The sequence below is a fragment of the Sander lucioperca genome, chromosome 10 (genome assembly GCF_008315115.2).
Source record: "Sander lucioperca isolate FBNREF2018 chromosome 10, SLUC_FBN_1.2, whole genome shotgun sequence".
Taxonomy (NCBI): domain Eukaryota; kingdom Metazoa; phylum Chordata; class Actinopteri; order Perciformes; family Percidae; genus Sander; species Sander lucioperca.
Genome location: NC_050182.1, coordinates 22249914 through 22310861, shown reverse-complemented (window position 1 = coordinate 22310861; position 60948 = coordinate 22249914). Strand labels below are relative to the sequence as shown.

General features: G+C 42.0%; 3 protein-coding genes across 6 annotated transcripts; all 3 read left to right on the top strand.

Moving 5' to 3' along the window:
• The first annotated feature begins 2399 nt into the window (after positions 1 to 2399).
• Positions 2400 to 12007, top strand: pnisr (PNN-interacting serine/arginine-rich protein). 2 transcript variants are annotated; one of them, XM_031322644.2, is made up of 12 exons: positions 2400 to 2531; positions 3072 to 3180; positions 3348 to 3524; positions 4181 to 4434; positions 4824 to 4986; positions 5391 to 5581; positions 5837 to 5971; positions 6057 to 6156; positions 6795 to 6848; positions 7285 to 7479; positions 10036 to 11140; positions 11641 to 12007. In XM_031322644.2, exons 2-12 carry the CDS (start codon positions 3093 to 3095, stop codon positions 11672 to 11674), a joined length of 2496 nt encoding a protein of 831 aa, XP_031178504.1. In that variant the 5' UTR covers positions 2400 to 2531; positions 3072 to 3092; the 3' UTR covers positions 11675 to 12007. The 2 variants fall into 2 exon arrangements, with proteins under 2 accessions (XP_031178504.1, XP_031178505.1); XM_031322645.2 differs by lacking the exons at positions 7285 to 7479; positions 10036 to 11140; positions 11641 to 12007 and having other exon boundaries at positions 6057 to 6188; positions 6238 to 6942.
• A 500-nt stretch (positions 12008 to 12507) lies between these two features.
• coq3 (coenzyme Q3 methyltransferase) lies at positions 12508 to 24356 on the top strand. Of its 2 annotated transcripts, none has more exons than XM_031322669.2 (6): positions 12508 to 12862; positions 15231 to 15368; positions 17712 to 17811; positions 20694 to 20960; positions 22905 to 23064; positions 23835 to 24356. In XM_031322669.2, the coding sequence occupies exons 1-6, from the start codon at positions 12669 to 12671 to the stop codon at positions 23885 to 23887; spliced, it is 912 nt and encodes a 303-aa protein (XP_031178529.1). In that variant the 5' UTR covers positions 12508 to 12668; the 3' UTR covers positions 23888 to 24356. The 2 variants fall into 2 exon arrangements, with proteins under 2 accessions (XP_031178529.1, XP_031178528.1); XM_031322668.2 differs by having other exon boundaries at positions 12513 to 12862; positions 23818 to 24356.
• Positions 24357 to 24816: 460 nt separating this feature from the next.
• Positions 24817 to 48658, top strand: faxcb (failed axon connections homolog, metaxin like GST domain containing b). 2 transcript variants are annotated; one of them, XM_031322667.2, is made up of 7 exons: positions 24817 to 25292; positions 27454 to 27575; positions 32078 to 32213; positions 33741 to 33937; positions 42051 to 42268; positions 44285 to 44401; positions 44960 to 48658. In XM_031322667.2, exons 1-7 carry the CDS (start codon positions 25257 to 25259, stop codon positions 45274 to 45276), a joined length of 1143 nt encoding a protein of 380 aa, XP_031178527.1. In that variant the 5' UTR covers positions 24817 to 25256; the 3' UTR covers positions 45277 to 48658. The 2 variants fall into 2 exon arrangements, with proteins under 2 accessions (XP_031178527.1, XP_031178526.1); XM_031322666.2 differs by lacking the exon at positions 24817 to 25292 and having other exon boundaries at positions 27001 to 27575.
• The last annotated feature ends 12290 nt before the right edge of the window (positions 48659 to 60948 follow it).

Sequence of the window (60948 nt, the reverse complement as noted above, 5' to 3'; positions counted from 1 at the left end):
AATGAACCCTTTGTTTTACTGTTAACAAAAATGTAATATGACATTATTAAGCTTTTTTTTTAATCATGTTGTAGTCAAGATGGGATTACAGTACACATTTAGAGTCCAAATGCTGTATGCTGTTTGGCACTGCAAAGTACTGTTGCAAGAGACCAACACTAAAATAATTTATTATATTTGTCAGTAATCAGATGATGACTAATAAATATGAACCTGGTGCAAATGTCTCGCTTCCTCTAAAACTTGTAGAACTTTGACAAAGGTGCTCTTTAGCTTAGTAGTAGCCTCAGTGGTAATACATATAATACTTGACATATGTCAGTGTGATGAAACTAATCACAAAATCAGTTTTTTTTAATAATAACAGTTTTGACAATATCGGCCTACCATTTTTACAGCGTAGATCACTTAAAAAGTATAACTCTGAGCTCTAATGGTAATGGACAAGAATGCTGGCTGAATGCTCATATGGGTCTGTGTGTTTGTAAAAAGGCCCACATCTACAGTTTAGTTTTAATTGATCATATTAAGGAGGTATAAGCATACAGGCATGCAACTTATTTATTTATGATATTTTTTTTTAAGATAATTTTTTGGGCATTTTAGCCTTTAATAGACAGGAAAGGGGGAATAGAGAGGGGGAAGACATGCAGCAAATGGCCGCAAGTCGGACTCGAACCCTGAGCCGCTGCACATGGGCGCCCGTTCTACCAGGTGAGCTACCCAGGCATGCAACTGATATCGACCACATCATAAGAAGATAGATAATTACATCGATCACCTGAGTGACTGTCATACACGTTTTAAATTGTTCAGTGTTGTGCTCATTATTATCAACCTCATTAGCACCTGAATGGATCTATGCTGCCTGTACGTGCCGCTCGTATACTTCAGAACGAATTCAGCAATAGCGAAAAGTAATACTCGTTGGTAAAGATACTGCCCACAGGTGTGTGTAACTAACTGATTTTTTTTAGCTACATAATTCCCCTCAAACAAGACTAGCTACAATAATGGGCGAATGCACTAAATCCAATGATGACACCGGCTGACACGTTTTAGGGGAAAGCTATGCAAATTGCTAATGTCTGATCCCTCCCACTCCGGACACAAACAGGCTGCGTTAATACGTCCATGGGAGGCTGTGGTCCATCGGGACCAAAACATAATGCCACAAGAAGTTACTGTCCGACTAGTGGGCCTCATCAACAAGGCCCGGGACCCCACTGACAGACTTTGCAAATTCCCTGAACAATATTTTAGCACACCCTGCCAAAACCGTACAGCCTTCCTTCTTCCCTTTCTAAACAGATAGGCCTATTGTACATTGTTGTGTCCTTTTACATATGCTATGCTACTTTTTATTGTGTCTATTCTTTATGTCTACATGTAGGCTTGACTGTTAGCAGTAGGCTTTGCTTTTTATTCTCTTTTTGTTGTGTTTATGTTTATAGTATGCGCCAAATACACCAAGGCAAATCCCTTGCAACCAGTGTAACGTTAAACTTTGGCAATACATCTGATTATGAATTGATTAATAACTTAATCACATTAAACATAGGCCTACTGATTGATTGATTAATTAATGCGCTGACTATACAGTATACTGTATGTAGGTTTAATAACTGAATTTGTTTTGCTCTAACCCCTAAAACATCGAGGATTAACTTTGCATTTATTTTGCCAACATGCTACAAGTAACATTTTAACAGTGTAGGGATCCACGTCTGACCAAACATTGAGTGGCTTAATAGGAGAAACAAAATGTTCCCAGTCCCAAAAATGAACACATCGGTCGTCTACGTGTTTTAGACTCAAAGGCACCCACGTACAGAATCAGAGATGTGTCAAACTCAAGGCCCGCGGGCCAAATCCGGCCCCTCGCACATTCTGATCCGGCCCGCATATCAATTTGTTGTGCGCCAAACCAAAAACATGGGAAACTGTTTTTCAACTTTCAATTACGCTATACTCAAAGCAGAATTTGGCAAATTTGCCGACTTTGAGACTCAGAAGTTCCCACAGAACCAGAGAGTTTGCATATTCCGGCTGTGAAACAGGTTATTGTGAGTCAGCTGTGTGGTAGCCCTCTTAGAAAATGTAATCATTGTTTTGCTTGATTTGCTAAATTCTAGGATGGCTTTGGAACTTTTTTGCTCACTTTTTCAGGGCTTTATGTGGACCAAACTAAGTGAGAAGACCATATGAGACATGCAATAACTGAGTCAAAGATACATCACTTTTTCGATTAAATAAAAACATGTCAATACACTATACACCCCTGAGCTAGATGCTAGAACCTCTTCCCCTTTCCATTTTTAGGAACGTGCAACTATGCACCCCCAATCTGCTTTAAGAGGCAGGCAGCGTCACAAAATAATAACCAAATAAACGCCTGAGTTGTGATATTACCGACCGCCTCTGAAGGCAGCAGCAGCAGTGCCTCGTTTCACACTTCCTCTCCGAGTAGCTAGTTGGTTCAGCCATTTTGATTTGGAACCGCAGCACTGAAGAGAAGCTGTCTGGAAAAGGTGGGCATTATGTTACTCAAAGCACGACGCTGATATTTCCGTCATACGTTCCCGCCAGCGTGGAATTTAATTTAAATGCAAAGGCATATTTGTTCACCCGGTTAGAACATGGTGCTACGATCTTTTAGCTTTTAATTTATTTTTTAGCTTAGCTCACGTTAGCTCGGGTGGGCTCCCTTAACGTTAGCCCACAATCGCATGACCACAGGCAGCTTTAGCTTTAGATGCTGGGATTTCACCGGCCCCAAATCTATTTCAGCATCATGCGTCAGTAATGACATAGTAAGTTCCCGTATACTACATAGCGTTTGTTTCCACCATTAGCTAACTGGGGGAAATGGTTTCCAGCTAACGGGAGTCTCTAAATACCGCTAGCCGGGTCAGCTAACGTTAGATGTAACGTAACGTTAGCACTCATTAACGTTAGAGCAGACTCGGGTGTAATGTTATAGCGCACAAACTGCAGCAGCTCTCTCCGTGTCAGCAAAAGAGATGCTGATGGTGCAAATCTAAATCTTTTTGCCGGCCTGGATGTTCCAGGTGTGAATCCAGAGGAGAGTGATGTGGGACCAGGGAGGACAGCCCTGGCCGCAGTGGCCTCTGAGCCAGCAGCAGTGGATGCAGTCCTTCCAGCACCAGCAAGATCCAGGTTAGTGAGTGATTCACATGCACCATGAACGCATTTTTTCGTCAAATGAAATGTGCCTCTGCAGGGCATATTTGCACATCTTCCCACTGCTCAAGCAGCCTTGATTCACAAGTTTCACTAGGATCTGTAAGAGCTTCTCTTTGGGTGTATTTTCTGGGTGTGTGCAGGTCAGGTAGACTGGGCTGCTCTGGCACAAGCATGGATAGCCCAGAAGGAGTCGACGGGAACGGAGCAGCAGAGCATTCAGCCTAATGGCCAGGGCATCCCAGGCCTTGAGCCAGTTGGACAGGGCAACCACGGCGCCTTCCAGGGTGACCCAGCATTCGGCAGAATGTGGCAGCCAGGTACAATTTTAACCCTTTGAATCTTAGCAAGTTTCTTTTCTCTGCTGTTCTCTTTGGTTTTTTTGGTACTGAAAATGGTTCACTACAGACTTACTATTATTTATTAGACTGAAGAGAATTACTGTGATTTATGACATGATATGTGATCTCCCATGTGTATTTGTGCACTTGGATAAACAGCTGGATACTAGGGCTGCACAATATATCGTTTTTTTTTATCGTCGATATCAACTGGCGCCATAAGCAACTCGCGAAAGGCTGCGACATAACGCGACAGACACTCAGAGATTCTTTGTGCTAATTGAAAGAAAGAAACCAGTAGAAAACTGCACTTTAAAATGTAACTATTATTCTTTTTTTTAGTGGTGCCTTTTATATCCAACTTGTTCAATATAATGTTGGAAACAATTTGCTTTCATTTGTTTTAAATTCAACAAGCAATTTTGTTGCAGAATACTGAAAGCAGCAGAAATGCAGAACTGAGTACACTTTAAAATCAGTTTATTTATTCGCAAGTAATACCGTTATAGCATATTTTCCTCAAATCTTTCAGCCCTACTGGATACCAACTAAATCCCTCTTGAGAAGAAAAAAAACAAACATAAGGTGTACACATTGCTTCATCTTTGGTTTATCAATGATGTTGTCATTAACAGAATGGGGAATGCATGGCCAGCCCCCTCCTCCTCCACCCCCTCCTCCTCCTCCACCCCCTGACCAGCCCTGGATCCCCCCAGGGTCCGGACCGATGGATGTGGTGAACCCCAGCGAGGACAGCAACAGCCAGGACAGCGTGGAGTTCAACTCTGAAGCCCACCACGGGGTTTACCCCCAGAACAGCCATGGGTATGGGGCACAGCCCGACAGCTACGCCATGGCCCCCATGGCCATGAACCAGTTTGATTATCAGGTATGCAGATGCTACAGTAGAAACTGTTGAAGCGTTTGGGGTTTTAGTGTGACAACCAAGTAACACAAGAAGGAACAATCCATAGAAACTGTGCCGGGTCCCAGCATCTAGAGCTATCAGTCATTGCTTTCTTGATGAGGTGCAGAGGAAAGTGTTGGCTTTTTGAGGATCCAGCATGGTTTGTTTATGATTTATTAGCATTTTTTTCCTTTCTTTCTTTCTTTCAAACAAACAAACAAACAGACATTCTAGCCCAGTCAGGAATGATGGATGAATGTCAGCTAACTTAATCTGGGGAAAGGCAACAACAACCCCGCACACAGCTAACAGAGGACCTTCTGTACTTTGAACTCCCTTTTTAATTTTCAGTTTGTGCTGTCTCTCCACAGCATGGAGCCGCCTCATCCTTCGCCCCCACACCCGCAAGCTTCCACTCCCCATACTGGCAGGGTCCTCCTCAGAGCAGACGAGATACCAGACCACCCGGCTTCAGAGAGCGGCCCAGATCCCCTATCCAGCTCCCTGTCAAACAGGAGGCCCCAGCCCTGCTAGGTGAGTGTGTTTGTTCACCTCAAAGCGGGTGACTTCTCTTTATTTTTTGTGCAACATAAAATAATGCTCCTAATCTTATGACAAAGTATGAACATTGACTTGCACCTAGGCATGCCAGATTAGATGTACATTACTGTTATAAGTATTTTTTGCATACTTATTTTGCAGTATCATTTTGCAGTATTATGTATTAGTTGTCATCCCTTACCTGTTTGCACTACCGTATGTGAAAGTCTGTAACATTGCAACAGCCTTTTATCTCTCAAGTGATAGTACTGTTATAACATTAGAGCAGTTAGTCACTCGGCAGAAAGTACATTGGCAGATATTCTCATAGTAGATTACAAAAGCGGCAACACGGCAGTACTTTGATAACTCACTTTGACCTGATATTTCACCTTCAGATGCGGTAAAAAGGCGCACGCTACCTGCATGGATCCGGGAGGGGCTCGAAAAGATGGACAGAGAGAAGCAGAAGAAGCTGGAGCGAGAACGAATGGAGAAGGAGCGTGCAAAAATGGCCAAAGACGACGGCAAAGAGCACGAGGCCGACGAGGGAGGTGATGGGCCACGTATGCCCCGCAAGAGTAAATTTGTAAGCAACTCAGTTTTTGTTCTTGACAGTAATTGTTACCTTTTTGAAAAACAGCGTGTGTGTGTGTGTGTGTGTGTGTGTGTGTGTGTGTGTGTGTGTGTGTGTGTGTGTGTGTGTGTGTGTTGAAAGGACCTCCAGCGGCATGAACCGTTTTCTCTGGTACTATAATCAGGACTGTAGCAGCAATTGCCTTCACAAATGATGCCCACTTTGGCGCTTGTTGAATAAACATAAATATGCTTCTGTATGCATCAGGACAGTGACGATGAGGAGAATGACGACAACGAAGAAAAGGCCTCCATCAAGAAAGAATTTTCAGGTCGGAGCCCATCGCCTCCTGCAGAGGACAGTGAACCTGAAATGACGGAGGAGGAAAAGGAGTTCCAGCTGGTTAGTTTGACCATTCAGATCTTTTCTGCATGGAGACGGAGATGGTTTATTGAAAATAATGGCATTCATATGTGTATGTCTTTAGATGATCATCACAAAAACCCTACTGACAGAGATCCTTCTCGAGGTCACTAATGAAGAGATCCTGCATGTGGCCAAAGAGACTCACCGGAGAGCCACTCGAGGTCTGCTCTTGTCTTTTCCAGTTCATACATCATCTATGCTTGTCCTCAAGACATTGTGTTTAAATCTGAAGAGAATCTCTTTATGTGTGCATAATAATCTCTTTAAATGAAACTCAATTATGCCCTGTAAGCTAGGGTGATTGAGCGGCAAACATGGGAGTATATCTGATATGCATATATTCAACCATTCTCTGCTAATGCATCAGGAGGAGAGAGAGAGAGAGCAGAGCAGTGCTTTTCACAAACAGTATTTGAAAACGTGGTCTTCTGGTACATGGCATTGAAGGTCCTGCTGAAAGACTGTACGATACGAGTGAATCAAGTCTCAGCATTGAATCTGACCAGCTTCCACCTGTAGATAACCAGTGACTTCCTCCATTGAAGTGACATGTGCATTAGTACAGATTGGTTCTTTCCCTCCCGTCCGACTGTTTGACTTGGATTGTGTGGCAGAATTTTGTTTAACCCTCTCTCTTTTCTCCATTTTTTTTGTTTTGTTATTTCTTTTCTCTTGTTACCAATGGCAGCTCTTGTGAATAGTGCTTTACCTGTGACCCCCCTCCCCTTCTCTAGCGACTCTCTTGCCTTTGAGAAAATGTGTTTTAACATGTTGTTCCTGTTGTTGATGTGAATCAAAGCTCCTGCAAAACAGCTGGCACAGTCAAGTGCACTGGCTTCTCTGACTGGTCTCAGTGAGTATCCCTTTTTCTGTCACTGGGGGGGAGGGAAGGAAATTACTTATTTTTTTTTTTTATTTTTATTTTTTAATTAATGGCAGGGTGTTAGTAGGAACATGGGAAAAGCTGTTAGTACAAGCCTATACGCCCGAATACACGTTCCAATTTTAGGGGAATCGCAATGATGGATTTGGGTTTAGTTTTGCACTCTTGATGATAGAAGCATGCTCTTGAAGACAAAAGTGTGTTTAGTTTTTCTTTGAGGGATTATATGTATTAGTTTGTCTTTTAAAGGGGTTATCGGTGTGAAATATAAAGTTGTTCAGGATTAAGTGCCTTTCGCTGGGACTTTGGGTTGGGATTGGGGGCTTTCAAAAGTGCAGCCTGACTGTGAGACTATATCTCCTCGTCCTTACCAACACTCAACAACGCGGGGGTTCTGTTGTGGCAGGTGGGCTTGGTGACTATGGTTCGGATGAGAGCGAGGACGAGGATGAGCGCAGCGTGCGAGGGTCTGAATCCTCCGACACCGACGATGAGGAGTTGCGCCACCGCATCCGAGAGAAGCAGGACGCCTTCCGCCGCAAAGAGCGGGAGACGCAGCAGCTGCAAGACAAACAAGCACAGGAGGCTCTGCTTGCACGTGGTAAGACACAAGGAGCAACGCTACGTCGCGTAGGGCTGCACAATTAATCAAATTTGAATCACGATCACGATTTTGGCTTCCCACGATCAAATTCACGTGATCGAGCGATATTTAAAATGCGTCATTCCGTTCATAGAACGCTCCGTATATACGTTTTTCTCTCCCCCCAAAGCGCCGTAAACCACTATCTAATCACGTGCCTCCATGAGCCAATCAGAGCTGTTCCCTGCACCGCGCAGCTTAGTTTAGATGTTGACAGTCACAGAGGACAGAGTAACGTGAGGAAAATTCCACAACAGATAGCAGTCGGTCATAAGTCGTCACGAGGTTTACCAGTTTACCAGTAAACGCAACATTTAGTCCCGTCTGTGTAGTTTTTCAGACCACAGCAGTGACCAGTGCTAGTTTGAGTCTGTTAGCTCATAGCTTTAGCTGCAGACTGTTGTACGTCCCACTGTTGGAGTCCTCTACAGTGAAATACAGTCACACTACACCGTTTAGCTGTCAGCATTTTAGTCGTGTAGCTAATGGTAGGCTACGTTAGCTGCTGTGTAACGTGTTATTAGTGTTTACTGTAGCTAACGGTAGGCTAACGTTAGCTGCTGTGTAACGTGTTATTAGTGTTTACTGTAGCTAACGGTAGGCTAACGTTAGCTGCTGTGTAACGTGTTATTAGTGTTTACTAGCGTCATATGCAGCGATGTTTCTGTTGCCTCTAACGTCCGTTTTGGAGCATCAGACAGATGCAGACATTTTAAGTGGCACCGTAATCCGCGTTGCTATTTTGTCCGGTAGATACCGGGCACATGCGCCGTTAACGTGAACAGAAAATTGCGTTGCCTGTATCTTTTCACGGCAAACACGCATGTGTGGAACGCGGTCGCACAACAGCTGAAATGGCTCCTTCATAGTATCCTTCAACATAGGAGGAATATAGCACAATATGGATGTGAAAGCAGTTAGAATTAGCCTATGTGACAATACAATTTCTTTAGGTTAAAATCAACAAATAATCGTGATAATTAATCGTGATCTCAATATTGATCAAAATAATTGCGATTATCATTTTGGCCATAATCGTGCAGCCCTAACATCGCTTGACTCTAATGCCTCAAAATGGTTGAACGGCGTGATACAACACTGAACCAAAATGAACATGACGGAAGAACTTTACCCCAACTTTTTGCATATTTTACAACTTTTACGTTTGCATATTAATTGGCTTTTTCTGTTTCCATTAATGTTGGAGTAGCAATCCAACAACAAAGGAAGGTGGTGATACTTGTCTGGAATATATATTTAAATCCGTGCAAATGCTCACAGTGACCAGGAGTTAAGTGATCGAAGTTAGTGCTGACTTGATCTCCTCTTGAACATCACTCAAGATTGCAACCGTAATAAGTGTGAAAGTTGGGAAGTCATTTCAACTACAGTTGATACCTAGGCTAGAGTACCGATCCGATACCAGTGCGTTTAATACATATATACATACATCTAATTTTTTTTCTTCTTTTTAACAGATGTATATTACTATCCCTGTATGGATGTGATATTATTGCTATCGTCGTCGTACGGCCTGGCTCAGGTTAAACCCTTTGTAAAACATGAACAAACACATGCAGAGAATGAATGCCATAGAACTTTCTTTTATTATCTAGTTTGACAGTCAGTCATAATGAAAAAAGAACATAAATAAACTACTTCATAGTTTGTTTGTTTTCGGGCTAAATGACGCGGTATCGGATTGGTGCATTGGCTCGCTGATACCAGCGATTTAGGCAGGATCCGAGGCATTCCAGGTACTGGTGTCGTCATCGGAGCAACTCTAATTACAGCACCTGATGTTTCCTTGCAGACTGATCTCAATAAGTGGCGTATGTATGACACGCCAATTCGTATGCCATTTTGGCGTGTTATCAAGACGCATAATCGCTTTTTAGCATGTTTAGCAACGCCGGTCAATGTACGCCGTAGCGAGTAGTATGAAAGCCTGAAAATCTGTGTAGGGAGGTTGGCCGGGGTGGTGGATGGGTCAAACAACACAGGACTTTCACCCAGGAGACCGGGGATCGTGCCACGTTTCCTAAACCCAACCGTCGCTTTCTTCTTTTCCTAAACCCAACCCTGTTATTGTTTTCCTAAACCCAACCGTCCAGTTCTTTTACTAAACCCAACCCCGTTCTTCTTTTCCTAAACCCAACCCTGTTATTGTTTTCCTAAACCCAACCGTCCAGTTCTTTTACTAAACCCAACCCCGTTCTTCTTTTCCTAAACCCAACCCTGTTATTGTTTTCCTAAACCCAACTGTCTGAAGCGATTATGCGTCTTGATAACACGCCAAAATGGCATACAAATTGGCGTGTCATAGATACGCCACTTATTGAGATCAGTCTGCAACCCGTCCGCTGGATACGACGTAGACGCAGATAGCTCTAAATGCGTACACATAACACGCCACTTGGCTTTAGAAAGTAGCGTGTATGTTTACGTGTGACGTCATGATGTCACGTTGTTCCTTGTGTATTTTTCAATGAGTCTTTTTGTTTGTTTCTACAGAAGAGATGGTGAAGGAGAGATTGATCAGAGAAAAGGGGGATTATGATGAGGGCCAGCCAGAGAATCCACACAAACAGGAAGTAAATGAGAGGGAGGCGGAGCCCTTGGTAGAGAGGCGTAGGTCCCGTAGTGAGAAGGAGGGTAGCGAGAGCAAGCACTCGGGCAGAGGGAAGGAGCGATCCGGGCGAGGCGGCAGCCATTCCCCGGCCAACGGACACAGCAGCAGCTCCCGCTCCACCTCCAGTCACAGCAGCCGTCGTTCTTCCTCCTCCTCGTCGTCTTCCTCCTCTGCATCGTCCCGCAGTTCATCGCGATCCTCCTCCCCACGGAGAAAGAGGAGGCGCAGCCGCTCGTCCTCCCACAAGGCCCGCAGGCGCAGCCGCAGCCACAGCTCCCACAGGCATCGCAGTGAGAAGGGCAGGGACAGGAGGCGCAGCAGCGCTGAGAGGTCAGGCCGCCACAGGAAAGATCGCAGTGATTCCAGGGAGCGCAGGAGCCGCAGGAGTAGATCCAGATCCAGAGAGCGAGACCGGGCCAGAGCCAGGGCCAGAGACAGCCGCAGTCGCAGCAGAGAGAGGGAAAAGGAGAAGGAGAGGGATAAGGAAAGGAAAAAGAGCCGGGATGGCAGAGACGGCAGTCATAGTCGTAGCAGCAAAAACAAGCCGAAGGCCTCCAGCAAAGACAGAGAGAGGAGGAGGGAAAGGAGTCATAGCCATGAGAAAGACAAGAAAAAGAAGGATAAGGATAGGGAGAAAGAGTCAGATAAAAAGAAGGAAAAGCCAAAGGCCAAAGAGAAGGAGAAGGAGAAAGGAAGCTCTGTAGTTACGGAGGAGAATGGCAAATCGAAGAAAAGGAGAGAGAGTGACTCATGCACGGACTCCCAGAGTGACAAGCACTCCCGGCAGGATAGCAAAGCCAGCAAGAAGGGCTCCGCCAAAGCTAGCAAGAAGCGCTCCGATTCGGACTCGAGTAGATCCCCTAGCCCCGAAGTTAGCAAGGAAAAGAAATCTAAAAAATCCAAACGTAGTCGCTCAAGATCGACGGAAAAATCTCACAAGTCTGGTAAGAAGGCAAGCCGCAAACACAAGTCTAAGTCGCGATCAAGGTAGTATTCGTTTTTTCTCTTTTTTCCCTACTGTATGTTTTTCATTGTATGTCTCATTGTGATTTCTCTGGAGTCCTTTCTTTAATCAACGTATTTGCAATAGCTTTAAAAAGGCAAATTGTTTACTGTATGTTATAAAAATGTACTGTCAGATGCAGTCACTTCTGCGTAACTGTGTAAAGTCAAGTCTGATGCAATAAAGGGTTTTAATGCTTCATGTCTTATCTATCAAATGCAAATTTGCCATTTCTGAATTTCTAACAAGTCACATGAAGTCTCAACAATTCCCCGCTGTTGTCTTAGTAGAGTCTGTTTGGTAGCACAAGGGGAGGGAGGAGGGCTGCAGAACATTAGTTTTTATGGAGATTATGAACAGTTTTGTACTCTGGGAGTACAGTATGTATGGTGTGGGGGGGGGTTGTGCATGTTTGTGTATTGTAGTCTGCGTGGGTGAGTGTGATTGGTGCAGTATTAATGTCATGTCCACGCCTCTCTTTCAGGTCAACATCCCCCTCCCGTCGTAGCAGACGCTGAGGAGCACAGTTAACCTCCTGATCTGTGCACGTTACCATTTTTTTTAAATTCCATGAGTTGAGCAGGCTTGTCTCATTATAGAGGCAGTTGTGTAGGTGAACCCCCCCCCCCCCCATACATCTTTCATCTTTGTAAATATGTTGTTATTTTTAAAAGTGTGACTGAAGAACAAGACTTTTTGAATGGTAGGAGTTTTCACTTGTATCATTATGCAAAGCTTAATAAGACTCTGTGGACACTAAAAACTCAAGTTGTACCATTTTAAACCGTAACAGGATTAACTTTTTTCTCCAAACATTATTGTAAATGTCCAATAAAACTGTTTGTTCCTTGTCTTGCCTCCCTGTCTCTTTTCTCATAATGCTACATTTAACAGCAAACTCTCTTAACACATCATGAGGATTAATGTTACATTTGTAAGTCAACATTAAGAGATCCAAACTCTTAAAGGGCCAGAAAATGTCAATCCATTCACATCAGTGCAGCTGAAGGGTTTTCCTCTAAAATAAGCTGCTTTAAGCTAGTGTAATTTCTCATTAGAAGATACGGTACATGTTTAGAAAGAAAGATGCCATTACGACGAACTATCAACGGATGACAACTTATGAACCTTGGATGGCGTAGTTCACCATACAGCATGGATAACGTTATTCTGAAACTTACATAAAGCCTGTAGCTAGTTAAGCAGTAATTATGAGTTATGTCACATAACAGAACCCTAACATTGTCAATGTTAATGTAGTCATCAGGCATTCATTACACAATAAAATGCTATATACAACACTTCCTCCAATTGTTTCCCGTTGGTACTTTGCAACAAGTGTCGGGACAATAGGAACTAAAGCGTGCGACGTTTCTCCCCGAGCAGAAAAGACAGGTGCACTATTTCAAGTGCAGTCAACACATTCATGGCAGTGAACCAGCAACCGTTTGAGATGCTTTGAGTGTACTCATTTAACGTTACAGTAGCTAGCTGCACAACTGTTTCGACAGCATGTACGCGAATAAGTTTGGTCGCTTCATGTTAGGGCTGTACAGCCGGAAGACGGCCACTGCCTGCGGTGGGCTCCAGAGTACGGCAGGGCGAAGCGGGTTTAGCTGGACTGCGGTGTGTAAACAGCGGACACTGTGGCTGCAGAGGAGCGCCTGTCTGAATACCCGGAAAAATACCGTGCCCTGTCACGTCAGGTAAAGTCTCGCATTGACACACTTTACAGCGCAATACAGTCAGAGCTTCCACTTAGTTGACGTTAACTTGCCTTAAAATGTCACGCTCGCTCGCAGCCATAGTGGTGAGAACTGCATGTAACCCACTCGTCTTGGAACGTCCTTGTGGCTGCTTTTCTATCTACGTTGTGTCTTTCTACCTGCCACGCTAATACTTTTCATATTTGGGGCATGGGCGATATTAGACCCTTTTTAGGGGGGCCCAAGCCCCCCTAAAAGTTCTAATAATAAAAAAACTTTTTAAATCAATTTTTGTGTTTCAAGTTAGAGCTTGCGAAGTTGTCTGTTAGTGACAGAGGACAAACAATTACAGGTTCAAAGAGCTTAAAGCAGGTTTAATATCCTGTGTGTCTGTAGCCAATGCTATGCACCTGTAACCCCGTCAAGGAAAAGGTTAACAGAAATGTAGTTTGGGCCTATGGGAGGAGGTTGTTAACCTGACTCCAGATGGATTGCTTCTCATTTGCTCGGCATTCCATCTGGGAACTTTCCATTGGAGAACTTTTGGGAAGGGGCGAAAATACTGGTTAGCTGATTGGATAAACCATCTGTCTATCACCACCTATGTTGGTGATAGACGGGCCAAATCAACCAATCAGATCAACGAAGCGTATGAAAATACAACCACAAGCCAGGCTACCTCTGCTGCTGCAGGCAAAGCATAGCTTGGTAGCTCAGCAAGCAAGCAACATATCGGTAAAGGATATTTGCCGTTTGTGTAACGAGAATTTACGAATAAAAGGCACCATTTCAGGTTCCCGGTCCATATTCCAAAAGAAGGATCCAAGAGAAAAAAGCATTAGCGAGCGGCTAACAGAATTAGGGCTACCGCTGTCTGAAACTACTGGTTAGCTGATTGGATAAACCATGTCTGTCTATCACCACCTATGCTGGTGATAGATGCTTCTCGTTGCGTCACACCTAAACCCGCCTCAAAACCAACCAACACAGTCAGTTTTCTCTGTCTCAAGATGCCATACTGATCTGCGAGTGGAAAACTGGAGCTCGCAAGATCAGGACGGTCTCACGAGGCTAGGTGGTTGTGCCAGACTTTCAACTTTGGCTGAGTCTATATGTAATCTGTCAGAGGGAGAGCAGGAGACTGTTGTGAAGTTTAACGTTTGTAGTCCCGGGGGAAGAAGTTAGTAATTTCACCTCCTGGGCACTGCCAGGTGCTCTTCAGCAAGGCACTGTACCCCCCCAACCGCTCAGGGCCCTGGTCCAGCACTGGCAGCCCCCTCACTCTGACATCTCTCCATTTGTGCATGAATAGGTCCTGAGCATGTGTGTGTATTTCAGGCCTGTGTGTAGTGATTTAAAAAAAAAAAAAAAAAAAAACTGAGTGTAAATTGTAATTTCCCCACTGGGGATCAATAAACACTATAAATAAAAAATAAAATAAATATTCCCCTTTGTGCTGGCCCTCAGCAGATCAGACTGGTTGTACTGAGCAGCTTCCTGTGAATGTGATCAGAGAAGCTTTCCTGAATAAATAAAGGCTAAAGGACTACAACCAACAGTTGCTTTCAGTATTGGTTAACCTGTCAATGACCTTTCTGATTAATCAATTGTTATAAACAATGTCGGACAATTGTAAAGAATGCCTATCACAAACAGTTTCGTAGAGCCCAGGGTGGCCTCAGATGGTTTGTGTTATCCAAGAGAATACCCAAACATGTTTAATATTCAATGATATAAAAGAGAAAAGCAATTCTCACATTTGAGAAGCTAAAACCACAAATGTTTAAAAAAAAAAATTAATGACTAAATAGATTTAGTTAGATTATTTTCTTGATTAGTCAATTAGTTGTTTGGTCCATAAAATGTCAGTAAATGGTGAAAAATGTGGATCAGTGTTTCTCAAAGCCCAAGATGACGTCCTCAAATGTCTTGTTTTGTCCCCAACTCAAAGCTATTCAGTTTACTGTCACAGAGGAGAGAAGAAACTAGAACATATTCACATTTAACAAGCTGACATCAGAGAATTTTTAATTGAAAAATGACTGAAACTGATTAATCGAATATCAAAATAGTTTGCGATTCATTTAATATTTGAAAATAGGCCTGGGCAATACTGTATATCGATATTATATTGATATAGTGATATGAGACTAGATATCGTCTTAGATTTTGGAAATCGTAAAATCGTAAATGGCTTAAGTGTTGTCTTTTTCCCTAGTTTTTAAAGGCTGCATTCCTAGCCTGACAAGCCAGACCCACATCCAGATGTTGGGTATGTGTCATTGGCTGTCGTGTGTCCCCCTGTATTAGGTGTTGTGTTTAGGCCTGTGCACTGTTGATGTCGTCCTGTCTATTTTACCATGCGCAGGGCTCGGTCAGCCTCCCAGACCACAGTGGACCCCGATGAGGTGAGGAGGTTCCAGTCTCTGGCCAGCAAGTGGTGGGACGAACAGGGAGAATTCGCAGCCCTCCATGCCATGAATGACCTGAGGGTGCCTTTCATACGGTGTGTGTTTGTACTTAATATGCATGTCAATAGTCATATTTAAAAAAAAAAAAAAAAAAAAAGTCACCCCTAAGTCACTGTCAACGCTGGACGGATAGGCAGAGGCGTCAAGCAATTGTGTCAAAACATAACCTGGAGGAGATCCAGCCTTGTGGTATTTGAGAGCAAAAACAACACATCGGGGATACATTGAAGTGGCATGAATTGAAAGTGACAGGATTCCTCCACACATCAGCACATTTTCAGCAGCGTTTTCCACTGCCCCAACGCTACATCGGTAGCCTACATGTTTCGTGGCTGCGTCTGTTTTGATTGGTAAGATCTGCTGCAGGGGCCCCCGCCAGATAATCACGACATTACCCATCCAGCCAAGAGCCCGCTGCTGCTCGGCCCTTCCCCCCTCGGTGGTCCTGGTGGTGGTGGTAGTGGTGGGGATGATGTGTGTTTGTGGTGACAGCATGACAGATCGAGTGCCAGTGTATGTCTGAGTGTGGCTGATTTGCCCGATGTGAGTCTGCCCTAAGGGTGTGTCTAAATGAGACGCAGCAGCAGCACCACTGCTACTGTTGCTGTTCACCCTTTGAGACTCCGGCAATCTTAACAGTGATTCAGTCAATCCGGACTTTTGAAAACTTTCAATTTATTGAATATGCCGCATTACTGTGAATGGAGTCTGGAGTTCCACTTTACACTACAGTCAATTCGGGTTGTGCAATTAATCAAATTTTGATCGCGATTTCGGCTCTTAACAATGACAAAAACAGTGTAATTGAGAAAAACTATTATTTTGCCAATTACATTTTGCAAGTAAACTCTTACTTTGTCTTTTGTTCTAAAGGGGAATTCAATGGTCCAAATGGGAAAAGTATGAAGTAAAATTAAAAAAATTTAAGTTCAAGGTGTTCAATAAATGCAACATCTTTCCAAAAGTCAACGAGTAATTGTGTTAAATAATCGTGATTTCAATATTGACCAAAGTAATTGTGATTATGATTTTTTTCCATAATCAAGCAGCCCTACAGTAAATCCTACATTCATAAAAAGCATTGATTCTAGGGCTGCACAATTAATCGCAATTGTATCGAAATCGCAATATGGACTAGTGCAAAGATCCAAATAGCAGGGGGGGGGCGCAATATTTGTTACTGACAAAATATGTGTCAAACCATTCTGAATGAAGTATTGTGGTGCTGCAGAGACGTCCCGGCCTACACATCCTATCCTACAGACTAAAGAAAAAATCTTTGTTTGGTACAGATCCTCACAAAAATCACACTATAATCATTTTAATTTCTTTCAATGTTAATCATTTTCAGTGAAAATGTGAATAATGATACAAAAACGATCATTCCCTCCAATATCGTGAATCATATTGCATTATCAGTCAAAATAATCGCAATTAGATATTTTCCTCATATCGTGCAGCCCTACTTGATTCTGTACGCTTAGTAATAAGCCTTTAGTGTTTTGCACTTTGTATTTAACTGACCACATTTTCTGTCTAAAGGTAAGAATTTAGCAAGTCAGTTTGGCTTTTTTTGCCATAATAGTTCAGCACATTGAAACTCTTGTGAAAACTACCATCCATACTTGCAGCAATCTTAAAACAATGCCATTAGAAATCTGGTTTTGGATTTCAAATGAAAGAGAATGACATGTAAATTTAAAAAATCTCTTTATTTTATAACTACACTTTCACAGTAATTTGACAAGTCAGTATTATTTTGTCATTGCTGGCATAATAGTTCTTAAGCGAGTAATAGTTCCTCATGTGGAGATGGCTTGACATTCCACTCCTTAACTGTGGCTAACTAGCTTTTGTTTGCGTCTTTCTGTGCTTGTGGTGGGGTTGGGAGATAGTTAGGTGGATGTCTGCCAACACCTAATCCTCTCTCCTTCACTGTTTGCACGGATGCTCCTAAACCCCAGCAGAGCTATAATGAGGACGATGCATACCCAGATCTCGGCCTGTTCTGCATGTTTAATGCCTGAGGCAGACAGTCGACAGACAGTGCACGAGGGAAGGTAGGAAGGAAGGAACAGAGGAGCGAGCTTGGGATGAATTTGTAGCCAGAGGATATTTGTGGTTGTTAGCTGGCAGACACTGTAGCCCACGGTGAAATGAAGACGGTTGTGACAGTGGATGGTGTAAGCAAAAATGAAGAGATTCTCATGGTCTCCAACCTTCCATATGCCTACCTCTCTATGCTTAGCAGCATTAGGCTGTGGATGTTTAAGAACACACACATCTTCCCTCATGATGGATGTATGTTGGAGAGTAAGAGGGGTAATGCGTCGTTCTTTTTATTTGAAATTTAACCCACTTGTGGTTTACCTGTTCAGGGATAATCTGCTGAATGTGCACAGAGTGCGTCACCCTGGGAAACCTCTCAGAGGACTCAGAATACTGGATGTCGGCTGTGGAGGAGGCCTGCTCACAGAGGTAAGTGGGTGTCTTTTGTGAGAAAGATGCAGATCCAGTTTGAACAAGGACATGCAGACAAAAATAGCTTTTGCCCCTATCCCTCCTCTGTCCATTCCCAATAGTTTCAGTTGCTACCTTTCACGTCACATTGAGTTCTTTTCCCTCCAGATAGCGGTCTGTTTCAGTGTAAGATTCTGCTCTCAGTGCATTATAGTGCCAGTCCTTTCACATACATACCAGTGCCCAACAAAACATTTAAATGTCAGCCTAATTCTGCTGCCCTTTTGATTTGACTGGTCTCAGTGTGGTGGAGCGGACAGTCGGTCATTTAAACTTGTTTATCTGTTTGTTAGTGTTGAAAGCTGGGCAGCCAGGACAGGGCTTCTGTCTCTGCCTTTATTTGATCGGAGGACATACAAGACAAAATCAGGTCCTGTACTTGTATGGCTCTGTCACACAGGCTGTCATATTTAGACACAGATACACACAAAAACAGTGTGTCTGTTAAGATTGCAACTGTGGTTGCGTCTCTGGGTGTCTTGTCACTACAGCCCTCTCCCATCAGAAGGGATCAGCTGTGGTAGGGCGGAGATCGGCCCCTGGGCATGTGCAGCTCACCGCACAGGCCTGTGTGTTCACGTTTGTCCAGAAGAGGGCATTGTTGTTCACATTCAACCAACCACTTGTGATGTTTATTACCTGGTCTAAAATGCTGTTAAGTTTTTTACACAACACACATTTCTCTATACAGAGTTCACGCTTTCTGAGCACTTCACACACTCAGTACAGCAGCAGTCATTGTGGACTAAACTGTGGATCACTTTTCATTGCTTTGACACAAAACGCATTCAGTGTCCACATCATTTACATTTCATGCATTGGTTTTCACTCAAACTCAACCACCACCAAGCCTGTGTATTTAAAGTCCATTTTGCACATGTACATACTATTTAAAAATCTAACATTACAGAGACATGCAAACAAAAATTGTTTACCTGGTGTATTGCAAGAAAAAACACAAGGTGTGATGTGGATAGGAAGACTAGCCCCGTTTATCTCTGTATGTACCCTGTATGTATAGTGTGTATATATACAGTATCTCACAAAAGTAAGGTACCCCTCACATTTTAGTAAATATTTCATTATATATTTTAATGGGACAACACTGAAGAAATTACACTTTGCTACAATGTAAAGTATTAAGTGTTAATACCATTAATGTCTAAACCGCTGGCAACAAAAGTGAGTACACCCCTATGTTAAATTCCCATAGAGGCAGGCAGATTTTTATTTTGAAAGGCCAGTTATTTCATGGATCCAGGATACTATGCATCCTGATAAAGTTCCCTTGGCTTTTGGAATTAAAATAGCCCCACATCATCACATACCCTTCACCATACCCCCACATCATCACATCCCCTTCACCATACCTAGAGATTGGCATGGGGTACTTTCCATAAAATCATCTCTCAATGCAAATCAAACCAGCTATTAGGCTAACTGGAATAAAACCATGCCAATCTCTAGGTATGGTGAAGGGGATGTGATGATGTGGGGGTATGGTGAAGAGTATGTGATGATGTGGGGCTATTTTAATTCCAAAGGCCAAGGGAACTTTACCAGGATGCATAGTATCCTGGATCCATGAAATAACTGGCCTTTAAAAATAAAAATCTGCCTGCCTCTATGGGAATTTAACATAGGGGTGTACTCCCTTTTGTTGCCAGCGGTTTAGACATTAATGGCTGTGTGTTGAGTTATTTTGAGGGGACAGCACATTTACACTGTTATACAAGCTGTATATACTACACTTAATACTTTACATTGTAGCAAAGTGTAATTTCTTCAGTGTTGTCCCATTAAAAGATATAATGAAATATTTACTAAAATGTGAGGGGTGTACTCACTTTTGTGAGATACTGTACATGTTTGTTTCGTGTTGCATTACTGGAATGACTTTAGTTGAGAATAAAACCCTACTGGAACATGTTGCAGCATTTCTGATTAATTTCTGTAACATATACTGTGAGGTAGCACAATCCATGCAGTAAAGAGATGCCATTCTTTTTGCTGTAATGGAATCTTGGTCTATGCAAAAACAGCAACAACAAAAATGATTATAAATAAAAACAAAGACAACCATAACCCATATTGTAATGCTACCAGGTGTTAGTGTTTGTTAGATCATTGTGTAAGGAGTGACCGAGTGTTACTGTTGGTAGACAAATGTCAGTGTTCTGGTACATAACTTGATGCTGACATGTATATGATAAGTCCATTAGTGCATTTTGGACTTTAGCTGCTATGCTGAGCTCCATGTTGGTAATGAGAACTGCTCAAGAGTTTTGGAAAATTGAACTCGACATAGAGAAATGTGTGCAACCTATTGTAAAAACAAAACTAAAAAAAACTGCTAAAATAATTCTGGTGCATAAAAACTGTAAAATGGTGTCATAACTTATTATTAATATTTATTTTTTTACAAACTGTTGGTGCCCTTGATCCATTCTAGGTTACATAGTTATGACATGTAATGACTGTAATAAAAAAAAAAAGATGACATTGCTTAGGCCTTAGTAAAATGTTGAATTTGGAGACTAATTGAATTGACTAGCAGCAATATCCTCTTTATCACAGACCATAACATGGTTTATGGGAAATGTAGTCTGAGGAACAGCAGCTAACTATCCGCTGTTCCTGCTGTTTGTCCTCATCACTTGTCTTGTATTGTTATTTTACACTATGGGATGGAGCTAAAGACACGTTTCTATAATGTGGAATATAGTTTATAGCTTAATGTTGCTCTACTGTAGTATGGAATTGCTTTTAGAAATTGACATACAGTACATCTCGTTTTGACTTTTCTCTTTCCCCTCTCTCCTCCTTCTCTCCCTCACAAGCCTCTAGGCCGCCTGGGAGCTAATGTGTTGGGTATAGATCCAGTAGGCGACAGCATTGGTACAGCCCAGCTGCACTCATCCATTGACCCGGACCTTTGTGAGCGGGTCTGCTACCGGGCCAGCACTCTGGAGGAGCTCGCAGCAGAAGAGGATGAGGCAGAGGAGGAGCAGGGGGCGGGCCAGTTCGATGCGGTCGTAGCCTCTGAGGTGGTGGAACATCTGGCCGACCTGGAAACCTTCGCCTTCTGCTGCAACCAAGTGCTGAAGGTGTGTGCCGGGACGGAGCGTGTGTTTTCCTCCAGCTGTTAGCTCATGGGACATATTTCTGCATCCATACAGTATGTGTTCATCTGAGCGTATGCTAATGTGCATAATATGATGATTGTGTTATGTTTGCATCTGCTTTGTTTCACTGGGAATAGGGTTAGCATGTGCGTTCGTGCGTCTGGGTTGCGTTGAACCTTGACGAGCTTTAGTGAAAGCTGTACATCAATACTGAGACCAGATGATGGTAATCTCCCAGGACAGTGGGCCGGAGGGGACAAAGACAACTAATCTGCACGAGGGTTGCAAAGGGTCCGGGGATTTCAATGGGAAGCAGAGCTCAGGAAGTTTGCAAAGTGTGCACAATTTAAATTTAAAATCTGTTACTTTTAATAATGAATTTATTTGGGGGTAAAACTACCCATAAAAGGCAATACTAGGTCTTATGGCATGTTTTGGTTAAAAATGCCCATTTTATTGGATTGCAACCACTGCACTCTTTCATCACATGTACGGATCAGTTGCCAGCATCCCATTAAACAGGAATTCAGTAAATGTACAACTCTCTGTATGCACAGTGCATTATCCCATCACATGTGCAGCCCACACTACTGCCAACACTACTGCAGTGTGTGAGCCAAGGGACTACATGCTCTCAGGCACGTTGGGGTTATATTACTGGAGTGAATATATTTTATATTTCTTATGATATTTCGGTAAACCAACAGCTTAGATAGTGTCCTGAAGCAAAGTAACATGCAATTTAGGGGTTTTTAATTTATGGTTTTCCATTCATTCTTTAGTTTAAAACATTTCTTTTATAATTTAGTTCACTTTAAACCCTACGTTTGCACACAGTTGCCCACATTGTCAGCTACTAAGTGCCTTTACCCATTAGTTACTTTGCTAGCTAGCTAACTCACCACATGCCACATTTCACACTGTATGCATTTGGCAAAATGATGGATTATGTCTTCTTATGGTATGGTAAAGGGTTTGCTTCTCCCTGTATATGACATGAAAAATATAGCCTGAGCAAATAAACCCTATGTTTTCCTTTTATTCCTGTTAATTCTCATGCAAAGTGTCCCCCTTGAATATTCCCAGAATGTTGCTACCCTAGACTGGTCTTTCTCTCTCTCTGGTACAAATCTCTCACTTCTGCTCTTCTACTAAGAAAAGCCTTAAAATGTGTCTTGCTTCAGGGCATCTATGCCGGGATGCTTTAGCATGACTTCTCGTATTGTTTGCATTCATTTCACTGCACTCCCTCGCGTGTGTTTTCTATCTCTTCCACTCTGTCTCTCCCTGTCCACTCTCCTTCATCCTCCCCTCCTGTAGAAAAGGTTGAACCTTGAGGTTTGGCACTGCTCCTTCCTGCTCTCTTACACTGGACTCTGTCCATCTAATCCATTCTATAAATACCCTTATGACTCAGGTAGCACCTCACTTGTCTTAGGGCTGCACAACAAATCCTTTTTTTTATCGTCCTCTCGATATCAACTTCAGCAATAAACACATTGCGAAAGACACTCAGGGATGTTTTGAGTTAATTGAAAGAGGGTATCCGTATAAAAACTACAAATTTAAATGTAACTATCATTTTTTTGTATTGGTGCCTGCCTTTTGTGTTCAGTTCAGTGTTTGTTAAATAAAATAATAATTTCCTTTCAGTTTTTTTTAATTCAACAAGCAATTTGTTGTATTATTTAACCAGTATATTACAGCAGCAGAACGGAGTACAATCTAATATCTCTTAGTAATATCGTTATCGCAATATTCAACAACACCATCGCATATTTTCCTCATACCGTGCAGCCCTAACTTGTGTACATAGTAGGGATGTGATGTCACTGTGAAATAGGTTTTCCGAAGCAATATTACCAGTAGAAACTGTAAATCTTTAATACTTTATAAACTAAAACTGTTCCTTTTCTGTACGCGCAGCTAGGCGGCTCACTCTTCATCACTACCATAAATAAAACCAACGTGTCATACGCGTTGGGTATCGTTGTGGCCGAGCAGCTGCTGCGCATCGTCCCCAGCGGGACACACGACTGGGATAAGTTCATCAGCCCTGTAGAGCTGGAGCGCCTCCTGGAGTCCAGTAAGTCCCTCTCATGTCCACATCACACACAATCAAGTATTTCCCCTGTAAATGATAAACAGCAGATTATCAAGTGGTAATAATTGCTCTGTAGGAATAAATATAAATTATGTAAAAGCCTCCGTCAGTATCAGCAAGTGGTTTAAATCACAGTCTGTTCAGCAGATGCAAATTCGACATGGAAAGCAATTCATATTTAATATACCTTTTACTTTTTCTGCACATTTTCATCCACATGTCGTTTAGTGGTTCTGGGGAGATTCCAAATTATGCCCATGTCTTTTATTAACTGCAGGGGTAATGAAAGTGTTTGCTCCACACAGTACAAACACTTTGTTGTTTTTTTTTTTCTTCAATAAGAAAATAAATTGCCTGTCACTGATTGGCTCATTCCGAGCGACCCCCGATGGGGATTTCATCATTTACAGGAGCTGACATCACGTTCTGTTCCCAGCGCTAAATGGGAGTTGAATAAAGCAACATTTCACTATCTAAACAGGATAAATTTAGGGTCATTATTTTTTCTAATGGACGGTTAAAAAGACAAGAAGAAATGGTTCTCCTTTATACACATTCATTTATTTTTTTTAGAAGCTTCAGAGGCGGATATTCAGTGTGGTAACCAGCTACTATAGTCAGCTGCACTAGCATGCCATGTCTATTATAGGTATAAAAAAACAAAGTATGTCTTTTGTGTTGCTGTCATACCCTCTCTTCTTTGGCCTCTACCCCATCTATTTCATCTTCTCTCAGATGGTTTCTCGGTGCAGTCTGTCCAAGGAATGCTGTACAACCCGGTATCAGGAGCCTGGAGCTGGACTGACAGCACTGCCATCAACTACGCCCTCCACGCTGTCAAAGTGAGAGACGATCCCCACACAGAGCAGGCTGGGGGAAGCAGCCCCCACCCAGAGGACCACCACGCGGCAGCCACACACGGCTGAGCCAAACCACTGCAGAACAAGTCCGAAAATGCATTCAGATGAGCTGTAGTTGCAGAGTCACACTCAGAATAAGACTGCATTAAGCTTTTGGTGTTCTGTCAGCCTTTGCTTTACTGTGAACCAGTGTTCCAAACGGTTTAAGAAGCGTGTGTTAAGAAGTGTTTGATGAGCTGTACAAGGCAGCTGTGCATCTTCCAATTGTGTCACTCAGTAGCAGAGCTAAAACCAAACAGAGTTTATGTTCACACATTCATCATGTTCAGTATATACTGTACTGAATCTGAATCATATTTTAGGTGGAATATTTTGTGATTTGCCATATTTATTAAAATTGTAATTTCCTCGGTTGTATTTCTGAGGAGTGAAAGTACAGTAACGGTGAAACATCTGATTTATTTGGTTCTGGCTGCTAACAATAGATATGATTTCATGGGTCGTGGTCGTGGCGGCACACTGCAGCGCCTTTCCAAGACGTGTCCACACACGGGGATGGGACAGTCACATCCTCTTATGATTATAATGGGTCTCATGTGGAAGGGTTATATAATACAAATCAAGCCTGTGGCGGAGAATTAGTTATGCTTGCTTGCATGATGTTCTTAGAGAGACCAATAACCAGGCTGTAAGTGCTTGCAAAGATGTTTTTCTCTGACGCACAAGCTAACAAAACAGACTTTGTGGGTTGATGATTTTCAGATACTTCTGTTATTTCACGTTTTAGAAGTTATCAAATGTGTATAAGATTTGACAGTGATAACTGCTGTGTTGATTGTCTAAAATTATAATAATATATAATAAAAAAAGAACTGCCACACAGTAGTGTCTGCAGTGGATTTCTCCCACAGTGGTTCAGCTGTCTACAATAACAAACACTCCTGCTCTAATGCGCGCTCCCTAAAAGCCGCGGGAGTGCGCACCTAACTTGCTGTAGCCATGGCTGCAGCGAGGACTTTAAAGTACCATCACCTAGATCACATAGATTAAATCCACATCGTCACTTCATCCTGTTCTTTTTAAACACACCAGCTGTTATCGACGAGGACAGAGTGTTACCGGTTGACCGAAGGATTTTAATGCATTTACTGGCATCAATGTGCCACCGATAGTGCTATAAACTAGGATTTTTTTTGCTAAAATCATTTTTTCTTGAAGTTGTCTAAAAGTTGTCTTGAAGTTGTTGGCTGTAACTACCTTTCAGCATGCTCCACAAACCGATTCAAAGAACAGCCGGGGGATTTATCCGTCAAGATGAATGTCTTCTTACAATTCCGAAGTTGTTCCAGAGTGAGTAGACTTTTCATTCTGCCTGTTATGTGTTATTTCACGTTTTTGTTCATTCATTGGTGAATTATTAACTCTAGCTAGGTGATCTGTGTCCTGCGTTTAACGGCTATACTTAGTTTAGAAGGCTTTGAAGGCTGCTATCCTGGATAGTTTGTAATTGAGCATATGCAGTAGGCTGAATGGATGCTTTAAACTGATGTGTATACGCTTAGTAAGTTTTGTTAATCCTTCGAAGGTAAACAAATAAACTACTATCTCCAGCAGATATCCTCCAGTGAAGTGGCCTAATGATCACTGAACTCTCCAGTACACAGTTGAATGACTTACATGATATCAAAAGGACTTGTCGTTTAGTGTGCAGTGTGTCACGGTGAGCCACTGGTTTCACTGGGATGCAGCAGGGCGGGGTGAGCAGACAAAAGGCCAGCTGCGTCAAGTTAGCAGAGTTTGGCACAATAACACCGGATATTGACCGAGTTCACCGTGAAAATAAAAGTATGATCTTGTGTAGCGGGTTCTCTCTCTCTCTCTCTCTCTCTCTCTCTCTCTCTCTCTCTCTCTCTCTCTCTCTCTCTCTCTCTCTCTCTCTCTCTCTCTCTCTCTGCTGATGGTGTGTAAGAATGTACCCTAAAGTCTGCAGAATAGCACCAATAGATGGCGCTTGTGTTACAGAAACAGCCTGTCTCATATGGAAACTACTAGCCAAATGAAAAGTTACCTTTTAATAGCAAGTGGAATTATTAACTCCGCTACAGTTGAACATTACTTTTGTTCAAACCGCAAGCCCCTTGATTGATTGGTTATTACTAGTGATGTATTTAGATGTGGAAAACAAATTTCCAACTCGAGGTCCACTAAACTACCTCTTTCCAGAACTTTGATCAGAGCTTCTCTTTCTTTCATTTCAATCAAACCACTATTTCTACGGTCAAGAATGAGCTTTTATGTTTAACTGTACCATTATGTTTGTAGAGACCAAGGGTATTTAACCAAAGTTGTGTGAAAGACCTACAGAAAGATGGAGCAGTGTAATAAGTTGATAGGCTATACAATGTAGAATGCATATGATTGAATGAATTTTGGAAAAGGCAAAGTAATATAGCACTGAACAAGGTTGTTTAAGCCTGTTAGAAAAAAAAATAAACAGCATTTCTCAGCTGTTCAACAACCAGTTTGAACATTATTAACATTCCGAGCTGAAACAATTAGTCACTCAGTTCATCAACAGGAAATTAATCAGCAACTATTTTAATAATCAAATAATCGTGAGTCATTTTCCTAGCCAAACTGCTAAAGATTTTCTGGTTCCAGCTTCTCTAAATGATGTTTTCTTTTTCTCATATGATACTAAACTGAATATGTTCAGGGTTTGGACTGCTGGTCAGACAAAACAAGCTATTTGAATGTATCACTTTTGGCTCTAGGCCAGACCTTTATAGACAAAAGGATGCATCTGGAAAATAACTAACAAATGACTGAATAGTTAGTTGCAGTCATATATACAATAATTTATATGACACCACTGTATGTTCAGCTATTGAAAGAAGGGGCTATAATATGCTGGATGAGAAGACCATGCAGCCTGTGCTATAGCAGTTTCAGTAGTTCAGCAGTAGATTAAAAAAAATATATTATTTACAGAAAATGTCATTGAAGCAGTGTGAAATGTCAATACTATTAGTGTTGTGTACAGAACATCGTAGGCCTACAATTCATCAAAAACCATTGCAACACGTACAGCCCCAACAGTGACATTTTATTTTGAAATGTGTGACCGGAAGTCTAGCTGTTTTATTTCTGCTTAGCTTGACGGCGCTCTCTAAAACCCTGCAAAGGGAAAGACTGGGCGCAGAGCATCATCCAGCTGGGGAGGGCGAGCCGAGATGTTTACACCTTCTGATTTTCTGGAGAAACATTAGCCACAGCGCCGCCATGCCGTAGACAACCCGCCGGCTGTTTAGATGAAGCCTAACGGGGACTACAGCAGGAAGAGAGCGGGGTGGCTGTAACCGAGGGAGGGAGGATGTACTGGGCTGCTGGCTTCGCCTCTTCCCGGCCGTGTGTGGTTGAACTCGGGCGGAATCACAGCCTGCCCCTCGGGCTGTGCGGCTCCGAGCAGCAGCAGTCTTTGTATGGCTATATCATCGCCTTCCCTTTACAGGACTACGGGGGCATTATGTCGGCTCTGGGATCGGACTCCTGGTGGAAGAAGACTCTGTACATCACCGGGGGGGCCCTGCTGGCTGCTGCAGCCTACCTACTGCATGAACTGCTCGCCATCAGGTAGGAACCACACAGAATGCCTCACCACTTCTTTTGTTATTTAGCCCTCAGAGCTGCGGGTCTAATTGTTAATCCCACCTGCTGACAGTGACTGATCCGTGTCACTGGAATGGCCTGGACATGGGAGTCCTTTCGTTTGATGTCATCTCTGTGCAGATCTCGCGGTGGTTGCTGAGCTTTCAGCACCCTGTTTTCCTCTTCCCAAGGACACAACACTAGATGGAGAGAAGAAAATAAAAAAATAAAAAAAACCGAGTCACGTTTTCTCTCTTGTGCCAGCTCCGTCGGCACCTGAGCGTGTAGAAACGGAGCGCTCCTCGGGCGCTGCGGAGTCAGAGCGACCTTTAACGCACTCTGCCGTGAGGTACACATCTGCCGCTTTGTAATATTGAAAGAAAACACGTTTACAGCTAGGCCTTTACTTTGTAATGATGGCGGATGAGAGAGATATGATTAATCCCCACGATGGAAAAGTGATTATCTCAGGACTATTGTTAGTGCAGGGAATGCGTGCCTGTCAATGAGGGGATTATTTTTTGGCCAGGCCAGTACCGGGGAGTAAGTACATCCTGTAACAGTGGCCTGGTAGTGTGCTTTCGCTCCCCTCCCTCCCCCGTGATAATCTGTGTAACCTTGTATTTCGTGCAGAAACGCTGCTAAATCACGTGCATGCTGCTGAGGCTGCCGGCATCATCTGTTCATGCCATTTGATGTGTTGTTGGCACTGGCTCCCTGTCTCTTCCATGAGAGACCCTTAATGTCCGGAGAGCTCTTTAAGTGGCTCTTCAAGGAGATTTCAGCACCACATTTAAACGGACAGGCGCATTAACATGATAGGATTGCCTAGAACAGATGAGGCAGAGTGGACGATGAGAGTTGGAATGGTTTCAGCACCATGTGAATGTGGACAGCGACTTTCAAGACCTGGATCGGTTTCAGCACCACAGGACAGTGGACAGAGACACGACAAGCCCACTTCTACAGTTCATAGATTGTGCATACTGTATAAACACACTGCACACTAAGTTGCCAGTTTATTAGGTACACCTAGCTAAAACTAATGCAGTCTAATACTAGTCTAGTCCTGCAGTAAATCACTGTTTTAGACAGGTGTCGACTCTACTAATATTTTTGAGGCTGGCAGTTTGCGCTGCTGTTGAACCGTCTTGCATTATACATAGAGGCGTTTCTGTTATTCAGCCTGCCCTCGTTGATAGTTGACACCTGACAGTAGACTATAAAGAGGTATAATTCAACAGCACCACAAGCTACATCTACCAAAGTGTCCAAAGAAGGTAAAGTCCACACAACTGCTTAATGCGCCGAAAAAATACTTTAATAGTGCAAAATAAGGCACACAACGTTTCGGCCCACAATTTGGCCTTCCTCAGGTGTGTTTGGTTGCAGTGACCCATGTCTTCTGGGGTGTTGTCAACACATCACATGGTCAGAGGTCATGTGATATGCGAAACAATAAACATACATCGGAATACTATTCAGACATAGATGTACATACTAATACTATCCAGATTGGGCAATTAAAGGAGAAATCCAGCTGATTTTTACCTGAATCTTGATCGCTAGATGTCTCCGAGTACTGTCGATAGGAAAAAAAAAAGACCAAAATCAGTGCTAGCAAACTGGAGTTGCTGCAGCTACGTCCAGAGCTCCCGGTTAGTTAAAATTCCAGTTGTGAGGGCATGTTCTAAAGAGTGCCTTTGTCTCTTAACAGACACAAAATGCAATCATAATGTCTGTGCAACATGAACAGTGCTCTTACGTGACAACAAGATGCGATTTCAACTCAGACATTGTGAAGAAACTGTTTAAATTCAAAGTTTGTACTGTCACCTACCTCTTTTTCCATGAAAATGACAACAACACAGAGGAGAACCGATTTAAAGTTTGAATGCAACAACGCGATAGCTCACAGAGATTGTGGCAAAATCTGGTTGGTTTAACTAAAAGAGGAAACGCCCACATTCAGCTGATGACAATGCAGCTGATTAGGTCGGGAGAGAGAGAATGGGAAGCATAGTTGTCTTCCTGAATGAACCTACGCTGAGCTTCATAACAGTAGGGTTAAAGGGGAAGTCATTTACTCTCATCTTTAAATGGAGGCCTTTTACACAGCTCAACAGGGTATTAGATCTTACCTAATCATGTTACAACCCAAAGAAGTGTTTTAGAGAAGTGATGATTTATATATTTGATATATATTAAACTGGGAAGTAATTGTATTATTCAGGAAATAATGTAAAAAGTGGAGTATGGAGTACAGGTTTATTAAATGATTCAGACTTGAAGAGCTTTGGTCAGTGATAAGATATGTTAAAAAAAAAAATGATCCTAATGCCAGTTTGTAAATTCTCCTTTTACCCCTTCCTGTGTGCTGCATAAATAAGTTATGGTGAGAAACAGGGAGCCATGGCTTTGACATTATAGGTCAAAGGTGGTTTTCTCCTTGATTCTGTTTAGCTGTTTAAGTGGCATACAAAGCTTTGGCAGGTCATGTTTAATTGTTATGGAAATGAAGTAATGAAACAGAGAGCTCAACACACAGGGTGAAAAGAGCAATGTGTCACAGTAGCAAGCCTTCAGTCAGCTAGACTAGCTTACAGGGCTCGGAAATCTATTGTATGGATGTCCCCAGCTCCCATTTCTTCTCCCCATGAGTAAAACAATCATGAGTTTGTCATTTGGGATGGTTGTGGGACGGTAAGCAAGTGTAACTGTGAAGACTTCTAGGTGCCGTCCACACGGCAACGGAATGTTTGGAAAACGTCGCTTTTTCAAACCTATGCTGGAAGTTATAGCCTACAACCAAACAGAGGTAATGCAGACAAAGTTTGTGTTTGATTTGTTATTATTAACAACTTGTTGTAATTCATCAGTTGCAAAAAGACAACATGAAATGGTCATTGGTCAATATATCGGCCACCCTGCTGTCTAAATATCGCCCATTGAAAAAAGCCCTGGTCGACCACTACTTCTAAGAAAGCTTTCTCATTTTAAAATGCCCTACAAACAGTTCTCGTTAATACAGTACCTTTGGTTAATACCTGGGTTCATATTGGTTACATAAACATAAAGAAGTTGCAATATTGACTGAAATCATAAAACAACCTGTATTTGACTGAGCATTGCAGATTAACAGAAAGGATATGTCTTCATGGAGTTCAACCAGGACAACAAAATGTAGGTCTGCACAAAGCTATTGTTTGGAAGTTAATGAAGTGAAGCCACCGCAGTCTCTAAAAATAAAAAAGTGTATGTGTATGTGTGTGTGTGGGTGGTTGAGAGTGTTTAAAAAAGCAGAGCTCAGGGACACCGGGACTTACTGCAGTGTCACCATACTATAATAAGCTACAGGTGTGTGACCCTTTCCTCCCAGGAAGGTTTGTTAGAGCATGATAACGAACCACAAGTCCTGCTAGCCACTGAGTTCTGTTTGGTATTTATCTCACAGCACTGGCTGACCTAGAAAACAGGTAGTAACACCAGTTGCTCTCAGACAGACTTTTTTTAACATTTTATCAAAGGATACCATTGCTGTCCTTTAAGTTTGTATCAATGCTCTCTTTACTATTGTTCCTACACATCATCAACAGGGTTAAAGATATCAAAGCTTATATTCCTCCCTGAAGAATCAGCCGTTTGTTGCATGTTATAGGTTTACAAAGTGAAAAGCCCAAAGTCCCCCCCCAAAGGGACTTACCATCTCCAACAGAAAACACTGTTCACAAACTGCTCCAAACAGCTCTATTGTAGTCCAGCCTTTACTTCAGAGACAAACGTGGTCACTTTGGAACACACGTTATAATGCTCGCCTAGCTGCTAGCACGGCACGCCCTCATACTCTGCTTCTGACTGGCTAGTAGTCCTTACCTAGCTACTGTCAGGGCACGCCCTCATACTCATACTGCTTCTGACTGGCTAGTAGTCCTTACCTAGCTACTGTCAGGGCACGCCCTCATACTCATACTGCTTCTGACTGGCTAGTAGTCCTTACCTAGCTACTGAGCATGTGTGACTTCCAACAAAGATGGAACAGAAGTGAGATGTCTCACTCTGTAGTTAAAACAGAGAGCTCAACACACAGGGTGAAAAGAGGAGCTGCAGCAATGTGCAGTACAACAATATATGGTGTTTTTTGAAAATTAAACCATGTAAACCTATTCTGATATAACCTCTAAATACAATTATGAACCTGAAAATGAGCATAATATGAGCACTTTAAGTGCTTTTGCCTTCTGCTTATTGTCAATCAAATCATTCCTCAAAAGACAGTAAGGTCGTTTTATTTAAGGTGGGTTTGGGGACAGCAGATCAAATAAAGTTGTCAATTTAAATATGCCAGTATATGGAAAACTAACAAACAAATAAGAACAAATTATACATGCATTCAGTTATCTTATACAATAGGGATTTTCAAACTGATCTGGGAACATAAGCTTAACACTGTTTATGTACTAAAGATAATGTTTTCTTCATCTGTGTAGGAAGGAGCAGGAGTTGGACTCTAAAGACGCCATCATCCTGCATCAGTTCTCCAGGCCAAAGAACGGTGTGCCCAGCCTCTCACCCTTCTGCCTCAAAATCGAGACGTACCTGCGCATGGTGGACCTGCCCTACCAGGTGATACTCTGCACACCGTCACAGAGTTTATTACACACAGAGTAGTCTCGCATTGCCAGACCTTCCTCCACAGCGCTGCAGAGGAGGGTCTGACTAGTCCACACAGCATTCTGCGATGGGAGAAAAACGTGCTTTGGTTTACTGACATTTCTATAAACCAATCACAATGGTCTTGGGCAACGGACTCAATGACAGCGCCTCTGCAAAATAGTCTCAGGAAGGAACTTGTTTTGGTGGAACATGTGTACGTTCAAAGGTTGTTTTAGTCGAGCAACAGAAAACTCAGATTAGACAGATAGTCTAGCTAGCTGTCTGGATTTACCCTGCAGAGATCTGAGGAGCAGTTAACCATAGTCCTCGGAAATCCACCGGAGGTTAGAACGCCAACACAAAGAAAGTGGAAGGTAACATCCGGCTAAAAAAAAAAGGGAAGACTGGTGGAAGATAGACTACACACAGAGCTACAGGAGAGGAGCCTGATGTGCTCCTTGCTGTGGTGTTCCTGCACCACACTTCCCAGAGCTCACCAGCCAGTCATATAGCATTCAGTGTATTTTTTCTGTTCTTGAAGTTTGCGTTTCTGTAGCTGGTAGTCTGTAATGTTGCTTCTTCAGCCTTGACTGCTCTTGCTTACTACCCAGTTCTTCCAATGTTTATACAAAAGAAAAACTGCTGTTGCTTCCAGAAATGTAACACACGTTTCTTTCGGTGTTTGGTGTTTTACCAAAATGCATATCCCATGAAGAGGTCATCATGCTCTTAATTAATGACAATTGGGCTAATTCATAGTCTACTTCATTGCAATTCATAGCTGTTTAAGTAATATGTTCGTTGACCATTTGTTCCCAAACTATTTGGCTTTCGACTGCCTGGAAAGAAGCCATTTCTACTTGTGATCTTTCATCACTGGTTGCATGGGGTTTTCCTTCTCAAATGGATTTATCAGAATACTTTTTAGTGGCCTGAACAGATAAATGATCCAGTAATCCACTAGAGTAAGCAAAATTACAAAAGAATAAACATAATTCTGTGTAGCAAAATTGTTTTTTGCTTTCCTATCTTGTCAAATGGATTCCAGTGATTGTGTATTGCACTTCCACAAAGTTGGATGACTTGACAGAGAATGGTTTAAAGATCTGTGCAGCAGAGACCAAGGGTTAAGCTCCATAAACAATAGATCCTACAATTCCCATAATGCAACTCAATAGCATCTAACATTAGAGCCTTCCTGTCTTTTATACTCCGAACCTCCAGAGCCGGAGAAGGTATAACACAACTGTTGTCATGGGTTGAGTAGTATTCCTCATGACCAGTAAATTGGACGCATTGTTTAAAATCAGTGGAGTGACCTTTAAAAGGATCCCAAACCACAGGTTGGGAACCACTGAAATACACCATTTTAAAAGTCAGTAACAGGAAAACATTGTTGGCCAATTGGCATGTCGGTCTACAAAAACATGCTCCGTTTGCCTAGAAACTGTATGTAGAATTCTACAAGTTCTCAAATGAAGCCGTTTCCCTCTGCAGAACTACTTTGATGGGAAGCTGTCGCCGCAGGGGAAGATGCCCTGGATCGAGTACAACCACGAGCAGGCTTCAGGGTCAGAGTTCATCGTAGACTTCCTGGAGGAGAAGCTGGGTGTCAACCTCAACAATAACCTCACGCCGCAGGAAAGAGCCGTGTCCCGAGCTGTCACCAAAATGGTCGAGGAACACCTGTACTGGTAGGGGACTCATACGTGTACAGAGTATGGAGTGTTGGACTAGTTACAGCTAGGTCTTTGGAAACCGGTTAGAAACTATGATTCCACCTGCTGCAACCTTGTTTCAGTCTCCAGCAAATTTAATGAAGTCTTATTAAGTAACTTTCAGCTGATTTTTTAAAAGGACAAATACAGTGACTTTTCCCAAATTTGATGTACTTGAGGGCTAAAATGATGCACTCAAATATGTACATTTATATGTACAGTATTGTTACGGCCTCCATTTAAAGAATCAAACCAAGGCTCAAAAGGGATTGGAGGATGCAACATATAAAAAAGGATGCCAGACACAATGTTAACAATTAACCAACAAGCTTTATAAAAATAATGCAAAAACATTCCCAAAAGGAGCAAACAAAGAGAAACAAAAAGGGACTGGCGACCCTGGCCAAAAAGAACAAAAGATGGGAAGACGCTGGACCAACCTCGCAATGGGCCGTCGCTCCCCGCGTCTCGCCCTAAATTACCTAAAAAGGGTAAACTAATCCTAGAACAAACAAGAGACGAATAACTGAACTACCGGTAATCTCAGCCTAAACTAACACAATAAACTAAAATAACAAAACTCCAGCCCCTACGTAAGTGTGCACGGAGGTTGGAAAACACAAACCTGCTTGTGGAGAAAAAAGGTGATAGTGAGCTGCTGGTGTGATCTCCATGTGCCTCTGTCCCTTCACTCTCTGCCTTCTTATCACCTCCCCCACTCCACCTGAGCACTGTTTACGCTCAGGTGTGCAACAGGCAGAGGGAGGAGGGCAGAACGAGAGAGAGAGACAGAGACAGACAGACATGTAACAAGTATATATTTAAATACATATTTTAACAGCTAAGCTCAATGTTTAGTTTCGCATTGCCAGACCTTCCTTCACAGCACTGTGGAGGAGGGTCTGGCTCGTCCACACAGCATTCTGGGACAGGAGAAAAACGAGCTCTGGTTTAATGGCATTTCTTTAAACCAAATTACAATCATCTTGGGCGGCACTAAGCGCAGGACACATTGACGGCGCCTCTGCAAAACAACCTCGGGAAGGAACTTGTTTTGGTGGAACGTGTACGTTCAAAAGTAGTTTTAGTCGTGCAACAGAAAATTCAGATTGGACAGATAGTCTAGCTAGCTGTCTGGATTTACCCTGCAGAGATCTGAGGAGCAGTTAACCATAGTCCTCAGAAATCCACCAGAGGTTAGAACGCCAACACAAAGGAAGAGGAAGGTAACGGACATCTGGCTGAAATGAGAGACATCTGGTGGAATTTCCGGCAGCACCGGAGCAATCCCAGAACTAGAATGTCGTCCATATAGACCACTCAATGTTACGATGTCATTGAAAAACAACAATGGCAGATTGATTTTAACAGCTAAAAAAAGATATGTTGGGATCTTTCAACTTTTGAGCATTATTTATGCAGCCTTTCAGCCCAGGCTGACTATCTTCACCATCAGTACAGTGTTTTCAGCCCCCCGTTTGCTTTGGTGAGTCACTCCAGTACCTCTGGGTGAGTAACATGCTGCTGCTAGGAAATCGTTCACCACTACTGACACGGCCACAGGGGCTCTGCTAATGTTTTCCATTACCTACAAGCTCCATCCATATTTCACTATCCACATACACACACACACTCACACATACTGATCTCACACTGTTGAACCAGTGTGTTGTGTGCCCACACACATTAAGTGGGGGGTCTGGGGTCCTTCCCCAGGAAACTTTGAGCATCAAAACTTAATTTCCTCCATTTTGATACATTTGTATGCATCAATTTATGGTGAAAACATCTATTTATCTCAAGGAAGACACTAAACTAACACTAAAAACACAATTCAAAATATAAAAATATAATGAAATATAATGCTGTAAGGGGGCTTTCGCATTGGGCCCAGTTCGTTTGATTAATATGAACAAGGCTTGAAGGTCATGTTTTCTATTTAGAAATACATTCTCTATGAATGAATAAATGCAGTGATGTTGAATATACATTAGTGGTGTAACGGACCACCCCTACGGTTCGGCACGCATGTGAACCGCAGATTAATTGCAAAGCTTAAGCATCATAGTAGCAAACAGCGTTTCACTGCCGCTGTTACGTTAACGGGGGGCACAGCAGAGAGACGGAGCGGGATGACGTCGCCTCTGCAGCTTGTTCATATTGGAGTGATAATGAGGATGTGACATGTGTAACCTTACTGTTTAATGTGTTTAGAAATGAAGAATTGGATAAAATATGAATGTGAGATTGCACATTTTGTGTGTTGTAAAAAGGGAATTCCATACCATTTCTCCAAAGCTAGAGGTCATGCATATAACCCACATCCCCCCCTCTCTGTGTCACCTCCTTGCTCTCTTTTCTCTGCTCCTCCACCCACCCCATGCCATGTTTAGACTCCCATATTGACCTATTGATTGAATTATTTATGTCAGGGAAGGGCAATGTGTTGTCTTGGTTGCTCTTTAAAGGGCTACAGAGCAACTGATGGGTAGTTCATACGCTCACTGTTTCCCACGAGCCACTTCTGATCAATGCTGCTATGAAAATAAGATAACAGGAAACTGAAGAACTAGCAGCTGGGGCAACTGTGCTTTATTATACTTTCATTTGTTAGAGATTAAAGTCAACAAAGACCAGTGGTGGAAGAAGTTCTCAGATCCTTTCAAGAAAAAGTACTAATAGCACACTGTAAAATACTGTTACAGTAAAAGTCCTGCATTGAAAATATCACTTAAGTAAAAGTATGTAAGTGTCGTCACACAAATGTACTCAAAGTATTACAAGTAAAAGTATTCAATGCAGAAAAAAATCTTTACATTTTAGAAACTGGAAACGATTCAAACTGCTCTGTCAACCAACTGTATTTAATCAACTAATTGTTTCAACTCTACTTGTAGGCCGTTACATTGATGGGTAGTTTAATTTATAATAAAACATCGTATGTTATGAGGTGCAGGGAATGGTGGACCCAAATACAGGGGAGCAGGCGGAAGTTTTGTTGCTTGAAATGTATTACACAAAAAACCAAGGTACATACCACAAGGCAGTCAAAAAATACAAAAATGCAGGAAACAACACAAGGAGCCCAATATCGAGGAAGGCAAAAGACAAAGTCCAAAATCCTAAAAAGTCCACAGAGAAAAGGATAACAAAAACGGGAACACAGAAGCCACAGGGGAGATACCAACAAACAGACACGCTGACTGAAACACACCAACAGGAGCACACACAAAATGATCTGACGAGAGACAACAGGAACACAGAGACTAAATACACTGGGAAAATGAGAAAACGAGGACCAGGTGACACTAGGGCTGGGGAACAGGTGCAACACATTAGGAGTGGGCAGAGTAATTAAAAAAGGTGGGAAAATGCAGGAAGTAAAACTAGACAAGACAAGCGGGAAAAACAGACTATCAAAATAAAACAGGAAACAGAAATATAAACAACCACAAAAGAAATATACACAACAGAACCATACACAACAGGGAACCAACAGAACTATACACAACAGAAATATACACAACAGGGAACAGAAATATACACAAAAAAATATACACAACCACAACATCGTACTTTATAAACTACGTGTTTTGTGTGCAAACATCTTAATGTGTAAAGTAACTAGTAACTAAAGCTGTAACAGATGAATGTAGTGGAGTAAAAAGTACAATATTTCTCTCTGAAATGTAGCGGAGTAGAAGTAGAAAGTGGCATGAAAAGAAAAGACTCAAGTAAAGTACAAGTACCTCAAATGTGTACTTAAGTACAGTACTTGAGGAAATGTACTTAGTTACATTCCACCACTGACAAAGACAACTAGCCTTTCAAAGAGCGTGTTATATTTTCAACAATTCTCAATTCCCTGCACTAATCTAAGGTGTTTTACGTTAACAATGGATCAGATGACTTTGTGTAATGGGAACGGGTCACTAGTGACACATACACAGAGAACGATCACCTGGCTGCAGTTGCACTCAGCTCTACGCAGCTTTTTAGCCTCTCTCTAGCCCCCAGTATTGGTTTTATGACCCATAAACGCTGCTCTCTCATTATCCCTGTTCCCAGCAGCAGCAGCAGCAGCAGCTGTTTTCAGTGAAAGAGCTTTGATAAATGCATTGTACTACTACCGGCCCAGCACCAAATGGCAGACAGACAACATTAGCAACTATAGCTGGTGAACATAGCGGAGAATTTAGCAGCTAAAGAAACAAGACTCCAAATGAATGCTAATGTTGCTCTGTTTCTGCTGGATGTGTAAATACACAAATCTATAAGGGGTATTATATCAGATATTTTTTTCAGCTTGTTCCACTGCCACAGTGGCTAAACTAATCAATAAAAGCAATTTTAAAATATAAAACACAACCAATTTGTTTCTCCAACATTTGTGTTGGTCGCAACCACAAGTGGGAAAAACCTTGCAGAAGGGACAAAAAACAGACTATGTCCTCATGCATGGCCTGTGTACTGTAGGCCCTTAAATTGATTTGATATTCTAATCTGCTACGCAGGGTTTTTCCAAATCTTGAAACAAAGGACTGTATATCCCCTTGGGACAACAGATAATGTAACAGGAAGTAATATATGGCTTCTGGATAGTCACTACTCCCAGACGTGATGTAGGTCAGATGCTTTAATTTAATTTCCATTGAGCAACTGGTCATCTAGAGTGATCCAGAACACTGCAGGCTGGAGACAGAGGCTCCTTTACAGCCGTAGCATGGCTCAGACAGCAGAATTATAGAATGAGGCTTTCAGATGAGCTGTGGGAGAGCCTTAGTCTTTATTTCCAACAAGGTGGTGTGAGAAAGTGCAAGTGTGTAATGATAAATTAGCTTAATCTTGTTAGAGCATACATGCACAAGCAGCTTGGCCAGAGCAGAGTCAACAATGACTGTACCAAATAGCAGGGACAGTTTATTATTATACTTTTATTATATTTAGTAATGAGATAAATGCAGGTATTGTTTTCCTTTAATACATTTGTAATGGTCACAAAGGAGGGTATGCAGATAAATAGAGGCAGAGTTAGAGAGGGATTTTGAGGCTTTGAGTTGGGTTTGTTTGCACACACAGACAGGATCTGTCTGTCTACTGCTGTGAGACAAATCTCTACTTGATGTCACGACGGCTCATAGTAGCTACTCAGGTTTCCTTCTTTCTTTCTTTTTTTTTTTAAGATTATTTTTTTGGGCATTTTAGGTCTTTAATTTCACAGGATAGATGAAGACATGAAAGGGGAGAGAGAGGGGGAATGACAGCAGCAAAGGGCCGCAGGTCGGAGTCAAACCTGCGGCCGCTGCATCGAGGAGTAAACCTCTATATATGTGCCTGCTCTACCAACTGAGCTAATCTCGCCACACCTTTCTTTCTTTTTTAACACAAGCAAAACGGAATCTAAATGACTCAACAAAGAGGCCAAGCATTGCAACAATAAGTGGGTGTTTTTGTCCTAGAGATTTTCAATCCAAACCTGTAATGGAATTTCTGGGGTGTGTGCACAGTCACCTTTTCTTCTCTAACCTATTTCTGGATGAAAGACATCGACAGTCTCCAAGCATTTCCTCATGTACACAATAGCAGCCTGACAGTTTAACTGGCTGAATATATGATGTTGTCTCCCAGCGGCGAGTTGAGAACAGTATAGCTGATAAATGGGCAGTGGGATGGAAGTGGGTGGCGCACTTTTATTGATTAGGACAAGGTTAATTGTCAATAGACATAACGCTTTGTTGGTAACAGGACACAGGGGCCGAACCTCTGATTAGAAAGCCTTATTGTTGACGCCTCTGTGCACCCTACATGTTTGATTCATGACAGGCTCAGACGCTTCCTTTTTATTTAACTGGAATTGCTTATAAGGAATTGTGTGCTAGCGTGAAAGATTGCTTTTGGTATCCTGACATTATAGATTCTCATCGTAAGGGCTGGGTATCGCCATTGATTTCCTGAATGGATTCGATTTCGATTCACCATGTCCTTATTCAATATCAATTAGGTTAGGGAAATTTCAGTTATACCAATTTAGCTTAACGAGATTCTCAGAGAACTTATGCTGTAAATTGTACAAGCAAGAAGCAACCCGCAAATATATTTGTATAATGCACCAGGTTAATGTTTGTGTGTGGTTGGTTATACATCCATGGTGAAAAGGCATATATTAAAAGATTTATTTCTGGATTTTATTAATCAATATCAGATCACTCAAACAAAGATTGATTTTAATTAGAGAATTAATTATTTTAACCCAGCCCCACTCATCATATGTTGTTAAAAAGTCAAGACTAAGCACACAGAATCTGGAACAAGGTGAACTATTGGCCATTAGCCCCCACCACAATGGGACTCCAGTCTTTCATGACATGAATATTGGGGAACTGCTGTTAAAATGTTGACCCAAGCTGGTTTACATCTGTGTAGATGAAATGCTACTGTAGATGATGCTGTAAGAGCCAGATGATTGGTGAGGCTGTTAGAAGGTGGAGCATCTTTGGTAGCAGTCATTTCCTTCAGCGGCATGATCCTGATACAGGTGAGACTGATACTGGTGAGATTGTGTGATAACTAGGGCTGTCAGCATTAACGCGTTAATCGCAACGCGATTAAGGGCCGAGCATAACGCGTTAATTTTTTTTAATCGCATTAATCGAAAGCCATTTATTCAATTATTTTACACTTCACTCTGCTTCAGGTCGTGCCTAACAACGCCCCTTAGCTGTTCTAAAATCACTAAATCAACTAACTGCAGACCTGTCAGCATCGTAGAAGACTTGGGTCTTAAAGACGTACTACGGTTGGCATGTTCTGACCCGTTTTATACATTGCCGTCGAGGGGGACAGTAGTTTCACTCATACACAGCCTATAGGACACGGAGAAAGCAGCCAAACTGGAACTGCTGCAAAGTGCAAATGCTGTCTCATTAACCGGTGATCACTGGACGTCAGTGAGTAATCAAAATTATTTAGGAGTTACTGCACACTATATTAACTCTGGTTGGACTTTGCACACATTTGCCTTAACGGTTCGACATACAGAAGAACGACACTATGCTGAAACATGTGCCGAGCACTGAAGTGAAGTTGCAGAGACATGGGGCATTGCAAATAAAGTTACAACTATCGACACAGACAGTGCACAGAATATGATCGCAGCAGCAAGACTTTTGCACATTTTTCTTTTGTTTACAGTAAATAAATAATAAACAACTACAAATCTTAAAGTCAAGTTCATAAACCAACTTTCTTTGCATTAATTCATTTCCCAACCACGATACACTGGTAAGAATTGCTTTCCATTGTTAATATGTACTTAAAAACAGTTATGAAATGCAAAATAATAAGAATTTTAATCATGTAATAAAACATGCGATTAATTGTGATTAACTATAGAAATTTAGCGATTAATCGCGATTAAGAAAAAATTAATCATTTGACAGCCCTAGTGATAACCTTTTGTCAGTTTGGAAATAGACCGAACTTTCACTACCCTGCTGTTGTGTGAATGTTTTGATGGCTGAATTAAATTGATTCTATCTCACCAGAAATGTGAATGTTGTTGAATAGGGAAGTTGCAGTTACATCTAGAGCTGCAAACACACATCGATTAATCGATTAGTTGTCAACAGTCAACAAATTAATTTCCGACTATTTCGAAATTCTCTGATTGCAGTAAAGTGAATATCTTTGAGATGTGGACAAAACAAGACATTTGAGGATGTCATTTCGGGCTTTGGTAAAAAACACTGATCAACATTTTTCTTACCATTTTCTGACATTTCATTGCCCAAACAACTAATCGAGTAATTGAGAAAATTATCGACAGATTAATCGAAAATGAAAATAATCCTTAGTTGCAGCCCAAGTTAAATCTTAGAAAGATCAAGAAGAAGAGCAAGAACCTCTTCCTTCTTAGTGGGACTCTACTCCTGACAAACTGCAAGTGTTACTGCGACTCATCCTGGGTTTAGAGATCTGTGATATAAGTAGTTTGGTGCCAGACCATTCCTGCTCTGACACAATCAGGTAACCAATGTAGCGTGTGTGTGTGTGTGTGTGTGTGTGTGTGTGTGTGTGTGTGTGCTTACAGGACAATAGCCTACTGTCAGTGGGTGGACAACCTGGAGGAAACTCAGAAGCTTCTTGCGATGAGCGGTCCCCTGAGCGACACGCTGAAGTGGCTGCTGAGCCACCTGAACGGCAGCATGGTGCGCAGGGAGATGTACGGCCATGGCATCGGACGCTTCTCTAAGGAGGAGGTCTACGCTCTGATGGAGAAGGACATGAGGACGCTGGCCACACTGTTGGGTAGGAAACAGGCTGTGTGTGTGCATGTGCATGTAAATGTGCATCAGCATTCCTAATGCTTCGTCTCCAAACCTTTGCCATTAAAATGTGGTTCATTAGGAGCCACTTATCTCATCCAACTCTGTTATACACTCTGATAACAGAGTTACCAGACTTTTTTATTTGGGATAATAGAATTACATGCATTTATTACTACAGTACACATCTCTTTCCATTAGTAGGACGAGTTCTGTTCTGTTTATAAAAGCACTTTATAGTCTAAAATATATCTCTAGGTTTTGATATAAATGCAGATATAAATGTAATTAAAAAAACAAAATCGATAAAAATCGATTTTCTAATATTGCACCTGTCAATACAGAATGAAATATTCTGTAGCCTATTTTGCCGTCAATACTGCCGACGTTGTCTTTGCTGTAATCAAATCAGTATATATTTATGTTTAACATGGTATTTCATTTTATCAATGGGAAACATCCATGTGTACAGACCAGACTAGCAGCAGCACCGCGTCAGACACATTTCTGGTGTGCAAAGACAGAAAAATCCACGCAGCTGACACGCAACAGAAACGCCACGCTCACGCCACGCAGCCAGTGTGTAACCGGCCTTAGGCCACCACTGCCCCAGAATGCATGATTTCAATCAGACACACATGAAATCCTACTGAAGTTTTCCGTTAATTTGTTTACATACTTATTTATTTGTTTATTTTTTATCTTTTGGATGTTGTATGTCCATACTGGTGTGTACTTGTCTGTGTGCATGGGTCTGTGTTGTCTGTCCCCGTCTGGTTTGAACCTGATCTGGGTTGGTTTGCGGGTGGGTAAGGGACTTGAGGGGAATTGACATGTGACTGTCTCAACTATGCTTCATTCACCATGGCCTCTGCTGTATGTCATTTATTGTGAAATTCAAATAAAAAATGTTGAAAAAAAGAAACGGGGAAAGTTCTGGATGTCAGCCACAGGGATACGATATCTGTGTGCAGATGGGAACAAAGAGTCCGATGCTGGAACGAAAAGTGATTTGCATCGATCTGTTTGTGCCATTTCAACTAATGACCACTTGTTGTAAAACGGAAAGTTATTCCCAGAGTGAGAGCATCAGTACACTCAGCTTGCTTGCAGCTTCTCTTTTAATGCTTTCCAGACTCAAGTACCAGAAGTGTGAATATAAAATGTGTTGTTGCTGCTCAAAGTGCAGGTCTTTCAGCTTCAAAATGAAATCAGTTTATTTTAAGAGTCATGAAAGATCCAGTTTCTGCTTGTCCAAGTGGTGGTAGTAGTAGGACATTAAATTGTATGAAGAAATATTATAACAATATCCACTTTCTGTTGTGTTACTCAACCTCCAGTGGAGGTCCTCTACTTTAAAATCAATGGAATGAAGGGGTAGGCTACTTGAGTTCATCTGAGAGGGCTTTGGTAGCCTACTTCTGACATAAAACATTGGGGACAATTAATAAAGGTTTTTATTGCCAATTAACCACCTTTATCTTGTTTAGTTCTATATTGTTTCAAATTTAAAACAATACTTAAAAAAAGTAATCAATAAAAAAATCGGTAACACTTCACTTGAAGGTATCGACATAATCGTGACATGACACTGTCATAACTATCACATGAAACTGTCATGAACGTGTCATAAACGTTATAAACAAGTCATAAACGTTTATGACTTCTGTCATTAAGTGTCATTCGGTTTTTGTCATGACTAGTTGACATTGTTCGGGTTGTCTTGATTATGACAACCTGACATTAATCAAAGTGACATTCCCAGAAGAGTGTCTTGGTCATGACAAATTGACATTACATTTGTTTATGATGTCTTTGTCATGACAAAAACCGAATGACACTTAATGACAAAAGTCATAAACGTTTATGACTTGTTCATAAGGTTATGACACGTTCATGACAGTGTCATGTCACGATTATGTCAATACTGTCAAGTAAAGTGTTACCAAAAAATCTCTGCATCAAAACTTCAAATTGCTGTTTATTCTCTGTCCTGTAGGAGATAAGAAGTACTTTATGGGCTCTAAGGTGTCGACATTAGATGCTACAGTGTTTGGGCATTTAGCCCAGGCTATGTGGACTCTGCCCGGGTCACGACTGGAGCAACTCATCAAAGGTCAGTGGATCTGTGAAGTACTCAGACATAAGTGGAACAGTATATTATAACTATGAACTAAATGAATGAATTAATAGATACTGTCTCTTCAGTTTGAGCTTTCTTATTACCCTGTTTTGCAGTATTTAAGCATAATTAACATCATCATTTACAGTTTTCCTTGCTGCTTTGTCATATTGTTTTTTTATTTGTCTATTCCAGCCACTAGATGGCAGTGGTATTCTACTTCAATGCAGTGCTGCTGACACAGGCTTCGATTGTTGCTTTCAAATCTTGCACAGAGTGGGGAAACTTGAGTCTCTTGTCTTTCAGAGAGCAGAATCAGAGCTTGTAGTGTCACTGATTAAGGTTCTCTGTTGTTTTGATACATCATTTATGATGAGAGGGCTCATATTGAAAAGACAACACAAAATATGCTTCATAAAGTATCCTAGATGTATTGTCTTCCTCTGTATCAGACTCACAGTGTCAGTAATCACCAGTGATACCTCCTGCTGGTCTGAACTTTACCTGTAGAAGCTTGTGCATGTGAACCTGCTCTGTCTGATGTCTCTACAGGAGAGTTGATCAACCTGGCCATGTTCTGCGAGCGGATGCGAAGGAGGTTCTGGCCCGAGTGGTTTGTGGATGTGGAGGATCTTTATTATGATGGAGACAGTGAGAGCAGCAGCGGCGGCGGCGGCTCCCCTACAGGCTTTGGCATCTTCTCCAGGACTGACACACTGGACGACAGCGACGCCAGCAGCCACTCGGCCGGACACACGCACACACACTCCCCCGACTCTGACCACTCGCTCTTTGACTCGGACATGGGCACGGGATCTGAAAATGACATTCAGCTGAAGGAGGAGTTAATTCCCGACCTGGAGGTCTGACCTGAGAGTGGTCGTGATTGGCAGACAGATTGAGACTGACAGGAGACGAGAACTGTGTCGGTTAGCTTGAAAAAAAAACAAAAACGGGCAGTCTGGACAGGTTTCCAGACAGCAGCTCTCACAGCTGAAAGAATATTCCAGCTCCTCCACCTCTAATACCCAAAATGATAAACCCTGCTGATGGACCGACTGGGTATTAATATGCAGAGCATACAAACTGAACCTCATAATACACATACTACTGTATGGTTTACCCCTCCTGTAACACCAGAACTGTCACAGTGGCAGTTTCTCTTTGCCTTATTTGTCTCGTCCTCAGATGCAGAAGCTGGTTTGAAAGGTTAACACAAAGGAAACATCTCATCTCCTGAAAAGTGCAGCAGCGACAGAAGAGTGGTCTAGACAAGGCAGGTGGCACTTCACTTGCTATGAAACGATGCAACTAATCACCACTCTGCCATGTGTCTTAACGTACAAACCCATTGGAACAGGTGGAGATCGATCATGTGGCTGAAAGGAACAGCTGCTGTGTCTCGGCTGTAAAGCATCCGTGTGCTGGAGAAGAAACACAAATGACATTTAGTGCTAGTCCATGCTCTAGATTGATCCTTTATGCTACTGTTTGCGAAAAGAACCTGTATCAAAACATAGGGCTGGGTACCAATACCAATACTTTTTAGGCACCGACCGAATTGCCTCCTTAGGATTGAGTATTGTCATTTAATACCAAATTCCAATACCTAAGGAGCAAATCTTATCAGCGTCAGTGAGCCAATAAGCGTGCAGCATGCTTCTACCAACATGCTACTTGCGATTGGCTGTCGTTACACATCGTAAAAGGTGAAGCTGAAAAGTAAATAAAAAAAATTGTTACGTAATGTGTAATGTTGTAATTTCTTTATGTTGAAATGCATTTTATAAAATTGGTATTGGAAAAAAGTAACATTGAGGAACCGGTGTCGAAGTCACGGTATTGGTATCGGTACCTGAATCAAACGTGTTTTGAACGACACCTAGCCCTATCATAGTCCTATGGAATAGAGGCCAGAAGGAAAGAGGAGCAGATTGGTGCCTGTTTAATTTGCCAGTTATTATCCTTATTTCTCTCCATGTAGAAATTACTTGCTTTGTTATTGGGGACGTTGGAGCTTTCATTGTTTTCCACATCTCTTCAGCTCTGTAATTCGTATATTTGACCACTAGATGTCAGCCTAGTGCCTCCTTTATTCTGTAACATCCACCCTGAGGACCTGCAGTCCATTTAACACAGCAAATCATTTCTCCTTCAGTCCTAATCTTTAATATTGCGGTTCCCATTCATAGGTAACCTGTCAGTCTGTGTGCAGGTGTAATGTGCGTACGTATGCGTACTTACACACTGTGACTGAGCGCAGCAACAAATCAGCCTTAGTTCTTTAAGACTAGAGAAATGGGTGAAAAAAGCCTGCAACAGTTTTTGTTGTGATATAATTTATTATCTGTGCCACTTTATTTTTCTTTCTATAGGATCTTATGTGTCAAATATATATTTTGTTAAACTTTGTTTTGTTATTGCTCTCAAAGAGAGATGTTATTTTGCACTAGTGGAAAATTATTTTCACCTTATTTCAATGGGAGCAATCTGTTGTGGAGGTAGAGAACAGTCTAGGCCAAAGGAATGGGAAACATAAATGTGTATATCAGTAGTACAGGACGTTGAGTGTCCTGATAATAACTGTGCTGCGAGGGGACTGTGCTGCTTACTGTATGTCGTGTATGTGAATCTTACTGGGTGTGAATGTCATCAATGAAGCAGTTGATGAAGTCTTTGCAGAGACAGTCAGAATACCAAATAAACAGAACTGAACATCGCTAGTTTAAAAACCTTTGGTATAAAATGGACCAAAATGTCTCGGGAAGTGTTCACTTTTGTCTGTCACGTCAAGCTTGGTGGAAGCGCTCGTAATGGCAATATGATTGCTGTAAAAAGATTGTGGTGCATATAGAGTAGATGTGACTTAAGTTTAAGGGTCAGTACACTCAAATTACAAAAAACATTCTCACCAAAATCTCATGGTATTGAGCCATTCAGATAGTTTGGGTTTTATTTCTCCAGGTTTTCAGATATGTGTCTGTAAGATTTTGCGAATCCTGTCACTTTGGATTTCTTACATCCGATGAAAACTGTAATATCACAAAAGAATCCAGTTCAAGCAAATGATGACTAACACATAAATCATTGAGATTTCTTTCAACACTCGCAGCATAATCCTAAACCACCCTGTAAAATTGACGTTCTGTTTATTCGTGGTAATGTTACCGTAACGTAGTTTTACAAGATCACAAACAGCCTTATCTTCATCCAGGATTTTTCCAACTATGGTGTCAAACCCAAAATGCTCGTTGTTTGAATTTGGAATGAAAAGTGACAGCCCAAGTTCACAGCGAGGTTTGTGGATACCTGTGGACTTTTACTTAAAACTGCTATAGTCAGTATTTGTATATTAATGTAATGTGAAAGGGGTCGTCGCTTGTAATGATGAACCCACAGAGAATTATCACCTTACTCCGCAGGTTCCCTAAGCGCTACAGAGCGTTTTAGCATCTTACTCCTTCTTTATGTTTTTACCATAGACTGTCAAAATAATGGCCATGCGCATCAAAAAACAAAAAAGTTTTTAAAACCCATTGTACGCTACCTGCTCTGCCCCAAACAGCAACAGACAAAGTTAGGGACTAGTTGATGACCATGAGCATTTAGCTGCATAAGAGGGATATATTTCCCTCAGGAGTTGGTGGAGAGCACAAAGCAGAGGGAATATTGGACTTACATTCATCAGGTGGCCAGAAACACGACTCTGAGTGAATGCTAATGTTGCTCCGTGTCTGCTAGATGTAACTGCTTGCTAACAAGTTTGCCATACCAACTTCAAGCCCAGCACTATCTGCATGGCTACATACCACTTGTGTTTTTTATGCAGTTTGGGGGAAGTGACCCTTTAAATGAGAAGCCTGGATAGATGCAATATATGAGTTAGTGACAGAAGGCCGGAGTTTGATCCAGATACTTGGACTCCAGAGACAACCCTCTTCCATCATGTCGCCCTGTGGTTCGCATCCCGACCCGCCCTGGCCTGGATTGTGCGCTTTTTCTCAGTCGCCTCATCCAGTCTGGGCATCATATAGAATTGGACTGCTTTAAACAAGCCATATTAAAACTAAATGTCTTGTTGATTAGAACCATGTCATAGCATTACTGCTGGGGTAATGTAAATATTGTATGTGTGACAGTCTACCATACTGTATGTAGAGCTGATTGACTGATCAAACTACCTATGGATGTGCAGTCATAAACTGGAGCGACTAGATGATTTCAATAAAGAATAGCTGTGACAATTTTAAACATGCCTCTATGAGTTGAATTTGCATCCTTATTATGTGTCTCGGGTTAATAAAAGGGTGTTGGTGTCACGATGCTGCTTTCTTGAGCTCTGCACTGTAGTTTAGTAATCATAATAGCCACCAGATTGTGTTATATTGTCATAGCTCTGACTGTATTTTATCTGTGTGTGGTTGTGTGTTTTCAATCAGGCTAACAAGTCGCAATCATTCAGGTGCAGAGGGGGGCTGATTAAGAGTCTGCCAGCTGCTGGAGGGGAGACGAGGACGGGAGAGGAGCAGGAACTGGAAGAGGAATAGGTACAAGAAAATAATGAAGGGGGATAGGAGGAAGTTAAGCCAGGGAAAAGAGGCACAACAAAATGTTGAAGTAACCAGGAGCAAGAGCAGAAGGTGGTGGAGAGGAGAGAAGGGGTGAAGAGGCCAGCACTGAGGAATGAAGGAATAGATGGAAGTCACTGGGGAGGAGGAAAGAGGAAAGGAGCATCAGGAGTTTTTGGAGGGGAGAGATGGAGGGTTTAGTTTAAGAGGAGGAGATAGAAGGAGGTGGCAGAAGGGAAGGAAAAGGAAAGAAGTGGATGGGGAGGCGAAAAAGCAGACATTAAAAGTAGGAGTAGGAATCAGAGGAGAGGAGAGGAGGAGGCGGCTGGGCTAGGGGCCTGGGGAGGAGAAGCGAGGGCCACGGATCAGGAACCAGGCTCCCGGGGGACGGAGCAGGTGCAGGCTGCGAGCGAGGCCTTTGGGCCTGAAGGGGCTGCCAGAGCTTAAAACAATCTGCACTGCTCCTTTTTTAATTTGGCTCTCTGAACAGCCCACCCTCCACACTGACTGTCTCTCCCTCTCTCTATGCTTAACAGATCAGCGATCCACAAAGAGGGGTAAACACACACAGAGCAAAATTAAAATCTGAACTCCCCTGGCACGGCAAAACAAATTAGAGCAAACAAATTACAGAGAGTCAACACACAAACAGTGGAGCATCTGTGGCTCTCTGGACTACTGGAGCCGGTGGCTACCTCCCACACCACCATCACCGCCACCTATAGTACATGTTCACAATAAACTCTGTGTCAATCCTACACACTCTTAGCATATTCTCTTCAAATCACTGTGACTGTCTGTGCTAAAACAGTCCTCTGGATGGTGTTGTTTTGGGCATAGTTTCAAGAAACATCTTTTTTTTTTTTTTGCACGTTTAAAATCAGCTTCAGAAGGTTTATTAATAGGCTTGATGGTTGGTGGATGTATGCTTATAAGCATCTGTGTGTCATACAAAAATACTTGTACAGTAGTGCAGTCTTGAATATCAATTAGGCCTAAGTGGGTTCTATTCTGTTCTGATTTTTTATTGTAACATATCTGCTTTCTCTGTTGTCTTGTAGTGGTGTCATTCATCTGTTCTAAAGCTATTGTTCAGTGGGACTTTGAGATAATTGCTAAAATGCAAACATTTTGACAGTGAAAATGCTAACATGCAGATGTATAGCATGAGCTCATACAGGGGAAAAAAATAGGCATGTCTAATGCTCTGATGAGCTACGTGGCCGAACGTGTGGACAATGAATTGGGTGTTTGCAGTAGAGAGAAGTGTGCAGATGTTTTGGTCTTCATCCTTTACTGTTTTTTGCTTCTAACACCTTCTTGTTTTGCAGTAGTTTGCTGTAGTTCTGTTAAAGTAGAGCTCGTACAGGGAAAATCAGTACCAATTTGTTCACAAAGTTAAGTCGCAGTTGACAAGTAGCCTAACATGCAGCTTGTATTCTATATGTCCCTAGCCATTCTTGGGCCATATTCAAAAGGCATTGTGGGAAATGTTGGGACTTGTTAAAGGATGATTCTAGTTTGTTACAACTTGGATCTTATTTTTGTAGGTATGCATTTTCATTCTTTATGTTAACATTGTACTCATCAAAAATAAATTGCTAAGATCTGGGATCACAGTGACATACAGAAACACAAGCATAGGTCGATCAGACAGGTTGCCTTCAACTAATTAACTACTTTATAGTGGAGTGAGTGAGACCGAAAGTCAGTGCATTAAAAATGTCTCTAATATCTTAACCCTCACTGCACAACAACAACAACAACAGCAAGCACAGTAGGTCGAAGTTGACCAGAAAGTCAGTCTGTAAACAGTGATGGTTGTCTACAGGCTGTTTGGGTGATACTTACAGCTTTCATTTTTTCTAGCAAAATAAGTTTGGCTAACCTGGGGGTTTGACTGACTACTCATGTTCTTACCCTGTCAAACTTCTTTGTGGCAATGATGCTGCATTCCCAGATCTCAGTAATTAATTTGATGAACACAATGCTATCATAGCCGATATAAATGATGGCCAAACCTATAAAAAAATAAGGTCCAACTTGCAATGAAATGAAATTATCCGTTAAATGTTAGTGGAGCAACTAAAAATGTAAATTACAACATAACACATGTATTGCACTGTACAACACAACTACATAGTCCAATCCCCATCATGTAACATTTTGCAATTAAGAAAAAATTGAGGAAAAATGATATGATTAGTATCTTAGAATCAGTATACATTCAATAAGTTTTGTGTTTTACATGTATTTGATCTGTTACTGTGTGTGTGTGTGTGTGTGTGTGTGTGTGTGTGTGTTCTTGAGTGAGCTCAGTTGGTCTTGGCTGGCCCTCTCCCTTGGCCCCGTGGCCCCTCTGGCCCTCTGGCAGTGGCTGTGGCCTGTCCATCTGCCTCCTACTGTCTGGGTCTGGTGGGACAGGGGCCATGGAAGACCCCCCGCACCCTTCTCAAACCTCCCCCTCACCGAACACCCTCACCAGCCCCCAGGCCAGCTGCTCAGGCCCCAGAATGTGCACAGTGCTGCCAGGTGGGCCCCAGGACACGCAGTTGGACCCCTTCACATACACACATGTACACAGAGGAGGACACAAACACACACACACACACACACACACACACACACACACACACACACACACACACACACACACACACACACAATCACAATACCAACACATATGCTTGGTAAGCCTCTTTACAAATGGAAGCCATACAACACACATGGTTACACAGGTCCACATGAAAAAACTTCCTCTCACACACACGCACACACACACACACACGCACGCACACACACACTGTGCATGTGTGCCAACCCTTTAATATACAGCCTTTGCAGGCTCAGGTGTTTCCCAGAGCATCCTATAATGGTCTGAGTTCACAGGGGTGGTACACCAACAGGTGGTGCTGTTTTCTTTACTAATTACAGCTTTATTTATTCATTGGCATGTTGAAGCTTCCAGATGACGTTGGCTGGCCTGCTCATTCACAGGATAAAAGTCAGTGTGTGTGCGTGTGTGTGTGTGTGTGTGTGTGTGTGTGTTTTCCAGTAGGCTTTATTCTCCATCACCTGCCTTTTAGTACTCATAATTTACCTTGCAGTATTTTAGGTGTGTAGTATTTTGCTTTACTAAAATGAAATGAATTATGTTAGATAACATATTGTGGCATATAACTGTCTGACAACCCCGTGTTGTGTACAATAATACTATATCTTATTGTTCTGAGGTCAAATACAGAGTTCCACAGGGATCAGTACATCTTCACAAAATTGCAATATACATTTAATTGTCGACGATACACAAATCTATATTCTTGTATTATCAAAATATCACAAAAAAAGATTTTACCCTTGGTTGGGGTGAAAAAAAAAAATTGTGAATAAATCATGCATGAGCACAAAGAATGTGACTTAAAGTGGACATATTATGCTTTTGTGTAGTTTCTGTCATATCTACAATGTTATAATGTCGGATTTTAACGTTAAACGTTATACCTCAAATAATGAGGTAAATGTATTTTAGAGAAATCCCCGTGAGCTAAAACGTTCAGATTTCCAACTGTTCTGAACACTCCAGTTCCAATAGTTTTTTCTACTCTTGGCTAAGTGTTACGCAACTCTAAGCCGGCCTTCTTTAATTGGTCATCTGCTCCAGGCAGGCAGGAACTACTAAAGTGATTTTTAAGCTACTGTGGTGTTAACATTGTCACATGTAGCTACATGCTAACGGCAGTAAAATGTCATCTTGGCTGCCAGTGTTGTTAAATTGTCTTCAATTCTGGGGCCCATTACTCCTGAAACATTACCGGTTATGTAGTATTTTGGTTAAAAAGCCTTTATCTGTGATTTCTGACTGTAGAAAGTGCTGCTATATTCTAGTGTCCACTGCTAACTATAGTAGCTACATGCTAACGGCCGTAATATGTAATCTTCGCTGCCAATTTGTTAAATTCTCCCCAATTTTGGGTCGCTTTACTGCTGAAACATATCTGATTCAGCAGTGTTTGGTTCAGAAACCTTTATCTGCTTCATTCCATTACAATCTAACGTTAGCCTAGTGCGAAATATTAAGTAGCTGCATGCTAATGCGACATAGCTGTAATTTTGGCGGTAATTTCTTCCCGATTTCGGGTCACATTACTGCTGGGACATGTCCGGTTGTGTAGTATTTGGTATAAAAGCCTTTATTGGGGATTTTCACCGTACAAAGTCCTGCTACATACTGTACTCCATTGCAGTAGCTCCAACTGACACTAGTCAGGGTTCATACTTTTGAAAAAACCTGGAAAAGTTATGGAATTTGAAAAATGCAAATTCCAGGCCTGGAAAGGTTTTGGAAACATAAAAAGACCCAGAAAGTTTTGGAAAAGTCATGGAATTTTTTTTTTTTAACACAGTATAATATGTGATTAATAAATGTATTTCACGTCGTCCTAACCTCACCATTCTATTTGGGGCGCGATATTACTCCCACTATGAACCACATAAATTGTCATTAATTTTATTGTTAAACCTCTGAGGGTAAACTTTAACACAGATTTTTATTCTTATTGTATAATGTCGACTGACATTTTCAGGAAAACATAGTCATAGAAATTTGCCAAAAAGTCATGGAAAAGTCATGAAAAGGTCATGGAAAAGTATTGGTTAAAATGCGTATGAACCCTGACTAGTGACATGCAGTTCCAGGAAACACTCTGGCCAATCAGAGCAGACTGGGCTTTTCGGGAGGTGGGCTTAAAGAGGGAGGCGCTCCTACAGAGCGTCTCATCCAGAGGGTGACTACAGGTGCAGCAGCCATGGGCAGTATGAGAAAAATAATTTATAATAAAATATATATTTTTTTTTAACATTAAAGCATGTAAACATGTTCTAGTACAAACACAAAATACACATATTATCTTGAAAATGCAATGTTATAGTTGCCCTTTAAAGTTACAACCTCGAAGATCTCTGTGGAGCTGGGTTCCTGGCCACCTGAAGAATGTCCAATATTCAGTCTCTCTGTTTTTGATCCCCACTAACTCCAACGGAAAATGTCTCTTTAGTTGCTCCACTATGTTCATCTGTCTGCTGTAAATGCTGAAAAAGGTAGAATAAAGTCAACTGTCAGCCTGTTGTGGCTGAAAAGACCCTATGAAAACCAAAACAGTGCAGTTGCAGGCTCGGAAGTTAAAACAATAAGTTGAATGTTGCTATAAAGATCTGTAGAACTGAGGAAAACTGCAGAGTTGTAATTAAGTAATACTTCTCCGTGGGTTCATCGCTGAGTGACCTCTATCACATACAAATAGTCCATTGTTAATAAAATAAATCATTATAGCAGCTTCAACTTTTTTTAATTTCTTAATCTCAATCCTGTGTATGTGTATGTGTGTGTATTTGTACATGTGATGTTTTAAAGTTGTGTGTCTTATGTTTATATTTGAACCGGTAAAATGTGAAGAGAAGTATCCTATTGTGGATGTGGTAACTTCAGTTCTCCTCCATGTTCTCTGATTTTTGGCAATCCATAAACTGTCCAACAATTAAAACTTTTCCTTGTCAAGTTCCCTTCCCTTTTCAAGATCCTGTGAGACAGAGTGAGTCAGTGAGTCTCTTGATACTGTGAGGTGTTGTAGCAGAGAGACAGAGAGACACCGCCATGGATCAGACCCTATCATAGCTTCCCTTCTGTCAACCCATTATCTTTCTCCCTCATGCTCCTCTTCCCTTTTCTCCCCTTTCCCTCCCATCGCCTTCCTCTGGATGTTATCTCCAGCCGCTTATGCCCTAATACCCCAATTGTTGTAATGTAAAAACAATAATTAGCAATCCCAAGCGAGACTGAGGGGCGAATTTAACAGCTTTCTTCTGATGTGTTTTTCCCCCTTTTTTCTCTTTATCTCACCCTCCTTTTTTCATGAGAGCAAAAAGAGGTGTGTGTGTGTGTGTGTGTGTGTGTGTGTGTGTGTGTGTGGGGGGGGGGGGGGATTGGCAAAGCCTCTTTAAACTCTCTGGTATTATGGAGGATTATTTTGTGCCGAGATCCTGGCTTGTGTGTTGGTTTTTCCCCCTCCTTTTCTCTTCCTGGTTGTGGCAGACACGCTAGGTAAACAGTTTGTGTCACACTTGATTGCGTTTGAGAAATTAAAAAAACAGGAATGACAATAGGCCAGCGCTGGGGATGAGGACTAGGGGGACACTGACAGCATAAGACCCTGGCTCTTTGGGGACCCCTGGTACACCGTGTGACAGAGCGGCCCTCGCAGCCACAACAATACAAGACCTCGTCCTTCAGAGAACACTCCTCGCTCCCGGTCTCTTAGTCTATCAGCACCGGGCCATCTGGGCCTTCTCTCTCTTCTTCCTGCTCCTCTTCCTCGTCTTCCTCCATGACTCATTTTGGAGCGGCGGTGTGTTTGAATCTGGCTCAATTATTCAAGTGTTTACAAGTGCAAACACTCTGCCAGGTTGTCGGTGTGTATGTGTATGAGAGTGTTTTCTAGACATAGTCCTCTTGTGATTCACATACAATCTGTGTATATACACATAGACAGTGCAACATCTGCGTGTGTCACTGAAAATCAGCGCAGAAGTTATAATAAAGCCAGCCATTTACAGTATACACTGAATAAAGCTCAACTGAGGGAAATGTTGCTTCTCAGCTTCTCTCTGTGTTGACGTGTAGATCAGTAGTGCTGTTATAACATCTGGGGAGGGTATATCACTGACACACACACAACTTATGTGTTGAGGATCGATGCAGTGCAGTTAGGATCCATCCCTATAGAGGGCAGTGTTATACTACAAAATAAAACTGGTCTAAACATCATGTTTTCAAAGACAACATCGAGCACTGGAACTACAGAAAGGTGTGACTCTGCAGTGCTCAATATTGACAGCCTGTTAATATTTCTACAGAGTTGTTTGTTGCTTATGACTTCAGCTCTAAAGAGCACCGATCACAAGCAGTTCATTAAAGGTGATTGAAAGTTAAAGAGGTTATTTGTGTTTTCCTTTTCTCTTTTGCACATTTAAGTTGTAAACTCTTTTTTGTAAAATGTCAAGTGTTGTACAAATGTGGTTATAGACAAATTAAGTTATGTGTCCAATTCTAAATCAAACTAAACAAGAAAAATACTGTAGCTTTAAAGCTAAAACTACAGCCAAAGTCAAACCTAACATGTAATGTAAATGTCATATTAAATTAGAGATGTGAATACCTATCTTAGCTACTGTAAAACAAAGCAAAAATTCAAATCTAGTTAGATTCTTAAAGTTGAACTTAAAATGTAACCTAACTCTAAAGCTGAAACTAGCTTACAGCTAAAAAGAAAGCTATACACTTCAAGGTAAAGCTTACAGTAATATACATCTTGATCTTAAATTAAAGCAGAAACATGTATGTAAACCTGAGCTTAAGCTTAAAATGAAGTGAAAGTAATGCAAAAGTTATTAAACTTAACTTCCAACTTTAGGCAGAAGGCAAAAACCTGGTCACCTGGAATTTTGTGAAATGAGCGCTCTGCCTTGTGCTTTGCATGTGAAAGCTGAGAGAGAATTACTGTCTGTCTCCACCACAGAAAAGGATTGAGTGAGCTCAGACTTGATACAAAAAGGCAGCCATGTGACACTGAAATGCTGCCATGGTATGCAGAAGTGTCAGGGTGGAGGACACAAGCTCCAAGGACACGCATATTCATGCTACACTGCGGAAAACGTGACCTAATCTTCATTTTTACAGAAAGTTATTTCAGTTGCCTAACCTAACACTGGACTGAAACTGTCAGCTAGCCTGTTTAAATCATTCATATAGTAGTCTGTGTAATCTGCATTTCAGCAGACTGATCTCAATAAGTGGCGTATGTATGACACGCCAATTCGTATGCCATTTTGGCGTGTTATCAAGACGCATAGCGGCTTTTTAGCAACGCCGTTTGGCCTCCATTGACTTACATTATCTTGCGATTGCGTGTCAATGTACGCCGTAGCGAGTAGTATGAAAGCCCGAAAATCTGCGTAGGGAGGTTGGCTGGGGTGGTGGATGGGTCAAACAACACAGAACTTTCACCCAGGAGACCGGGAATCGCGTCACGTTTCCTAAACCCAACCCCGTTATTGTTTTCCTAAACCCAACCGTCCGAAAAGCGATTATGTGTCTTGATAACACGCCAAAATGGCATACGAATTGGCGTGTCATACATACGCCACTTATTGAGATCAGTCTGCAACCCGTCCGCTAGCTCAAAATGCGTACACATAACACGCCACTTGGCTTTAGAAAGTGGCGTGTATGTTTATGCGAAGTCATGATGTCACGTTGATTTCAGAGTTCAATCTACATTTCACAACAAAACTGTGATTACTGTTGCAGGAGGCTGAAGTATTTCAAACTAGTTTGTGTCTGCCACAGAGACCTGTGCCCCGTTTCATTTTCTTCAGCCTTTACTTTGTGTAAAAGCATTTACTCGTGGCCGGCCAGAGCCACAGAGACTAGCTTAAAGCCAAACACGGGCACTAACCCATTTATCACCGTGGGCTTTCATGCCTCTGTTTGTGTTACAATCAATCATGTTTAATTCAATAGGCCTCACTTTGCTAAATCAAATCTGGAGTTTAGGATACGAGTTTGTGTTTACTCTTGCAGCACATTTTTTTTTTATGATTATTTGCATTTGACAATTTAGCAGGAGTAAACTTGAGACAGGATCCACCCAAACTGTCACACATCGCGCCTCTGTCGAGGGACCAACCTACACCGGCCTGCCTGCAGCATGCAGGCCTCCCCTAATACATAATCTGTTGATACACTGTCACTGCAAGGAGCACAGCCAACCCCACGGAGACACCACCGAAATTCATTAATCTAATTAAATATGTCGTATTGCCCAAATGAGACGCTGGTATGGCTTTGCTGCAGGATAAGTGCAAAGTAAAGCTGGGTCCCACAAGAGTAGCATACAGCCCGACGTGCGCTAACGCTACTGCGCTTCATTACACTCTTAATTACCTATTGTTTCTAACTAGTTGGTGGCGTTTTAATGAGAATCTACAGGCAGTTAAATGTAATCTAAATTTTCTAATCTACTGGTCCATTACCAAGGAGTCAAAATGTTATTGGTTTTGTGAGTAATCAGACTTTTAAATGGTGCTGATATCACTCCCGGAGGGCAAGGAGTGGGTTTCGACTGTGTAATTGAATTCTGTTTTTTTTTTTCCCCCTCTTCTTCTTCCTCTTCTTTTTCAGGGAGCCGAGAGGAAGATTTTTTTGTTGCGGCTGGTCGCTTGGGTCGAGGAGCATGTCTTCGGTTCCGGTTGGATCACAAGGTTTTTCCGCTCATGGGTCACCATGGCGACCCCTTCAAGAAAATGCGTGCGTGTGTCTGCAGAATGTGTGTACATGTGTTTATGTGGGATGTGAATATTTGTGTGAGCATGCATTGCTGTGTGTGTTTCTGTGTGTTTGTGCCCCAGTCAGCCTCAATGCTCTGCTGTGCTGTCACCTGCAGCCAGATAAGCCAAAGGATTTATCACCCAGTGAATTGCCTTTGAGTGGTGGATAAAATGGCTCCAATACATTCTCATATGAAAACGCTGCGAGGTTAATGAGAGCCAAATTCACAGAGGGCTAAATCTATTAGGTTTTCATGGATGGAATCAATCAACATGCACCACACTGGCTGATTTGTCATATTGAAGCATTGCCCGTTTGAATTCCAAAACACAATCCTCCTCACGGAATGATTCACTTTGATTTTGATTGCCTCTTCATCAAGAAGATGACAGCTATGAACTAATTTTCTTTTCTATCATGTTACACACTTATTAGCTCCGGCTGTCCTTGGCAGATGACTGATTCTCTCCTTTTATAGAGCTACAGTTGGATTTTCCTCAGGTCTGTTCAAACAGTCACTATGTTCATATATTCTTTTTTTTTTTTAAATCAAATGATTTAGTTTTCAGGATTTTTATTTGCATAAAGGATTATCCCTTGACTAATTAAATTCTCTTAGAGATGTGCTTATGCACGTTCTTGCAGATGGATTTTCCTGATACTGAATGTTGTTGCTGATAGTGGTTATACCTTTACATCCCAATAAACTGTGGAGTTAAAGGAAGTGCAGTTCAACATTTTGGTCATTTGCTTGGTTGCTGACAGTAAATGTAAATATGAAGCTAGTCTCGCATTGCCAGACCTTCCTCCACAGCGCTGCGGAGTCCTAGTAGCTAGTAGCTAGTCCACACAGCATTGGATGGGAGTAAAACGTGCTCTGGTTTAATGGCATTTCTTTAAACCAATCACAATCGTCTTGGGTGGGTCGAACATGTGTACGTTCAAAAGTAGTTTTAGTCGTGCGACAGAAAACTCAGATTGGACAGATAGTCTAGCTAGCTGTCTGGATTTACCCTGCAGAGATCTGAGGAGCAGTTAACCATAGTCCTCAGAAATCCACCAGAGTTTAGAACGCCAACACAAAGAAAGAGGAAGGAAACGGACATCTGGCCAAAAGAGTGACATCCGGCGGAATTTCCAGCGGCGCCGGAGCAATCCCGGTAGTGGAACGTCGTGGATATAGACTAATATGAAGCAAGAAAGCAAATAAGCGGATTTCTCAAAATGTCAAAGCATTCTTTTAACAGAAAGCCTAACAGAGAAATTGAGAGTCCAGTATCTGACTAACTCAAAAGAAACATCCTGTTTGGTTGCCAAATTGTACTGACGCTTTTGTGTAGGTGAGCCAAGAGGTTCATTGTTGTTTCATGTGCTGATACCAGAGTTGATAAAGGATTTCCAGCAGCTCAAGTCTCCACTGGATTTTCAGATCTTTCTTCAATAGCTCTTTTCAGAAGGCACCGTGTACAGTATGAGAGAGCTGGCATCACTTTATTCTCTGTGTGGATGCTGTGATGCTCCACCAGAAGGAAATGTCTAATCATTGCAGAGGAAATAAAAAAACAGAAAGACGCATTTGTCTTGGGCAGCTCGTACCTTTCTCTCAGCGCGGTGATGGATGACAACCTTGGTGTTGAGTGTGTGTGTTTGTCTATCGCAGCGCTGCAAAGTGACCAGGGACAGGCGCCAACAGAAAAAGGCCCTGTACCCCAACTAATGAGCAGCATTATTCAAATGGAGTCTTTGTTGTCAGTGCACTGCGCTGTAGTCTGCACCGCCTGATGCACCACTTCCTCATGTTGATGCTCTATCAGTTTATCGCCTATTGAAATGCATGTGGGAAATAAGGCACCTTGAAACTGTTGGTAGTTCAGATTTCACTTACTGTACTGTGTGCACATCATCCTGCAGGTGACCATACTGTATAGTAGTGATCATCTAATTAACATTCTCATCTTCTATAAAAAAAATAAAGGAGCCATTTTGTTGCACTGTAGCCCCAGAGGATTCAGATGAAAGCTGTTTCACAGGAGGATTACCCTCCGTGCTGCCAATACATGGTGTCAGCACAGGATCAGACAGTAGGTGGGCACTGTGCACAAAAAGACAGCAAACACAATGTCAACAAATAGAGATATATCACCCAGTTTGTCTATCACACTGTGGAGTCACATGGAAAAAAATCAAAAAAACAACGAGGAGAGGAGCTTTCAAGGCCTACGCCAGCTGACAGGAGGAGCGGCGGTGAATAAGGGAGGAGGGGGGGAAGATAGGAGTCAAAAGAGAAAAATCAGCCTTTCTACAAAGAAGGACGGGAGGAAAAAAGAAGGCAGGGTGTTGGAGGAAGCTCCTCCGACCGAGCCCATCTCCAGCTGTCACAAATCATTTCTGCTCGGGAAGTGAGGGGAGGCGAAATGTCAAAATATTTGAATAAATTCCACAGAAGCCTATTGAGAGTGGGGCGGTGCGGTGAGAGGGGTATTGTTGGCGCAAATGGGGTGGAGAGGGGATGAGAGGGTTGGGGAATAAAAAGGTTGGGTGGGGGGGGGGGGGGGGGTTGCATGTGAAATAGCCTTCACAAGCCTGAGTAG

Bases quoted from the DNA above. Each gene is read 5' to 3' on its own strand.
- pnisr (XM_031322644.2), top strand. From the start codon at position 3,093: ATGTGGGACCAGGGAGGACAGCCCTGGCCGCAGTGGCCTCTGAGCCAG. The intron at 7,480-10,035 runs GTAAGACACAAG...TTGTTTCTACAG, and splicing joins GGAGGCTCTGCTTGCACGTG to AAGAGATGGTGAAGGAGAGA. The intron at 11,141-11,640 runs GTAGTATTCGTT...CCTCTCTTTCAG, and splicing joins AAGTCTAAGTCGCGATCAAG to GTCAACATCCCCCTCCCGTC.
- coq3 (XM_031322668.2), top strand. From the start codon at position 12,669: ATGTACGCGAATAAGTTTGGTCGCTTCATGTTAGGGCTGTACAGCCGG. The intron at 17,812-20,693 runs GTAAGTGGGTGT...CTCCCTCACAAG, and splicing joins GAGGAGGCCTGCTCACAGAG to CCTCTAGGCCGCCTGGGAGC. The intron at 23,065-23,817 runs GTAAGTCCCTCT...ATCTTCTCTCAG, and splicing joins GGAGCGCCTCCTGGAGTCCA to ATGGTTTCTCGGTGCAGTCT.
- faxcb (XM_031322666.2), top strand. From the start codon at position 27,316: ATGTACTGGGCTGCTGGCTTCGCCTCTTCCCGGCCGTGTGTGGTTGAA. The intron at 42,269-44,284 runs GTAGGAAACAGG...TCTGTCCTGTAG, and splicing joins GACGCTGGCCACACTGTTGG to GAGATAAGAAGTACTTTATG. The intron at 44,402-44,959 runs GTCAGTGGATCT...ATGTCTCTACAG, and splicing joins ACTGGAGCAACTCATCAAAG to GAGAGTTGATCAACCTGGCC.